This window comes from Marmota marmota, unplaced genomic scaffold (genome assembly GCF_001458135.2).
Source record: "Marmota marmota marmota unplaced genomic scaffold, marMar, whole genome shotgun sequence".
Lineage (NCBI taxonomy): Eukaryota > Metazoa > Chordata > Mammalia > Rodentia > Sciuridae > Marmota > Marmota marmota.
Window position 1 is genome coordinate 15,089,073 of NW_026000051.1, and position 72,089 is coordinate 15,161,161.

Here is a 72,089-nt window from a genome sequence, read left to right on the forward strand (position 1 = left end):
ATTTTTCTCCGTTTAGAATGATGCTAGCCTGAGGCATAGCACAGATAGCTTTTACAATGTTGAGATAAGTTCCTGTTATCCCTAGTTTTTCTAATGTTTTGAACATAAAGGGATGCTGTATTTTGTCAAAAGCTTTTTCTGCATCTATCGAGATGATCATATGGTTTTTATCTTTAAATCTATTGATGTGGTGGATTACATTTATTGATTTCCATATATTGAACCAGCCTTACATCCAGGGATAAATCCTATTTGATCATGGTGCACGATCTTTTTGATATGTTTTTGTATCCGATTTGCCAGAATTTTATTGAGGATTTTTGCATCTATGTTCAATAGAGATATTGGTCTGTAGTTTTCTTTCTTTGACGTGTCCTTATCTGGTTTAGGAATCAGGGTGATGTTGGCCTCATAGAATGAATTTGGAAACACTCCCTCTTTTTCTATTTCACAAAATAGCTTGAGAAGTATTGGTTTTAGTTCTTCTTTAAAGGTTTTGTAAAACTCTGCTGTATACCCATCCAGTCCTGGGCTTTTCTTGGTTGGTAATCTTTTGATCGCTTCTTCTATTTCCTCACTTGATATTTGTCTGTTTAAGTTGTGTATATCCTCTTGACTCAATCTGGGCAGATCACATGACTTAAGAAATTTATTGATGTGTTCACTATCTTCTATTTTATTGGCATATAAGGTTTAGAAATAATTTCTAATTATCTTCTGTATTTCTATAGTGTCTGTTGTGATATTGCCTTTTTCATCCCATATGCTAATAATTTGAGTTCTCTCTCTTCTTCTCTTTGTTAGCGTAGCTAAGGGTCTGTCGATCTTATTTATTTTTTTGAAGAACCAACTTTTAGTTTTGTCAATTTTTTCAATTGTTTCTTTTATTTCAATTTCATTGATTTCAGCTCTGATTTTAATTATTTCTTGCCTTCTACTACATTTGCTGTTGTTTTGCTCTTCTTTTTTCAAGGGCTTTGAGATGAAGTGTGAGATCATTTATTTGTTGGTTTTTCCTTTTTTTGAGGAATGAGCTCCAAGCAAAGAATGTTCCTCTTAGAACAGCTTTCATTGTGTCCCATAGATTCTGATATGTTATGTCTGTGTTTTCATTTATCTCAATGCATTTTTTAATTTCCTCCTTGATGTCTTCTGTAACCCATTGATCATTCAATAACATATTGTTCATTATCCGAGTGATGTAGGGTTTTTCCCTTCTTCTTTTATCATTGATTTCTAGTTTCATTCCATTATGATCAGATAAGATGCATGGTATTATCTCTACTCCTTTATAATTGCTAAGAGTTGCCCTATGGCATAATATATGTTCTATTTTTGAGAAGGATCCATGTGCTGCTGAGAAAAAAATATATCCACTTGCTGATGGTTGATATATCCTATATATGTCAGTTAAGTCTAGGTTATTAATTGTGTTATTGAGTCCTATAGTTTCTTTATTCAACTTTTGTTTGGAAGATCTGTCCAGTGGTGAGAGAGGTGTATTGAAGTCACTCATAATTATTGTGTTGTGATCAATTTGTCCCTTGAACTTGAGGAGAGTTTATTTTATGAACATAGCAGCACCATTGTTTGGGACATATAAATTGATAATTGTTATGTCTTGTTGGTGAATGGTTCCCTTTAACAGTATATAGTGTCCTTCTTTATTTCTTTTGATTAATTTAGGCTTGAAGTCGATTTTATTTGATATGAGTATAGCGACCCCTGCTTGCTTCCGAGGTCCATGTGCGTGGTATGATTTTTCCCAGCCTTTCACCTTCAGCCTGTGTGTGTCTTTTCTTATCAGATGTGTCTCGTGAAGGCAGCATATTGTTGGATCTGCTTTTTTAATCCAGGTTGCTAGCCTATGTCGTTTAATTGGTGAGTTTAAGCCATTAACATTTAGGGTTACTATTGATATATGGTTTGTACTTCCAATCATGTTTGTTTATTTATTTAATTATTTTTAAAATTTGGTTTGTTTTTCCTCTTTGATTAGTTTTTCACCCCCCTTGAGGTACTTCCCACTGTTGTTTTTTGTTGTTGTTTTTCATTTCCTCTTCGTGTAGTGTTTTGCCCAAAATGCTTTGCAGTGCTGGTTTTCTGGCTGCAAATTCTTTTAACTTTTGTTTATCATGGAAGATTTTTATTTCATTGTCAAACCTGAAGCTTCGTTTTGCTGAATACAAAATTCTTGGTTGGAACCCATTATCTTTCAGCGTTTGAAGAACGTTGTTCCAGGATCTTCTCGCTTTCAGTGTCTGTGATGAGAAATCCGCCGTTAACCTAATTGGTTTACCCGTAAATGTAATCTGCCTCCTTTCTCTTGTAGCTTTTAATATTCTCTCCTTGTTCTGTATGTTGAATATCTTCATAACAATGTGTCTTGGAGTTGGTCTATTGTGGTTCTGTATGTTTGGTGTTCTATAGGCTTCTAGGATTTATATATCCGTTTCATTTTTCATGTCTGGAAAGTTTTCTAAAATTATTTCATTTAACAGATTGCTCATTCCTTTGGTTTGGACCTCTATACCTTCCTCTATCTCAATGACTCTTAAATTCGGTTTTTTTATGATATCCCATATCTCTTGGATGTTTTACTCGTGGTTTCTTACCAACCTTTCTGAGTTGACTAGACTCTTTTTGAGATGATAGATGTTGTCTTCGTTGTCTGATGTTCTGACTTCTACTTGGTCTACTCTACTGGTGGTACTTTCATTTGATTTTTTAATTTGGTTTATACTTTCCTACATTTCTAGGATTTCTGTTTGGTTTTATTTATAACTTTTATATCCCTGTAGAGTTGTTCATTTGCTTTTTGAATTTGTTTGTGTAATTCATTTTCAAAGTGTTCTTAAATTGCTTGCATTTGCTTTCTAATGATCTCTATAAGATTCCATTCCATCTGTGTCAGGTATGCCTTGAGTTCTTTATTTGACCATTTTTCTGATGCATCTAGCATCTCCTGTAAATTTAAGCTGTCCTGCATTGTTTGTGTTCCTTTTCTTCCTTTTTTCATGGTACTCATGTTTCTTTCCAGCTCTGTTTGACTGCTGTGTTATTATTTTCTCCTATAAATTTGTTTTGGTTTTGTATAGCTCCGAGATCTCTCCTTTTGTGTTGGGAGACAATGTTTAGTGATGTTGGATTTAATTATGATTTAAAGTGGATTCATTTAGTTTCATTAAAGGCCTACAGATTTTGATGGCATATAGAGAATTAAAGTTTGAACTTAGGATTTTATGTTAAGGTCTGGAAATGTGATGGTATGGAGGTTAGTATATCTTAGCTTCTTTGGGTGGGTTGCTCAAATGCAGGCGGATATTAACAAGAGAATAGATAGGAGTACTTGGGGGTAGCTAAGGGCTTAGGAGGACTATAGACCATTTAGTAACATTTACCTATTTGCATTTAGTAAATTACACATAATTGGAGTGGTCATGCTTGGGAGGAAAGATAGGGAAAAGGTAAGGAAGAAAACCAAGAAAGAGAAAAGGAGAGAAGAAAGAAAACAAAGAAAAGAAAAAGAAGAAATGATAAAAATACTAATAAAATAAAGTATAGTAAAAATTAAAATAAAAAAATGCTCTGTTAAGCTTCTATTTTCTTCGCTTCTGGTAGGTGGAGCTGTGCTTTCCAGACCAAGGTTTTGCCCTCGGGCTGTAGGAAACAATCCATGTGAGGCGGCTCCCCCCTCCCCCACCTGGTGTCTCTCCAATCCTGTTCACTTAGGGTTGTTCCTGGCCTCTAGCCTCCTTGCTTCTCCCACTAGCCAGGCCTTCCCCAGTGTGGTACCTCTCTACATTTCAAGCTGCACACTGGGCCTGCAGTTTCCTGGATGAGGAGCGTGGGAGTTGGGAACCGGCCCCCTATTCTTTCGATTCCCTCTGATAGCCACGCCCCCTGAGAGCTGGCAAGACAGGTTTCATTTTCGCCGCTGGTGGGAGGGGGGAGTTGGAGGTCAGGTGCCTTTACCCTTCCTCTTGCCTGTGATATTCACGCCCACGGAGAGCTGGGGAGAGATTTTATGCGATTTCCCCGCTGTATGGGAGAGGGGCTGAGTGTCACATACCTGTTCTATCGCTGAATTTGCTGCAATGGGGTTGGATCTGTAGGCAGCTGGCGATGGTGACATCAGCTCCCCAATATGGTGGTCACTGGCTTCCTTGGTGGGGTGTCCGGTGTGGAGGGCAGATCTGGAACGTTTCTCTCCCGCATCTCAACCCCAGAACTCAGCCTGGAGCACTCTGAGGGCACAGTTGGTAGGACCCCACAGAATCTGTAGGACCGTTTCTCTGAGTTGCTGGCATGTCGGCACAGGCTCTGGATGCAAGGTGGGCCGCTGATCAATCAGCCTCAATCTCCAGGCGCATGGTTCACTCGCGATTGAGCCACGATCACTGATCCTCAGGTGCTGAAATTCTTCCTCTAGGTTTCAGCACCCCAATTTTGCTGGACATCCCTAACAAGATAGCTTCTGGCCGTTCTAAACTCGCTAATCACCTGCACAATTACGCAGGACACGGGGATGTTGCACTCCATTTGCCGCCATCTTCCTCTCCTCAATGTGTTCAATTCTTGATATAAAAAAAAAAGTTCATAGACATTTTCCCCTGGATAAACATATGTACCTCCATTCCAGAGATATGAATTTGTTAAGCTTCTAATACATAGCTTTTGAACTAGATCTTAACTGGACTGTGCATTAGACATCTTTTATGTCAGTAAATTTTGTCATAATTTTAATGGCTGCATCTTATTCCTTTACATGACAATGACAATATTTTACTATTTATAAATATATATATAGATAGATGTATTCTTATGACATTTATGTTTTTTATTATTAACTACTGTTATTTTAGCATTATTTTTTTAAAGTACACACAAAGATAATTGCTGCTTACATGCATTTTTTAGCATCTGCCCTGTCATTTGTAACAATGTTGCTATTTGGTCAGTGGATGCGTTCCTTTATATATTTGATAAATAGCATGGAATAACCCTCCAGAATTTAAACCCTCCCCGTGCAGTGTAAGAATGTCTCGGGAATGTTCTACTTGAGGCCAGGTGTGTGGCTGAGTGCAGGGGTTCTCCAAGCCCTGATGTCCTGAAGGTTCAGTGGTCCATTCCTTCCTGTGTGTCTGGGCTCAGCTAGAGACCTTGCCAGAATTGGCAGATGTTTAGCCAAGTCAGACTTTTTTACCAGATACCTGACTGTAGACAATTTTCATTCTTAAAATTTTTGGTCTCAGTTCCTTTGCTTGTAAAATGGGGATAAAATAACCATTGCGGTAAAGAAAAATTTAAAACGTGATATTATAAAGCATATTGTACCTGATTCATCCTAAGCACTTAGTAAATGCATATTCTACTCCTTCATCCTCTTGTAGACAGTAATTTTTTAATGTCATATGCCTTGTAAAAAGCAGATGCTCAAGATCTTATTTAAAATATTTTGATTCCTTTTTCCCTGAAAAAATATTTGGGGGATAATGGATCAAAAGAGATATCTATGGGGTTAGCTATCTTTAAAGAGCAGAAAAGAAGGAGAAGGAAATAGAATGGGGTCTCAGAGGGAAAGAAGGAGAAGAAAAAAGGAAAGGAAGAGAAAGAGGGAGGGAGGAAGAGGAGGAATAGCGGAGGAGAAGCAGGTTGGAATGGATTTGAAAGACAGTCAGAGGGAGAGTCAAGTATGTGTCTTTTACTAGCTGTGTGAATTGCAATTTTGAGATAACTCCCTTGATCCTCAATCTCTCTTTTTCTTTTCATTACAAGGATTGGTTTTAATAAAGTTATCAATATACTTAAAAATGTAGTATCTCCAATTAAAATAATGCATAAACTCTTCTTAATTTTTGTCCCATAAATTACAAATAGGTTTAACCATTCATAAAATAATAAAATCCATCAGTAATCTTTATTCCTGTTAAAGATCGCCTTTTTGTCAGATTTTTCTGTATCTCCTGGTACCAGAATCTCACCTCCTGGGAAGGAGTTTTCCAAATGAGGTCCATCAAGAGGAAGAGGAGAGAGGGATTCCCAGAGGCATCCCCTGCAACAGTTTGAGCTAGCCTCTGTCTTCAGCTGCTTTGGGCCAATCTGATTTTACTATCCCCAAGGCACTAGCTTCCTTTCAGCCTCTAGAAGGGTCTGTTTTGGAAACTACAGGGGACTCTGCAGTTTGGCTTCTTAAAGACCTAAGAGAGATACCTGCTAAAGCTCAGGAGGTCCCCACACATCTGCCAGGTAATCACACACCTGGCAGAAAGTTGAGAATTTCAGGGACTGATTTCCTATCAGTCTGTATGTACACCAAACTGTCCCTGAGCCCACAGTGAGCAGAAATTTGAAAGTCCTTGCAAGCGGCTAGATAGCAATCCCTTAGAATAACAATTTATCTTCATTTTTTTAACCTTAAAAGTAGGCTAACTTCTCTACAGTATACAGATTTAGGTTCAACCTAAATCAACAATTGATCAACAATTTGTAGCTAAAGTCTTCTGTCTCAATGTACACTTGTGAGAAATTTTTGTGAGAGTGTATTAAAGTTCTTTCAGACAAACATGTCCCAGAAAGGTAGCTCTAATCCCTATTGCCATCATCATTTCAACTGTTGACACTTACTATTTTATCCCTATGCTTATCATTGGCAGCCTTCAACATTTACTTCTTGTGATTAACTTCCTCAGAGAGCCTCATGGCTGAGCACAGGAAATTGAGGATGGTTTTCCAGGAGGCACTAAGACCTCTTTGTGTCTTCTGCATACTGTAGACAATTTGCTCATCATTCCTTGCTAACATTATAAATCTCTATATATCTGCATCTCCAGCTATTATCTGTCTCTCTATACATGTCAGGGTTATACCATATGTATCAGTTTCTGAACCTCTTTCCTGGATTGTGGGTTTTTTTTTTCCTTTGATCTTGACACCAGAAGAGACAGAGGCAGATTCACTCCACTGGCTGCAAGAACTGACTATGAAAAGGATCTCGGGCAAGTGTCTTGTGGCAGCGGCACCCTTACAGTGCCCACAAAGAGGAAGATGAAAAAATGACTGTTGCATTTCCTCTAATGACAAATTCATCAGACTAGTTAGAAGCGAAGTGGGAAGTGTGTCATAGAGACTGGACATGGGTTCACCAGGGAAAGGAACACAGTTCTTACAGGCCGTGGTCTTCCTGAGCTCCATGCTGTGCACACACCTTGCAAGGAATCCCAGTTAAATGCTCAAAGAAAACTCACTAGTATCTTCTTATAATTAGAGGTCTTTCTTGGCCCATTTATTGATTGGGTTATTTGTTTTTGTTTTTTTGGTGTTAAGGTTTTTGAGTGCTGTATATATCCTAGAGATAAGTGCTCTATCTGATGTGCTTGTGGTAAAGATTTGCTCCCATTCTGTAGGCTCTCTATTCACTGAATGTTTCTTTTTCTGAGAAAAAGCTTTTTAGTTTGAATCCATCCCATTTATTGTTTCTTGGTTTTAATTCTTGCACTGCAGGAGCCTTATTAAGGAAGTTTGGGGTCTAATCTGACATGATGAAGATTTGGGCCTACTTTTTCTTCCATTAGGCACAAGGTCTGTGGTTTAATTCCTAGGTTCCTTGATCCATTTTGGAGTTGAGTTTTTGCATAGTGAGAGAGAGGTTTAATTTTATTTTGTTACATGTGGATTTCCAGTCTTCCCAGCACCATTTGTGGAAGAGACTGAACAGACACTTCTCAGAAGGTGATACACAATCAGTCAACAAACAAGAAAAAGTGTTCAACATCTCTAGCAATCAGAGAAATACAAATTAAAATTACTCTACAATTTCATCTCACTCCTGTCAGAACGGCAGCTATGAATAATGCAAACAACAATGAGTGTTGGTGAGGATGTGGGGAAAAAGGCACACTCATACATTGCTGGTGGGACTGCAAATTGATGCAGTTAATGGAAAGCAGTATGGAGATTCCTGGGAAAACTTGGAATGGAACCACCATTTGACCCAGTTATACCACTCCTCAGTTTATACTCAAAGGAATTCAAAACAGCATACTACAGAGACACAGTCACATCAATGTTTATAGCAGCACAATTCACAATAATTAAATTGTGGAACCAACCCAGATGTCCTTCTGTAGATGAATGGATAAGGAAATTTTGGTATATATACACAATGGAACATTACTCAGCATTAGAAAAGAATAAAATCGTGGCATTTGCAGGTAAATGGATGGAGTTGGAAAATATAATGCTAAGTGAAGTAAGCCAATCCCCCCCAAAACCCAAGGCCAAATGTTTTCTTTAATATGAGGATGCTGATTCATAATGGCAATTGGGGGGTGGGGGAGCATGGGAGGAATGGAGGAACTTTAGATGGGAGCAAGTGGGTAGGAATGATGGTGGAATGAGTTAGACATTATTACCCTAAGTACATGTATGAAGACACGAATGTTGTGAAAATACTTTGTATACAATCAGTAACTTGAAAAATTGTGCTCTATATGTGTCATATGAAGTGAATTGCATTCTGCCATCGTGGATAACAAATTAGAATAAATAAATAACTTAATAAAAAAGAGGTCTTTCTAATAAATGACACTCCTCCAAATCTCTCCCCTGCCCCCTCCCAAAGTGTCATAACCCTATATAAACTTATAGGTCAAAGTCCTCTAGAGCAGTCTGAGCCATAGTTGAGTCTGATGAGTTAAACAGAGGATCCTAAACTGATTTAGTTGAAGGCTCTTGTTGGTTCAACAACCCAGTGCTATATTGTGTGGGAGGTAAACTTTCTTTGTCTTCTTTGCCTTTATTTCTTTTCCTCTTCTATTCTCAAGCTGTCAAGTCTTCTATTGGTGTCTTCACAATTCCTGACAAACTGCTCTTCCTTTTCCAAGTCATTTATATTTAGTCTGCTGGCGGGTGAAAAAAAATAAAGGCAAGTAACCAAACTTGCTAAATAAAGTGTGTTTAATAAGATTTTATGAGACTCAGCAGGAAAGTTTGTCCCTTTGAATTCATTAAATTCTATCTGCAAGTACTCACTGAACTTCTTTGTGCAAGGCCTTCTGAAGGTCCATGGGTGATGGCTTATCCTAGGCAATAAACCACCATTTTTGTTTGGGGGCTGGAAACTTTGAAAAGTTTATTTCTATTTTCAGGTGCCTTTTAAACTGTCTGCATTTATGGCTAAGTTGTGGATGGCAAATGCGGTTAATTTCTGACCTATGGAGATTTATTTTATTACTGAACCACCCTGCCTATAAAAATGTGTGGGTTTCTGTGTCTCCCAAATCGATGACACACATCATCTTTTGTTTGGATCTTGCACTGTGGTAAGCAAGATTGGAATGTTTATTAACATGTTAGAACATATAGAAAAAGAGTCTCATGAACTGGCTATTTCAAATTCTTTAAAATCATCTTCTAAAATTGTCCTATTCTGTATGATACTATCATGGTGGATATATGTCATAGCACATTTATCTAATCCACTGAGTATAGTATGAACTTTGAGCAATAATCGTGTGCCAATGTATCAGTGGAGGTTCATCAACTGTGACAAATGTACCACTCTGGTAAAGGATGCTGACATTTTCAGGTATGGGGAATGTGGAAATGCATGAGGGAGAGACATAGTGTGTGGTGACATTTGTATCATTCTCTCAGTTTTATCATGAGACTAAATTTTCTATTTAAAAAAAATCTCTTTTAAAAATTTTTAAACTATCAGTAAGCAAAATATATTTCCAAGCTGTTTGAAATTATAACCCTAACAACAGACAAAACAAGACCCTTCCTTCCCCTGTAGGAGTCTTGCCTGCTGGTTTACAGACCTACTTTCCTTTAGAAGACATCAGTGAAAGCCAGAAGATAATAGAGACACAAAGAAGCTACCGCCCGCCCGTGTAGGCTGCCTCCCTGACTCCATGGCTCACCTCATTCCTTTCACAACAATGGGGGCTGGCCAGGAGGAATGATTCCGGGAAAGACTATAATCATTCAGAGCCTCCCTGGGAACCTCTGCGTGTGTCTCTCTTGCTGGCCGCTGACTGGCCTAAGGTCAGGCACAGGGAAGAACACCAGCTCTGTCCAGACTCCCTGCAGGAATTTCAATGATGCATGCTGAAGACTAACAGATGTGAGCTTTCTCCTCCTGCAGTCTGAGACTAGACACAAACTCCCCTGGATGGGAGGCCTCTCTCAGGGCTTCTAATGCCATGCCCCCAACAGTACTCTCAACAAGGAGGATGACAAGTTTTAGACATGGCTTTAAATTTGGAGATGTAACAGAGAGGTGGTTAAGCGACTAGCGAAGACAAATCTGGGCAGATGTGTTAGTCAGCTTTTTGCCGCTGTGAACAAAATACTTGAAAAGAACAACTTAGAAGAGGAAAAGATTATTTTAGCTTATGGTTGCAGAGGTTTGGTTCATGGTCAGCTAACTCTATTGCTCTGTGCCCAGGTGAGGCAGAACAACATGGCAGAAGGGCATGGGTAAGGAGAGCCACCTCACTCATGGTAGCCAGCAAGTCACCATGATTAGGTTGCAGCTCTCATAATAAAAATCATTTTACTTCTCAACACTCTTGCATCATTTCACATGAGTTTTGGGTGAACATGTCATATCCAAAGCATGATAGTCATTTTTTCTAAATGTAGTTTTCTTCTCTCTAAAAAGGGGACAACCACCTTTTGAAAGATTTAAATAAATAATGTATTAGATATTCATTAGTGCATGACACAAAATACTTGCTTAGAATTCATGAGTCCTGCTTTTTCCTACACAGAAGATCCAGTGGAAGCTATTTCATTCCCTGGAAGAGCTGGTGGCAAATAAAATTTTGGGGACAAATGCTTTCTAACAATTGCACCATGAAAAACACGTAGAGGTGAGGTGAATGTGTTTTTTTGTTGCAGTATCTATTTTTGTGCTGCCTATAATGGCAACTCATTGGGACAGCTAGAATAGGGAACTTATCAATGTCAGTTATGGTCTCTGCTGCCCCCTGACTTCTGCACTTGCTCCTGATTCACACATGCTCGTCCTACCTTCTGCCCCTCCTTATTTATGGTTAGAGGGGTCCAAGGATGTATAATCTGGGCAAGAATGCTGATCTCTTACACTCAGAGGATTCCCACTTATGAGAAAGGAGAGAAGCAAATAGGGTGGCTCCCCTAATCTTCAGAAACCAGCCCCTTCTTCTCATCCAAGCCTGTGAAGAAGCCTCTTGACCTAATTCAGTTCTGACCTTCAGGAAGAAGGCTTCTTGAGAACATTTAGCAGTTGTTCAGTTTGTAGGTAAGTGTGATACTCTACAGATCCATCAATGGACCAAATGATGTTCTGAGGATGTGGCTTTCTGAATCAGGAGACTTCTGGGTGGCACCAGAATCATCACAGTGGTGATAAGTTGAGTACTCACTAAGCCAGAGTATTGTGCTAAATGTGTTATGGAGGATACTGATAGTTAAGGATACCAAGAGTGAGAAAGATTAAACAACATTGTCAAGGACCACATCCATAAAGTGACAGATACATGATCCACAGGTTGGTTTCCTAAACCACTTTGCTATTGTGCTTATCCTGAATGGCCTGGGTCAGTTTTTCAGTCTTCTCCACCTCCGCCCTCTCTGGGATAAGAAACTACTAGCCCCTGCAGTAATGTGGATATTCTTGGTGATGCCTTCTGCCCCACATATCCAGAGACACCTTTATTTTAGTGCAGCAAATTGACATTCATGCCACCTCTTTGAGTTTACTCACCCATTTGTCAGAGGGAGAAAACACTGACTTCCTCCACCTTAGTCACCAATTGGCTGATAATTATGATAAAGGAATTAATGATATATTTGAATTGATGTTCCCAATGTCACATCACAAATAAGAATCCATCTTCCTTTCCCCTTTTCTATGTCCAAGGGGCTGTCTGGGGACAGTTCTATAAGTTTCTTTGTGAAAAGTTTACCTCGTATCTTTAAGCCAATTAGGTTTCTGTCTTTGAGAATTTTGTAATAACAAATATTTGATAGAACATCACAGCATTGATGAAAGATAAAAGGACATCTTCCTTCTTTGAAGTTCAAGTAATTTCCAGAGATTGGTGTAACAAATGAGGACTACTTAAAAAGAATTCCAACAAAAAGTAATAATGCTAAAACGTCCAAGAAAACCTTGCCAAAAGTTCAATATCATTTTTGAAAGAAAGGAAAAATAAAAAAGAAATTTGCTTTCATTTTAATTATCGTTGTTGTTAGGGTGTTTTCTTGTTTTCCACATCAAGTACAGGAATGACTTAGAGATGCTGCATAATAAATATCTTAGGCCATGCATGCTGTCATGTTCAAAAGCACAGTAGTGTACAAGTGTGATTTTGAGTAGATGCTAGGGTTACGTGGAGAATACTTTTGTTTGATTTGTGCATTGTTCTTGTTTTGGAAAAGTCAATCTCAACAATGCTGTCTAACAAGTCTGAAAGAATAGTGTAGGAAATTTTAAAAAATGATTTTTGTTCTTTTCCATGTTTCCAAATCTACTCAAGTCACGGTCTAAAGTGATTGGCATGGAGGAAGAGGCCATGCTCCTTGTCCTTGAGAATGTAGGTTCTTCCAACTCACAACATTTCCATGGAAGGGCCAGAGTGTAGGAGGTCACAGATAAGTGTCAAGGCCAGGTCTGGAAGTGGCAGTGTCACTTCTAGGCAAAGCTCAGTCACATCATGCTTACCTCTTTTGTTGTTGTTGTTGTTCTAATTAGGACATCATGCTTACCTCTTTTATTGTTGCTGTTGTTGTTGTTCTAATTAGAACATCACGCTTACTTCTTTGCATAAAGAGAATGGGAAAGGTCTTGAATACCCAGGACAAACTCAAAGAGCTTTATGACTGTATTTCATGGTCACCTCTACATCATCTTTGGAATTTTTGCTTCTACCCTTGAACCCTTCACCCTAATTTCAATCCAGGCAATGAAATGTTTGGAAAAAAAATTAGATTCTACCATTTTTGTGCTTAAAACTCAGCAGTGGCTCTATGATTTTTATAAAGTAAAAGCTAAAATCAATCTCAATGACCTCCTGGAACCCTTTACCTTGCCAACTTCAACTTCTACCACACTCTTGCCTTGAGTTGCCCTCTGTTTGGAAAGTTCTTAGCCAATGGCTCTCCTGCACCTCCTTCAAATCCAAGTTCACCTTGTCAATGAGGTCAACCACTGTCATTGCATTTAAAATATTAATTGTTCTTCTACCCAACACGTCCAAGCCCTGCTACCTTATTGTCTTTCTTCCAGGTCATTTAGCACCTTTTACCTGGTATTTAAATTTATATTATGATGATTATCTATCGTCCATGTTCCCATCTCAGACAGTAAGCTTGTCACACGAGTTGGTGGTGGTAGGCTGTAAGGAGGACACGTCCCACATTTTGTTCTATCTTGGCTATAGGAGCAGATATTTATGTTTATTTTGTGACAATGGCCTAGATTAATGCTTGCAACATGGCAGACACTCAACTCATATTTACTGCAGGAACGAATGAATTAGAAAAGAAATTATGATGAAAATTATAAAAATAATGTGACTGAATGAAGCCACCAGGACCATCCAAAGGTCCTGAGACATAGGTTCACTTCGCACTTAACAGTAGTGGAGCTTGGTACACTCACTGCCTTTGAAATGCTCCATTTCCTCTTCTGCAAAATGAGGATTTTTCTCTCTATGTATTATATCTACCTCTCAATGTCATCATAATTGTTTAAATATTGAAGAAGATGTCATTTGAAGGGAAATGATTTAATCAACGTTATTTATCTAGGGATAATGGCTTGCTTATTCTTTTTCATGCTCTGAGAATGTGTGTTCGTCAGATCTGATTTCTGATTGAAGGTTCATAGCAGTACCTGCGACAATCCCCTAAGGGCCTACTGTTCACCCACAGATTGCATGGTGGCCCTTGATAAAGTCATATTACACCCAGTTGATTCCTTAGAGAAAATCGAATAAGGAGGATTCAGGATTTTTTCTGAGACAGTCCAGGCAACCAGAGATGTGCTAGGTCACAGTTATTGTCAATGCACCTGCTGAGATCTTCTGTTGAAAGAGCTATCTCCCCCGTAGTCAGAAACAAAGAATTCTCAGGCTGCATGACATATCCATGCAATCACCTTGAACTGCCAGTCCAAACCCTGTCTGGAATGATAAAAAGAAATGGTAACCCTTAATGTCTTGTTTTGGCTAAGAATCCTCTGCTTTCTTCTCTGTTGGGTTTCAGGTGGGCACTAGGAGTTGGCATTAGAGATTGAAACTTGTTTGTGCTTAACCTGTATTCTGTGCATCTGTGTCCCCAGAGTAAAACAAACCTACACAAACTCCACCCTGGAACTTGGATGGGACCCCTTCCTTGGTGGATTAAAGGAAAGGATATTGTAACAAAGATAGAGCTATTTGCCAGCAATCGATCAGGATGGTTTGCAACTGAACAGATAATCCATGGTTATGATTTGGATGTCCTCCAGAGGTCCACGTGTGAAAGGCCTGTTGTCTCCTGTGGTGCTGTTGGGAAGTGGTGCATCCTTGAGGAGGTGGAGTCTTGTGGCAGGTCTTTAGAATATTAAAAGCATGACCTCAAAGGGGATTGTGGGACTTTGGTTTCTTCCTCTTTCCCTCTTTTTTGCTTCCTATTGATGAAGTGAGCAGTTTTGCTCTCTAGGTGATTCTTGCCATGATGTGTTGCCTTGCTGCAGGCCCGTTAAACAACAGGACAAATTGACCATGGGCTAAAACCTCCAAAACTAGGAACCAAAATAATCCTTATTTTTGTATTATGAGAGAGAGAGAGAGAGAGAGAGAGACTGAATAAGTGCCCAAAAATGCTTGGAACATGCATTCTTTCAAAGAAGATGAGTTTCTCTAGATAATTCTATGGGTACTACTTAAGTTTTGATGTGCAAAGGCACCACCATTATAAAGAGCCAATCTAAGCCACATCCTGTCTGAATGGTCCTGAACACTTTCCTTGATGAACCGAGTAGACCAACCATCTCCAAATGTCCACTTCTATTATAATTATCATCCATCCTTTGTTCACCTTTCCCAATCCCATTCATAAGAAGCTTTTCTCTTGCACTCTGTCCTTATTAAGGAGCATTCAGAAGTCCTAAGTAAAGGCTTATCAAGGGATTTCCAGAGGTTATTTACAAATCTTAGCTTCTGAACCGTTGATTGAGTGGAAAAATTGGCATCATGCTCCACACTGGGAGTAAGATAAACATGGGCAAGGTGGAAATGACCAAGTTCTAGCCTGAAGATCTCTGAGAACATTCCAAAAGGAAGACTCCCAAAGCAGTAAGTGTTCCCATCTGTGACCGCTTCATTCCTGGCTCCTCTTTGCAAGCCCTGAGCTTGCCACTGACAGCCCTGGGGAATTCTCTTTTGAGCAGTGGACAAACTGATTCAGGGGCTTTCCTTGTTACCACAGTGACATTTGGGCAACAAGATGTGATTTGCTGAAGAACGTGCCCCCTTTTCCTGTTATCTTCACCCCTCTGTTTGGCCAAGCTGAACCGTTGTGTGGGAACTGACAGGCCTGGGTCCCTCCCCAGCTGCTCCCAGCTCTGTCCTACCTCACCCACTCCTCTTCCTGTGCCTGTGCATCTGACCCGATGAGACCTTACTACAGCTCCGTGGCTGAGTTCCTACTGTGGATAGGGCCCCGTGTTTGAATCCATGTGCACAGCATCATTTAATCCTCATATACTCTATGGAATAGGTTCTATTATTGCCATTTTGCAAAGGAGGAAGTTGAGAGAGTTTAACAGGCTTATCAGAGGCTGTACAGTGAGAAAACGACAGAGATGGCTTCCTAAGACTAAATCTTTCCTTTTTTCTTTATCTCTTCTCTAAGAACTTGCTATATCAGCTCTTTGGTTAGTTCTTAGAACACATTGACAGACATGCAATGTCAAAGATGTGTGACCTTGAGCAACTCCTTCTTCCTCCCGAAACTCAGTCTCCCCTTCTATAAAACAATACAACGGGATTAAACTGTGCACTTCCCCCAACATCCTTAGATGCTGAGGATGTAAATGATGGCAAGTGATGTTGAAAGAACTTAACTTTTAAAACCTGAAGCCACTAAGCCCCCTGAGAAAGTACCAGCTGGCCATGGTACATGGCTCAGAAAGAGAAGTTTTGAGAAACAGCATAGAACAGGTATCAGGAGGAATAAGGGAAGATGCAGGACATGGACACTAGTCTAACTTCTGACAAAATAAAAAGATCATTGGCTGCTCACACTACTCTGGTATAGACTGGAATTCAGGAAATTTTAGTTCACCTTCTGTCTTTTGGGAAGATGTGATCTTGGGAAGTTAACCCAAACCCTTGAGAATCTGGGTTTTTTCCCATCACTAAAGGGAAAAGGTTAACAACCACACTTCCCTCTCATGGTTGTTCAGAGGAACACCCTGGTTTCACTGATGTGGCTTACCTCTGACCAGCCCATCACATCCTGTGCGTGCAAAAATTCATCATTTGACACCCAACATGCTCCTTTCTTTTCAACCATGGAGAGTTGACCTCTTCTGGATGTAACTCAAGATGGCAAAAATAGTCTGAAAAGGTTGGGAGATGATTAACATTTTCCCCAGCAGCCTGACCATTCATGGAATTAAAGAAGATTGGAATCTCTGATCTCTTGCGCTTGCTCTTCTCAGCCAGCAAAACCCAGGAAGCGCCGATTAAAAGCACTAATTTTGTTTTTTTGATGAGGGATTTTAAACAATTATTTTGCTCTTGAACATCCCTGTTTTGGACTGAACATTGTTTGAAAGCCCCAATTAAATTTACTACTTTCTCCTCTCTTGAAGCAGATTCATCATGTCTTTGGATAACCTTGAATAAGAATGACAAACAAAGACTTATTCAAAAGCCCTGTTTTACTTTCCAAAGCAATGGCCCCTGATGGGGCAGTAGCCTTGACTTTTATTTGAATCCGTGTCTCTAGGCACAGAGGGAACATGCACCCAGAAATGTGTTTTCCCAGCATGCTTTGCTCCAAGGTCATACCCTCTCTGGTATTAGTCATTCTTAACTCATAAGATCAAAACTAAAGCTACATAAAAACTAAAAATAGATGATTTGTCACCCAGCAAGCACCAATAAAATGTAACCATGTGGAAACACAAGTTAAACCAAGGGTGTAGTTCTGTGAGAGATAATATCCTCTGATGTCTCACAAGTTACCATGTTTGTTATCCTATAAATTCTTCCTGAACCTGAGAGACAAACTCTGCTCTTCATTCCTTCTTTATGAATCCAAGGGCTCACTCTTCATAGTAAATTGCAGCTATAGGTTATTTGTGAAAAATTAGTCTGGCTTCCAGGGCTGGGCAGGTGCCATTATTCTGAGTGGACTAAGATTGGCCTCCCCCACCTGCGTCTGCCCTTACCCCAGCCAGCTCATTTGCTGGACCCATTTCTAGGCCTCCGCCTCTAACAAGGATGACCACTGTCACTGAATTCTGGGACAACAGCAGACTGAAGTCTAGTTTCCTGAAGACTGACCTTCTGGAGAAGATGAAACTTCATTCTGTTCCATCTTTCCCAAAGACTCTCTCAGCTTGTCCAGAGGTTAGTTTCACCACAGGAACCATAGCATATCGACTGGTATTGGTATTTTTATCTTCTGTGATTAGTCAAAAATGTAACACAAATATTTAGAACACCAATACAAACACTCAAAACAAAAATAATTTTAACACTAACAACAAATTCACAATCCTATCAATAATAACTCTCATTTACATGCTAATAATAACAATAACTAACATTTACCACATTGAAAATTTACTCTGCATCAAACACTTTGCCATGCGTTGTTATTGTACCTTCTCTACATAGCTGTAGAGAAGGTTATGATTACATAACCTTCATTTTTCACATAAAGAAATTAAGGTTCCAAGGCCTTAGTTTTGGACCTTGCCTATGTCATGTGGTTAACAAAGGTCGGGGTCTGATGGATGCCCATGTCTGAAAGGGAAACTCACTGTTTCACTTTACTGTTTTTTCCTCCCTTCACTCATGTGGTCAGGGTAGTCTTCAATGTGAACAGTGTGGAGATGAGTTCTCTGTCTTGAGGGGAGAATCAGCATAAGGAAAGTTTGGGGTAAGATCTACAGCCTTTATTTTTACTGAGTCTGACTATCTACCCTCCACCTTCAGCAACACACACCTGTATTATCCTGTTGTGGACAGTCCTTGCTGAATAAACCAACATACAGATACTATTTGAACCAAATAGATGATGTGCCATTATTACAAGACAATGCAAGGCTTTGGGCTGCATGATTTTTCAATTACATTCTTGTCTATTAAATTAAGTGTCTATGAATGGAAGGAAGGAAAGAAGGAAGGAAGGAAGGAAGGAAGGAAGGAAGGAAGGAAGGAAGGAAGGAAGGAAGGAAGGAAGAAAACATTTCTGGGTGCATGTTCTGGGAGGGAAGGAAGGGAACAAAGAAGAAAGCATTTATTTGTAATTGTAGTTAATAATTAAACTTTGTAAGTGCAAACACTGCTTTAAGAGCTCCACATATACCATCTAATCCCTGAAGTAGCCCTAATGTAAATGAGAAAGAAGACCTCTCCCATAAGGTTAAGAAATTTCTCTGGTTCACAAGGCTAGTAAGTGGTAGAGATGGGATTCAAGTCCTAGACCTAGTAATCCGCAAAGCCTGCACATTTACCACAATGCTATGATGTCTTATATGCTTCAGATAATATGCATTATACTTTACACTGTACTATGTGCATTCTGGCAGCACTTAGTACGGTATGTATTGGATGTTTTCCCACCTCAAACCATTCTGCCCCTTTACCCTTGGGTCCTACCGCCTATTGCTCCCATTCTATAATGTAGCCATGCTGGACTCCTTAGATGCTCTCTCTTCTTAGAGCACTTGTTCCTGCCCATTTCATTGGCTAATTCTTTCTGTGCTTTCAAATTGGACTTGGGAGTCATCCCATTCAGGAGTATGGCTCTGGGTTGCTCCCACATCTTGGTTTTGTTGCTTCTTCTGGATAGTGTCTTCACACCCTGAGCATCTCTCCAACCTGCTACGCTACATTGCACCTGTGGGTGGATGTCTGTCTTCTCCTTCCCAGAGAAGCCCTTGAGAACAGAAACATATTCTGTGTTGCACCCGCATTCAACACAGCCTCTGAGAAACACCAGACTTCCTCAGGATATTTTTGAAATGGATGAATGAGTGTTGGACTCACTGGATGAATGGTTTAATATGGTGGGTAGAAGAACAACATTTGAGAATTATTGCAGGTGCTAAAGCTGGGACAGTGTACTAAGCCACAACCCCAGAGAGCCCTACAGACTTCAGAGAAGAAAACACAATACTTGGCAAGATCAGGTAGGAAGCAAGAGAAGCATATCCTAGAGGCTCATCAGAGAAACATCGACCCCACAGCTCATCAAGTTCAATCTCTTCTATTACAAATTGGGAAATCAGAGCACAAAGAGGGGAAAGGATCAGACAATGAGCTGAAGCCAAATAGAGAACAGAACCAGGACTCCTGGCTCCCGGCCCATCATTCTCTATCTTTTTCTCATCTTGGGATGTATGAAATGGGATGCTGCCCACATAAAATACTCGTTCTAATGAGGAGACTGTGGTTGGAAGATATTTCTCTTAATGAAAGGAAGTGTACAGAGTGCCAAAGCCAGCAGAGTTGGCCAATAACAGGCAGTAACGAGAGATGCAGCCAGCATCAGGTTGGGGTGATAGGAAGTGCGTCCAATTCCCTAGGGAAGGGATAAGATGCAGAAGTTCCCCCCAAACATGATAGAACACTGGGTGACCTCTCTCATGTTTGAGGTGACCTTTGTCATAATTCTTGGTTGTAACACATGCACAATCAGCCCTCCATATCCACAAGTTGTGCAACCACCAATTCAAGCAACTACAGATATAAAAATATATATATAAAAAAATCACGTCTGTGCTGAACACGTACACTCTTTCTCTTGTCATTGTTTACAGTACAGTATGACTCTTTACGTGACATTTACATTATATTGGCTGTTATAAGTAATGCAGAGATGACTTAAAGTGTTAATAGGATATCTATAGGTTATTCAAATATGGCAACATTAACATAGGGGACCTGAGAGTCTGTGGATTTGAGTAGCCACAGAAAGTCTTGGAAATGGTCTTCTCCAGGGAAGATTGTATAGAATTTCAGATGTACATAACAATATTCATGGAATTAATAAGGTCAGAGGTCAGAAAGCTTAAAGTTAGGTTTCAAAACAGGAAATCACTGATGCAATGTCTGACAACACTGAGGGTCTTTATAATCCAGACCTGACTCTTACCCAAGGGACTTCACAATCAAAATATTTATTCAGAGCCTTAAATGCTTTGGTTCTCCAATACATTTGCAACAAATAATTCAAAATGACCTCATTAATTTATAAATCATTTCTATAACACTTTGCTCTCTAAGATCCTTCTTTCATTTCTCTTAGAACAAAATGTGCACTCCTCACATGGTCTGCAAGACCCTTAGTGACCTGACCCTGTCCACCTCCCTATCCTTCTCGTCTCCTCTTTCCTCATTAGTTTCCAGTCACAGTGGTGTGGTGCCCCCACTTCCCCACTCCCTACACCAACCCCATATCTAATTCTTTCTTACCTCGAGGTCTTTGTATTTGCTGTTCCCTTACAGTCTAGGACTGTTCTTGTACCTAACTATTAATGAGACTCTTTTTCATCTTTCATGTCTAAGATCAAGTGTTGTATCCTCAAAGGGGCTGCCTTGCCAAAGTAGTTCCCTGCTGTCCACCCCCGAAAAGTCACCCTCTGTGTGATTCCTTCATAATATTCTGCGTGATATGAATTCACTGTGACCTTTTGTTCTCTTTTCATTGATTGTCTCCTCTGAGCCAGTGCAAAATCCCATTAGGCAGAAATTTCTCCTGTCTTGTTCCACACTGAATACCTTAGTGCTCGGAACAATACTGATCACCTGAGAGTGACATATTTGATTAATGAATCAACTAGCAAATTAATGTAGCAGAGGCCTATTAGGTTGCCACCACTGTCAAACATTGCGATGAGTCCTCTGAGGGATGAAGAAATGAATTGGTCACAGCATCTACCAGGAGGGATTTGATAAACCCAAAGAGAAGGTTCTCTGCTCTAACTGCAGTGCAAGTTGGACACAATTAGTGTTGTATGAGAGAGGTAAGTGTCATGGTTTGGATGTGAGTTATCCCTCAGAAGCCCATGTGTGAGGCAATACAAAAAGGTTTACAGGAGAAGTGATTGGGTTATCAGAATCTTAATCCAATGGGCAAATTAATCCCCTGATGGGATTAACTGAGTCGTGATTGAAGGACAGTAGGGTGTGGCTAGAGGACGTGGGCATTGGGGAGGTGGCTTTGGGATCTATATTTTGTGTCTGGAAAATTGAGTCTCTCTCTCTCTCTCTCTCTCTCTCTCTCTCTCTCTCTCTCCTTCCTGTTCATCATGTGAGCTGCTTCCCTCCACCACACTCTTCTGCCATGAACACTGCCTCATCTCCAGCCCTGAGAATTGGAGCCTGCTGTCTATGGACTGAGACCTATGAAAACCTGAGCCCCCAAATAAACTTTTCCTCCTTTACAGTTGTCCTGGTTGGGTCATTTAGTCACAGAAGCAAAACAGCTGACTAAAACAGTAAGTAAAATGATGTGGGACAGTAAGGACAGGTTCTCCTTAAGGAAAGTTTGGGGAATAGGTAACAATTCACAAAGATAGAAAAGAGGTAAGTTTAAGTTCTTGGCTCAGAGCTATAGGAGGAAAGTGTTAACGACTATGTTGTTCATTGTTTTATTTCCATAGTTGAGAAAGGTACCTGGCACATAACAAGGATTTGATAGATGTATGTTGAATGAATAAACAAATACATAGATGAACTTATTGCAAAATAGAAATAGTTCTCAGATACATTAAAATGTGACTGTCCTTCCTTCATGGGAAAACCAGCTCCCTATTCCTGTGATACACCACTTGTCATAAAAGTCTCTTTTCATTTCTATTAAAGCAATGAAGCATCTTCTTCCTCCACTTGCACCCATTCAAATTCCAGGACTATTGCTTTGGCAATGGATTAGCACTGAGGAATAAGTTCTATCACCAAAGAAGGAATGGGAGCTAAAATCCCTGGGAGAGAAGTGACCTTTGCATGCTTGGATCTGACTGTGACTATAAAGAGAAATCAAGATGCCCACATGAGGGGAGTAGCTATGAGGATGGATCAAAGGCCTTTCAGTGTCTGCTTGGCATGCTGAGTCCTTAACAGCATTATTAAGACTTGATCTACTACCATAAAATTCATTTCTCTCAAGTACAAAATGATCAATAATGTTTAGGAAATTTATAATGAAAATCTCCACAACTGACACATTAGAAGGAGAGAAAGATTTCCATGTAGATTCGAGCAGAAGGACACTTGTGCCCCATCCAAGGTTTTCTGTTCCCAGGTTTTCCTTAGGGATAGGATGTGGACAGATGTGAGCAGCCACCTCTTTCACTTTAGATTTACTGCCAAAGAAATGATTTTGGAATCTGAGTAGATGTGAGTGGAAGCAGAGGGTGTTTTTTTCTGCTTTACAAGGAATGAAAGGAGACTTTTCATATGAGGTCCAAATGACAAGGACAAGGGGCTGGTATTGCCATTAAGCAGACACAGCAGCATTTTTACATCTGACTATGGCATATCCATTAAAAGAAAGGTTTAAAAAATACATTTCGACACAAAAATCCTGGTAGGAATAAAGGTGATTTTTTTTTTTCTGAAGGAAATAATTTCTTCCATCTTTTGAGCAAATAAGAGAAAATGCATAGTCCCTGATTTGGACTCTGAAGAGCAAGATTCCAGGGTTGGCTCAGTCCCTGGGGCCAAGGACTTTAAATAAGTCAGCTCTCCTCCCTGGGCCGTGTTTTCCCTTAGTGGTTGGAAGGAGTGATTGGCCTCTTGAGGCTTTTCCAAGGTCAGCTCTGGTTCTAAGGTTGAAGGGTTCTTTTTTTGGTACCGGGGATTGAACTCAGGGGCACCCAACCACTGAGCCACATCCCCAGCCCTATTTTGTATTTTATTTAGAGACAGGGTCTCACTGAGTTGCTTAGCGCCTCACTTTTGCTGGGGCTGGCTTTGAACTTGCAGCCCTCCTGCCTCAGTCTCCCGAGCTGCTGGGATTACAGGTATGCACCACCATGCCTGGCTACTTGAGGGGTTCTTGAGCTGAAGATAGGACTTACAGCGAGAACTCCGAGCCACCTATACTCCTCTGTACTATATTGAATCTATGGCCCATAGGTTTGTGCTGGGTGAGGCTTTCTCATAAACCACAAGACATTTACAGATTCTTTAGTTTTAAAATAGGACTGAGCAAACGATGTCCTGTGGGCCAAGTCTCAGCTCATCTCTTATTTTCTTTTTGTAAATAAGATTTTATTAGACCACAGTTATACCCATTTGTTTGCATATTATCTATGACAAACCCTAAAATATTTACTGTCTGGCCCTTTGCAGAAATAAATTTGTTGACCTCTGTAGAATTTTGATTGTTTTCAGGAACCTCTCTGTTTTCTTTTAATAGGCACAGTCATGAGCCACATAGCAAGGGTTTAGACAATATGGCCCACGTAGAGGATGATGGTCTCATAAGATGACAATGAAAAATTCCTGTTGCCTATTGATGTTGTTGTTATCAGAATATAACACCACAGTCTTTGTGGTGATGCTTTGAATAAACAAATCTACTGTGCTGCAGTTGTGTGCAAGTGTAACCTGTATAATTATACAGAGTACAGAATAATTGATAAAAAGCCAGTATGCTACTGGTTTATGCATTATCTGTATTTAAGTTTTTGTTCTTATTTTAGAGTATATTCCTTCAACTTATAAAAAAAATGTAATGGTTAAATAGCATCAGGGAGTTCCTTTGGAAAGTTCCAGAAAGACACAGGCATTGTCATAAGTGAAGACAGCTCCACGTGTATTTCTGCCCTGAAGACCTTTGAGAGGAATAAGATGTGGAGGTGGAAGACAGCAAAACTGACAACTCTATGTCTAAGGTCTAAGCTGAGGTGTGTATTTGTGTCTTAGTTTTTGACAAAAATTGAAAAAGTAAACAATACAAAAAGTCAGAAAAAGCTTATAAAGAACATAAAGAAATAAAATATTTTTGTACAGTTAGGCAACCCGTTTGCATTTTAAGCTAAGTGTTTTAAAAGTTTTTGAAACAGGAAACTTACAAAAAAAGTCACTAAGCTAATCTATTTTTGAAGAAAGAAAAAAAAATATACAAATATAGTACAGCCTGACTGCATAGTGTTTATAAGTCTACATTAGCACATGGTAATATCCTAGGCCTTCACATTCACTCACCACTCAGCCATTGACTCACCTAGATCCACTTCCAGATCTGCATCTCCATTCATGGTCAGTGCCCATACAGGCTTGACATCTTTTATCTTTGGAACCACATTTCACTGTATCTTTTCTTTGGATATGTTTAGATACTCTGATTGCCTACCCTATTCAGTGCAGCAATGTGCTGTATAGGTGTGGAGCCCAGGTATGTAGTAGGCAGCACCAGCTTGGTTTGTATTAGTGCCCTCTATGATGGTCACACAATGACAAAATCTCCCAACACTGCATTTCCAGAACATATCTCCAAAGTTATGCAACCTGTGAGTACATAGCATATATATAGTTGAACTCTTTTAGGAAGTCCCCAGTGCTGGCTAATATGAGTTGGCTAAGATCACAGAAAGTATTGGTGGATTTAATTTGTTGAAAGAACCATAAGCAAATTCTTCGTCTTGGACTCTGATAGAGTATAAATTACCCTTCAATATGTTTTTTTAAATTATTTTATTTGTACAGGAGGGAGCTTAGATATGGGAAAGAAAGGGCAAATCTGAAAGCAACCCAGGCGTTAGAATGAATGGTATGATAATCTCCTGGTCTAGGTCCACATTTCCACAGGAGATAGATGAATATGCTCTACATCATTGCAAAACAAACAGGATGTGATGATGCCGGCCATCTTGGAGAAATGAGTACTATTGTCAGCCTTGAGCAATCCCAGGAGCAGAGTGGCTACTGCTGCTAGTGGAACTGGATCCAAGTTCACGATGACAAGTCAAGGTGAAACAAACTGAGTAGAATCTGCTGTTATCTGAGAGGTCCCTCATAGAGGAATGGGGTGCCACGCTACAAGTGTCCCAAGCCATATTGCAGCTCCCATCACCTACCAGCTGGGTTAAGATCCAAGACTCAAATGGACACATTTAACTCGCGGTCATCCAAGCCATGACAAAGGTTTTCAAGCTATGGTTTTGCCTGTTTATGATTCATTTTTTTCCCTATTTTTATGCTGTTTATTCTTTAAGGCATACCATGGAATTTTACCCTCGATGCTTAAGGTATCATCTCACATTTGAACTTAACCTGGTTTGAGGACTCCTATTTGCCTAGAAGTATGATATTTGTATGACTTGGAAGGGAGCAAGAGACATCCAATTCTGGTTTATAGACCGTCTGGGTTGAGAATCACTGAGTAAGCATCTTTAAATGCTAATTTCTGGACCCTTGACCTACTAGGTTCTTGACCTATTAGACTATTTAGGAATGGAGTCTGGAGATTCATAAGCTCACAGAGTTTTGCTGTCTTTGTGATTATTTGAAAGCCACTACAAGATTAATTTTATGAACAGTTCAGTGTAATGAAGGAAAAATAACCTTCATTAAGATCCAGTTAGTGGTAGTTTCCTCATCTATCTTCATCTGAGGAATTACAGACAGCACAGACCAGAAAAGGACATGGCTTCAACAGAAAGCAATGAGTGGTCTTTGCCACATTCCATTTGAAGTGACAGTAAGATGCTTCTTTGAATTTCCATCTCCCCAAGTTGATGAGGTTTCTTTGGCCTAAGGAAGAGAAATGATCCCGGCTAAAAAGCTTACATTGATTATTTGATGAAAATTTTGATTAAAAATCTGAAAACATGGTAACCAAGCGTGAAACAATCCTACCATCTTGAATGAGTTAGACTCTGCCATCTCTGAAGATATCTAGAAGGTCAGACACATTTTCCAGGGCAAAAGTGGCTATAACCTTAAGTTCGTAGTTTTGAAATTCATGTTAATGGAATTGGAAAAAGCTAGTTTTGGGGAAATAGTAACTCACAAGTTACTGAACAGATGGCAATTTCCTCTCTGCCTTCTGCCTAAAAAACACACACTGAGTGCGTCACAAGCAAAGCCCAGGCCCAGTTATAGCTCTATTACTCACTCCTGAAGCATTTGCTTCTGTATTGATCATGCAGCTGAGAGCAAAAATATAGATCTTAGACATTTTTAGTGAGGTGGTTTTAGCATCTTCAGGGGCAGCAAAATCAGTACAGCATCTGGAGAAAGAGCGTTTGTTTTGGAACAGGTCTGATTTATAGGAATGGGCACTTTGATCCTTTCCATTAGAGCACCATTTTTGTCTGAACAATTTGTCTCTTGCACTGCCCAGAAAAGAAAAAAAAAAGTCATTCATTCACTTCTTTTCTTATGCAATCAACAGACAGGAGAACACATTGATTTAGAACAGAGCTTCTCAGATTTTAATGTGCACACAAATCACCTGAGGCCCTTGAAGCAAGGCAAATCACACATCAGCTGGGCTGAAAGTCTGCATTTTTCACAGACTCTCAGCTGCTGGCTTGGCTGCTGGTCTGAGTGATCAGGTCTTTGAGCATGGTCAACTGCCCAATCTCACATCTAGGCATTACTAGTCTCTGGCTATGAGTAACAGAAACATTACTGAATTTCAGAATCTCTAATTCCTCATTTTAAACATTTGAATATAATACAACTCATGAGATTGCCAAACACAGAGGGCTGTTTCAATGACAGAGTGTACTCATTCATTCAAAGTCGAAAATAATATCTTGTGACATCACGTGGTCTTGGTAAATATTTGCCTTCCTAATAGCCAGGCATTGTCACATGCCTGCTGTATACTAGGGCTCTAGGAAAGAAAATAAATGATGTAGTTCTTGTTTTCTTACATTTAAAAGCTGAGGAGTGGTCCGTAAAGAAAATATAGGTCATAGATAGGTAATGTGTAGCTACCTAAATCTCCCATGACTTAACCCATAGATGAATGTTGTTGCAATGAAGGATACTGCTCATGGAGTCAGGAAGCTGGTTCCTCTGTCCCCTTTGTTCTAAGGGATTTTGTGCAAGACCCCCCCCTTTTTTTTCCTGGATTGTTGTCTTGTCATTTATAACAGATGATTTGTACCAGCCCATAGAGTTCCATATCCTCAGTTGTGACTTATTAGTTTGTGACCTTGATCAATTTTTTAAAACTCCTAGCCTTTATTTTCTTCATGTGTAAAATTAAGGTAATAAGATGACATTTGTGACAAATACCTTTGCATAAGACATTTAATCATCATGTGGCTTCCTTAAGCATTCAGTAAGTGTTCTCATTGTCACCAAGACATAAATAAACATTGTTACCATCATGACCAACACTCTTTACTGGCTTTTTCTTATACTTTCTTAGTAACTCTGAGAACTTAGCCAACTCATATTAGCCAGTACCTGGGACTTTCTAAAAGAGTTCAGCTATATTCCATGTGCTCACATGTTGCATAACTTTGGGGATATGTTCTCAAAATGCAGTGTTGGGAGATTTTAGCATAGTGTGAACATCCTATACAAATAAGCTCCCTCCTGTACAAATGAAATAAAAAACACATTGAAGGGTAATTTGTGCTCTGTCTGTATCAGGATCTAAGATGAAGAATTTGATTATAGTTATTTCAACAACTTAAATCCACCAATATATTTTGTGTACTAGATTTCAGATCCTGTCATAATAAGTAAATTTCAATTTTATTAATAATACTAATAGAGTCAATTTTTGAATATCAATAATTATGTTATATAGATTTTACATTATAGAAGTAAATTGGAAAACAGTCTTAGTGAGTAATATGTTATTAATCCCATTCAGAATTAGATCAATTAATTATATTAAGGTCCATCCAAGACCAAGGTTGAGTATATCTCAATGGTCTCTCCCACCAACCCAAAGGGGAATAATGTGATGTCAGAACTTGATGGGACAGTCAACCTCAGGTTGAATTAGCAGCAGAATGGACTACTAAATCAATGGGTGTTTCCTTTCATTACATGCACTGTTCTTAAAGCCAATAACCCAATGGTTTCAAGACAAACATGAAGATAACAAAATTCTATAAGTTTATAACCTTAGGCCCCATTCCCAATAGTCTGATTCAGTACATCTAGGTTAAGACCCAGAATCAGAATTGTAAAGATAAATATGCTTTGGGATCATCTACTCTACCCGGGATCCAGTTTATTCTGGTTGAGCACCCAACCCCTCAGAGCTGAGTCTAGGGCCACTCCATTGCGAAGAGTATATAGTTTCAGGTCTTTTAGAAAAGAATCAAGTTCTGTTATGATTAAGAAGCCCATGTATTTTCCCAATTGAGGAAATTTTGAAAACTATTAATGATTGTATCTGAGTATTAGACAAAAGCCTAATATATTCCTAAAATACATTCCTAAAATGTATTATAAGCCATGATTCCTAAAATGTATTATAGCTACAAAGATCACACACACACTTTGTGTGTGATCTTTGTAGCTATAATACATTTTTCTCTCTAAATTCAGAACCACTAACTGAATATGTTCAACAACATCAAAAATGAGTCTCTAGAGAAAAGACAGGAATGAATACAGGGAAAGAGACTATTGGTTGAGACAAAGATACCATTACTGCCTGGCCAAGTGGTAGAGGTGTGTATGAGGGGAGATCCAGGTAGGGGAGCAGAAGAAAATAAACTACCAAATTCCCCATTGTGTATTAAGGTTGACTCTGAATTGTTAGCCTCTATTCATTATAGTGACACATACTCAGAAGAAGATTTTTATTTTTGTTATTTATTTATTTATTTATTTATTTATTTTAAGAGTCAGTGAGGCTAACAAATGTATCAGCTGTAAGCAGGTTATATCTTATCTCAGAAATAGAAGGTGACAGCTGACTGTATTCCAAGAAGTCCCTCACATCATGAGGTCATAGAAAACATGCCTCTACCAGATTTGGCAGCTGGTCTTCCATGAGCTTGATCACTAACTGTTACTTATGAATCTCTACCCCAGCCTTCCATATTCAAGGGGACAGCTAAATTTTGTTTTTCTGTTGTTGTCATTGTTGAGAAAATGTGAATTCTTGGGAGAAAGTCTTCATGGGTGCCCTGGGCATCTCCTCTGTCTCATCCATCCTTTGGAGGATTAAGCAAACACACGAAGAGGAAAAAGCAAGTCAAGCCCAGTGTTAGGCTGTAGGAATCCTTTGATGAATTAGACACAGTTCTTGCTTTTGAAGAAATTCATCCTTATTTGAAGAAATCAATCCATGTGCAGGAATTTGAATGGACCATTATCATTTTACAGAAATTGATTTCATGCCAGATATGATAAATCTATCTCTGTTAATCTTCCTACCAATCAAATAGAGTTTATTATTCCAATTCAAAGATGAACAAAAGTTTTGAAACCAAGATCTCAATGAAAGCCTGTTTCTTTTTTTCACTCATTCTTCTCTCCACACTGTCTCATGACCTAAACAGCCTATTGCTGTTTGTCAAATTTACATTTCCCCAAATCACGACATATGATAAGACTACATTCCTAATTCTTTATTTTACATCAATTCAAGTCATCAGTGCAGTCCAATGAGTTATGCATAGAAACCATGTATCATTTTCAGGATGAGTGTGCATTGCCAAGGGGGGATACAGCAAGATCTTTCCTTATGTTGAGATTACCAGCAAGATGGTAGACATGGGTTGCTCCACTGTCTGGGACCTGGTAGGAGAAAGATAGTGAAAATGTGGGAGCAGAGCTGCCCTGCTATAGTTTAGATATGAGGTTAGACAATGCAAGAAAGTTTAGAGGTGAAGTGATTGGGTTACGAGAGCCAAAACATCAATACATTAATCCGATTGAATGGATTGACTGAGTGGAACTGGAGGCAAGACGGGTGTGACTGGAGGAGGTGCATCCTTGGGGAAATGCCTTTGGGGTATATATTTTGTCTTTGTTGAGGAGAGCGCGCTCTCGCGCTCTCTCTCTCTCTCTCTCTCTCTCTCTCTCTCTCTCTCTCCCCCCCATTCCTGGCGGCCATGTCCTGAGCTACTTTCCTCCACCATGCTCTTCTGCCCTCACGTTCCACCACCCCTCAGGCACAGAGCAATGATCCTGGCCTTCTATGGACCTCAGAAACCGTGAGACCCAAGTAAACCTTTCATTCTCTAAAATTATTCTTCTCAAGTCTTTTGGCCACCACTACAAAAAAAATGCTGATAAAACTAAAGGCTTCCTGACCTTCAGGGAACACCAGGCTTGTGGAAGAGGTTAAGATTTTGAGTTGTTATTTATTTTGCATTGGTTCCTTAGCTCCTCCTTATGATACAGCTGTGTTATTTATTTTTTCTTTAACCTATTCCTACCCATTGTCACATAGACTTTCCTGATTTATCATAGTAACTTCTATCACCCACACTAAAATGTTCATTTCATGAGGACAAAGAGTTTCCTATGTTTTTTTTTTCATGAATATATTCTCCATGTGAACAGCAGTGCCTGGCTTATTGTAAGCACAGTTAAGTCCTCGTAGATGAATGTAGAACAATCTCATTACACCTATGAGTGATGGGGCAGAGACACATCAGGGTACTAACAGAACACCAAGAAGATTGTTTTTTAATAAATTGAGGCTTGTGCCTTCCCCCTCTGTGACCCTGGTGTCTAGGGAATGTTTGCAGCATTGTATATGATTGTGGAGCTGTTTCAACAGAGAGCGTTGACTGTGGTTTTCATAAGCAAGTGGCTCACCCTGGACACAGGCATAAATAATTCCTCCATGTCCTGGTGCCGAGACCTCCATCCATCACCCCAGCGTCTTAGTCATGGCTTCGTCATGCCCTGTGACTCAGCTCCACTGAGTCTTTCCCTCGTGATGTTCCTTGCCTTTTTAAAAATATCTATTTATTCTCCTCCTTTCTCTTCAAATTTATGCCCCACTCAGATATGTCTTGGACATTTAGCCCCAAATGATTCCTGCCTCCCTTTAGAACAAAGCAGCTCTTTTTGCTTCCTGTCAGTATAGACATTCCTCCAGACTGCTGCCTCAGGAAACCACTGCAGGCAGACAGGTGCACTGTCAAACTGTTCCCCCAAATACCCTCTCTCCAAAATGCCTTTGCACCTGGAAACAATGATGACTTCTATTTAACTCTGAGTGAGTGTGCTTCTAATCAACGTCCAATTGGTTGTCCTGCTGACATCCAAAGCACAAAATTCCACAGGCAAACTCTTTCTCCTCCTGAGTTCCTCCCCATTCTGGTCTCCATGCTACCTACGGAGACCTAAGCTTTATGTTTACCCATTTTTTTGCCATCTTCATCTTAAAATAAAGAAGTCAAATGCTGTCATGCTGCTACTACCACTTGTAATCAGCCTAGGATCTCCAGAGACATAGAACCTACACACACACACACACACACACACCATCTTTAAAAGAAAATTTGTTACTAGATTTTTGAGGTCTCATGAGTCTAAAATTCCACAGTGCAGAACAGCAGTGTAGAAATTTAGATAAGAACTGATGTCACAATCTGAAATCCAAAATCTCTTAAGACCAAACAGCAGACTAGAAACTCAAGCAGATTCCTGTTGCTACTCTCTTTAAGCAGAATTTTTTTTTCTTGTAAACCTCAATTTTGCTCTTCAGAACTTCAACTGGTTGCGATAAGGAGAAGAGAGCCCTCACAAGACAACAACTCTCCTGGCACCTTGATCTTGGACTCCCTAGCTCTCAGAACCTTGAGAAATAAGTATTGTTTAAGCCACCTGAACCATGAAGCTTTGTTATAGCAGCCAGAACCGGAAAACACACCCTTCTTTTCCTATTAGTGACTCCTCATTGCCTAAGCTTTTTTTTTATGCAAAGCATGTTTCGAAAGCACTCTTCATATGTGATGTTATATAAAAAAGATACCGTGATATAAAAAAAGGTTTATTATAATGGATATTTTATGCCTCCCTCCACAAATCTTGAAAACTCCTGTCAAAACCATTAGAATTTGATAACCCATCTTTCCAAAATTTGTTTTACCACTCAAATCATTCTTAACATTATATTTATTGACATTTAGGAGAATATATTTTTGGAAATGCTTGTCATTCAACACTTTTTCATACTGGGTACCAACTATCTAATCAAAGTAATAGCCTTTAAATCAAAGCACCCCTTGAGAGTCCCTCATATGCCTTGCTTCTCCTTCAACTGGTTGAATTAAGTATATATTATTTCAAAATACATTCTATTGCATTTACATCTAAAAATAACTTTTGTATATTTTTAAAAAACTATTTCATGTAAACAAATAAAATAAACCATTCTGCATCACCCAAGAAAATATGCCTGGTGGCAGAAACAATACCCTGTGCTCTAGAAGACTCTTTTCCCTTCCTAGGCATAGAGGACAAAAACCTTTCTCAGACTCTTTTGCAGTTATGTTGGGACCATGTTACTGTCCACTGTGATGTAAGTCACATTCAGGCCTGATCCTCCATTTTGCATCAATTCTCCTGCCTCTCTTTCTTCTGTGTTCTCATGGCTAGAAACATAGGACTCTCATCATAGTGTTCAGTCACAGCCTGGGAGAAAGAACTGCCTAGATTCCAGTGAGTGAGGAAGAAGTTCTTGTTATATTAAGCCACTGATATTTGGGGGCTACATGTCACAGCAGCTAATGTTTATCATTGACTATCATACTCTTGCACAAAGCATAATTTTATGCCTTAGCTGGAACAGATTTAATACTTACCACTTTCTACCTCTTGTTAGAATGATTTATGTTGCTACCGTAACTCTCTGCATAGACTTCCCTCTTCTTGAGAATAAGAGTTATACATATTTCATCTCTGAATTCCTCCACTTCACTATGGAGAGTGAATGTTATGCTGTAATAATTGCTGAGTAAAATAGGGCATTTAAAGCATTCATATTCTAATAGAAAATTCCAACATGGTAAGACAAGGCTATGAGTCTTAGGGGATTTAGGACTCACAGTCAGCAGAAAGGGACTCTATTGCCAGCTTTGATTTTCTGTTTCAATTGAATCATGTTCATTCCTCTATCCCTTTTTGTCACTCCATGTAAAAAGTGAGACTAAAAAGTAGAAAACCCTCAGATTTGGGGATGGGAGAGTAAAATGGCTACAACCCAATTTTCTCACTTGCTCATCTTTGACTTTGGAAAAATGACTTTACACTTCGAAGCCTCATTTTCCTTGTCTTTACATCAGAGGTTAATTCACATCTCATAGGACCACCAGGTGGTTTAAATAAAAATGTGAAGGTAAAGTGCACAGCAGAGAGAGACTGGCACATGAGTAAGTACTCCAGAAGTGGCAGCTCCAGCCGCCTGTGCTAGAAAAGCTGTGGCTGCAGACATGTCAGCAGGGGCCATCCTGCCCAGGGAAGCGCGCCAGAGCCCTAGAGGAAATTGGATGGCTTTTAAAGCAGACTTGATTAAATATGATTTTGCAGCTCCTGCTGAGAGACGAGCTGCAAGGGAACAGCTGTGTTGTTTTATTGGAGAACCCAGGATGGAGTGTCACTTGAAGTCTTCTTAAGAAGAAGCTAGAACTAGTTATTGATTCTACTGAGCAGTTTGTTAGGTAAGTGAAGTCCTCTCTCAAAGAGCCACAGTCCAATAGTGAGGCCTGAGCAAAATGTAGATGACAGCTTTCTTCCTCCATTGGTCTTGACAGATTAAAACACACGTGTGTCCATGGGCCTGCCTGAGTCAGGCTGAGCTCATGCAACTCTGAGGCCACGCTCATTCTCATTGGAAACTGGCCAATTTGAGCAAAGAGGTTCCTAATAGTTTACACAAATGGGAGCCCCAGAATGGCCATTGAAAATGGAAAATCATGATGGATTGGCGTAATGACTGTCAATCTTCATTGGGAAGTGGTGGTGGAGAATGGAAGGTTGATAAAGTGCAGACATGATGGTTTGGGGTCTGCTTTTTTCTCTCTGAGTTTCTGTGAAATGTGGCAGGAGGTGTGTTAAAGAGAGCTGGGTTCAAGTTTTGGCTTGTCTGCTGTGTCATAGGAGAAAACATGCTTCCTCCCTCCAGGTCTCCGTGTCCCTGACACAGCAAAGCACCACTTTGACTTCTAAACCTTCTTCGCATCCCCACTAAGTTTAACATTCTAGGATCCCCTTCAAAACTCTCCTTGGGCTCATGGGATAATATAAAATAGTTACGTATGAGATAAAGCTGAGATATTTAGTCTAAGGAGGAGCATTTAGTCTAGAAGGAAAATAATGAGAACATTTGGTCAATCCTCCATTAAAAGATAATTTTCAAATCTGAAGTAATCAAATGGGACAGAGATGATGGTTTTATTGAATGTGCTCATCATATTATTCATCATTTCCTTTAGGAGCACAAACATAGCAGCAAGGATTTGTAACCCAAATATAGCAGTCCTGCCTCCTCGATCAGTAAGACCCAACAGTTATTGTGTCTTTATGAGGTGCAGGCATGATGATTAGGGATTTATAAACTATTTCACTTTTCCACAACATATTTTTAAGGAAGTAGAGATTATGATTCCCATTTCACTAATTACAGACAATGTGTCGACTAGTTTTTCATCACTAAAACAAAATACCTGAGATAATCAGTTTATAAAAACAAAAAGTGTATTTTGACTCAGAATTTTGAATTTCCAGTCAATGATGCATTAGCCTCATTGCTTTTGGGCTTATGGTGAGGTAGTACTTCATGGCAGGTATGTATCATGGAAAGAAACTACTCACTTCATGGCCAGGAAGCAAGGAAGAATGAGGAGGGGTCTGGGGTCTCACAATCCATTTCAAGAGCACACCCTAATGACTTATAGACCTCCCACTAGTCTCCATCTTCCAATACCACCACTTCAGATCAAGCCTTTAATTATAGGGCCTTTGAGGGATACTCACAATCCAAACTACAGCAGACAGAAGTTAGTTGCATAGTGGTGAGACTGGGTGAGCACTGGAATGCAAAGATAGTTCCTTCCATTTCTCTCAGAGAATAATTGTTCTGTTCCGTGCTGCCTCCTTGTGACCTTTATTTATTCCTTCAAAAATTGTTTGCCACTAGGGAAGAATAGTGTTCCTTAGATGAGGTAGAGGGAAGTGGTGGAGGGAAGAGGAGGGGATGTGGGGATAGGAAAGATTGAAGACTGAAACAGACATTATTTATGTATATATGTGACTACCTGACCAATGTGATTCTGCAACATGTACACTCAGAAAAATGAGAAACTGTATCCCATCTATGTATGATATATCAAAGTGCACGAATGCATTCTACTGTCATATATAACTAATTTTAAAAAAATTAATTTTTTAAAAATTTTTTGCCAAATGTCTGGAATGTGGTAAGTACTAAAAGTTTTTGTGTGTGATACAAAAGATTCCTGTTCTCAGCAAACTCACATTCTCTTTGAAAGAAAAACTCAAAGAGGGAGGCATGGCTGATTTATACTGAATTATTTGAGAAGGCATCTATCACTAAACACGTGACATTTAAGCTGAGACCTTGGGAAAAATGTCTGCTATCTCCAAGCTTCAGGTTTTCTATCTATATTAAGATGTACCCAGACAACAGATTTTGGAAAGAAAAAAAATGAGACTTTAAAGATAAAGACCTTGTTATACAGCAAAAATCTTGTAAATAGAAGGACTTAAAATAATGTGCTCAGTCCTTACAGGAGACAATTTTACACTTGAAGATTTAGAATTCTTCAACATATGGCTGAGCCAGGTCAATAATAATCATAGCTTAAGTTTAGTGAGGGCTTTACTCTCTGTCAGATAGTATTCGCCATATTTTTCATGAACTAAATGATTTCATCTTCTCAACATCCCTCTGAAGCAAATATTAGTCTCATTTTACAGATATGGAAACTGAGGCATATGAAGGTGAAGTTAGTTGATTATCTTCAACTAGGTACTCCGAATCTTAAGGCCATGTCACCATCTATTATTCTTTGCTATTTCACATATAGTTCTCTTTGAATCCACATTTTCAGAACCATCTGTCATCCTATCAGGAGTGTAAAAATGCTTAGGAAACCCAGATCACCCTTTCATTGTCTGTTTCTGCACCAGACATTGTGACCTTAGCAATGAAAAATAATGAGTCTATAAGGGAAATACACAGCACAGTATTTTCTCCCAATGATTTGACGTCCTTCTAGCTCTCAATGGAGTCTATGAAAGTGCTCGATGGTCAGAAGCACAAGATAAATATAGCAAACTTCCAAAAGTAATGAGCTCTACAATACCAGAGGTATTCAAATAGAGACCTATTGGTCCTTTGTAAGGAGTACTGTATGGTGGTCACTACTTCCTTGACTAAAATGTCACATGCCCTTTTCTGGCTGAACTACAAATTTTTAAAAACTTTTTAACTCTGTTTTCTGTTCTTGATTTACAAGTTCAACCTGGCTAAAAGCTGCCAGCAATATCCATGCCACTGATTGAATACTATGCTGTCTTGAAATTTCCTCCACCAGATTAATTAGCCCATCATTTTTAAATTCAGCCTCACACAAAGTCTTGAGACATGGGCAAAATATAGATAAGTTTTGCCAAATATAACATGAGTTATAGTAGAATTCCCATTTGAAAGCTCATGAGTACAGTCTACATTCCTATTGTCATTCTTATCTTTTCAACTCCCATAAGAATTACCTGGTAAGCTCATCTTATAATATTCTAAAGCTTTTCTATCCTGTGTTTCCCAACTTTTCTAAACTCCTAGAAACCATCTCCTAGAGCTTCTGAACTACATGGTTAGGTTAGCCACAGCTACAACCCCACTTCTGGTACCAGTTCCTCCTTTAGTCAAATTTGTGTCACGTACAACCAAAACACCTGATAAGAACAATTTAAAGGAGGGAAAGTTTATTTTGGACTTATGTTTCCAGATGTTCAGCCCATACATGGTTGTCTCTATGGTTCTGGGTGCTAGGTAATGCAGAATATCAATGCAGCAAGGATCCACAGGAGGAAAGCTGCCCAGCTCATGGTAAGGTCAGGAAGCAGAGAATTCAAAGAAGGGGCCACAGGGCAAATGCACCCTTCCAGGACATACCCTCCATGACCAACTTCGCTAGATCCATCCCACCCACCTACAGTTTTATCACATAGTCCATTCAAACTAAGATGGACTGATTAGGTTAGAGCTTTCACAATCCAATCAGTTTACCTCTGAACACTTCTGCATCAACACAGGAAATTCTGGGGGGATACCTCATTTGCAAACCATAACATGGGCATTGCACATTATCTAAAGTATTTGTCCAGGATCTCTGCAGTATGAAATTTACCATCATGTAGAGATATGCTGTGAAGTTTTCCTTACCTTTCTGTATCCATAGATAAGGCAACATGCTCCATATAAACCAACATTGAAGTACCACTGTTTATCCTCTTTCCAAATATAGAATTCATGAGTATTGTTATGTTCAACCTCAAAATGTCTACTCTTCTGATTTAAAGTATAAATGAGTACTCTTCAGTCATAATGAATTTGTGATTTCTGGAAGGTGGTGGCTTAACAATGAGCAATAACAGAGCTATCACCTTCTGTATCAGATATTTACGAACAGAATTAAACAAGAAACAAAATATTTCCTGGGATACTAAAAGGGGCAACTCTGAAAAGTGAGGTCCAGATTGGAAGCTAAGGGAAAACAAATTTATAAGTTGTAAAATAAAAAAGAAAAAGTCCAGAGTACATCAAGTTTTGCCCAAGGCCACCCTCATACTTTCAAAAGTATTTCTAAATCATAGAAAATGTTTTCTCATATAAATCATACTCTAGGGAAAAAAAGTAGAGTCTGGAAGAAAATGAGAAAACTCCTTGTTGGTAACCCTGCCCATTCTAAAAGAAGGACCCTTGTACTCAAGTTCAAAAGGGAGGAAAATAAAAACAGAACTATTATCATTTCCACACATCCAGGAAAGGATCTGGTTTATAGGCTTGGATGTGTGGTTCAGAACCAGATTTTCATTTTCTTTTATCTGTGTTAATTCATAAATGTCAGTCTGCAAGGTCATCAAAATGAAAAATAACGGTCCAGAAATCAGTACCAGGAGACCCGGGAGAAAAGTGGTGTATTCAGCATCCTGGAGGCTGAGCAGAGAGGCTCCTTTCTTCCTGAAATAAGGGCCAGAACCAAGGTGGTCCTTAGCAGGCTGGGATCAAGAGGAGGCAAGGATGACTCACAGAGTCCCAGAGAAGAAAGTGAGAACCCCAGGATTCAAAGTTGCCATTCTATACTGAGAGTGTTTCTGGAGGGAAGCTCAGGGTGATGGGGAACAGATCTGTCAGGGCAGCAGCAGGACAGCAGGAACTGCATTCACATTTGAGATGGGAGAGACAGCATGGGACAGCAGCAAAACCCAGCAAACCAGACTGGAGTTCTAATTCCTCCTCGACTTTGTGGTCCAGGTTGATTCTACTTTCCAAACCACTGCTTTCATCTGCAAATGTGAAACAATTGTCCAAACTTAATTTTTTTGGCATTTGACTAGGATGAAGTAAATAAAGAACAATGCCTGAAACAGACACTAGTATGGCAACATGTAAATCAATGGATGTGTAACTGATGTGATTCTGCAATCTGTGTATGGGGTGAAGGTGGGAGTTCATAACCCACTTGAATCAAAGTGTGGAATATGATATGTCAAGAAATTTGTAATGTTTTGAACAACCCACAATAAAAAATTAAAAAAAAATAATAAAAAATAAATGTATACACCGATTAACAGGGTTATAAATAAATAACACAACAAACAATGTAAATTAAAAAAGTAAGTAATTATAAAAAAAAAAGGAACAATGCCTGATACCATATGAGTTGTCAGTAAAATTATCATTATTAGCATAATGTTTATAACGTATGTCATCTAAATTTATTATTGGGAGAGATTGCCCTTGAGAATAGCTGCTCTTTCTATTTTTGTATCTTCAAATCAGAATCTTAGCAGTAGTCTCCCTGAATGTGTTAACTTAATCAGAACGTTGAGGTCCTCAGTCAGTGGCCGTCATGAATCTGGTAGCCCATTCAGAGGCAAAAGAGCCTGAAGAGGCTTCTCTGACATCAAGACCCTGGACATGACAGCTTCCACAGAGAAGCTCTTAGACTGATTTTTTCAGCTCATCATCTAAACCCACCACTAGTATCTAAAACTCTTAGAAACTCCAGGCATGTCAGAACCCTCCACATACATAGAGAGTTAATCAGCAGCCCAAAACCAACGGGGAAAATAAATAAATATTGGTCATCACTAGATCAGTTTGATAAAGTTGCATCAGTCTGTTCTGCCCTGCCCTTTTATCTTCATGGGGGAAATAACTTCCCTTAGGAAGAGCCTAAGGGAAGTTATACAACCATCTCTTCTTGAGCAACCCAAATCCCTTTCCCAGGCCTTCTCCCTCCAGGTAGCGAGTTTCCAGGCCTTGCATGGACCTAGAGTCCATTTCCGTCCATTGTGATCCCATTATTTTCAGTATCTACATTGTTCCTTTGGAACGTGATCATATTCACTTAACTTTCCTGATGCAGAGAAGTATTCTTGAGCACTGTGCACCCCAGACTGTCTCTGCTGAGATGAACAACACATTGAGCCTATTTGCAAGGATCTCAAAATCTAGATCAGTGCTGTCCAAAGGATATGGCTTATGAGTCACAAAAGTAATTATCAATTTTTGCACAAAAGTGAAATAAGCCAGTCCTCAAAAACAAAGGCCAGATGTTCTTTCTGATATGTGTATGCTAATCTACATAAGAAGTGAGGGAGGGAAGAGAAGAAGTTCCTTGGATTAGACAAAGGGGTATGAAGTGAAGGGAGGGGAAATGGGAATAGGAAAGACAGTGGAATGAATTGGACATAACATTCTGATGTTCATAGATGAACAAACATGTAACTTCACATCATGTTCAGCTATAAGAATGGGATCCTAATTAGAACATGTTTTAATCCATGTATATATAATATGTCAAAATACATTCAACTGTCATGTATATCTAAAAAAAGAAAAGAAGAAAACATAAATTGTCAAGCAAACCCATTTACAAAAAGTTAAAAAGAAAACAATTAATTTAAATCATATTTGATTTAACCCAATCTATATTTAATTTCAATATGCAATCATTCTACATTGTTTTTTACACCAAGGCTTTGAAATCCACTGTGTGATTTTTACATTTCCAGCACATCTCAGTTTGAATGAGTCATATTTCAGGTGCTCAACAGCCACATGTTGATAATGGCTACCTTATTGGAGATCCCAAGTATATATGGAAAATAAATAAGTAAATCCATAAATACAGTAGATATGGAAGGTACATTGGGTGTTTGGAGAGGGCAGATCATGGGTCCCTAATTTAGCATCGAGTATCCGAGCACATGTGCACATGTGCACATGTGTTAATATCTTCTTTCGGGCACTTGCCTATGTACCGTAGAATGAGTTGAAAGGAGTTCATCAGAAAGAGTTCCCAGAATTTAGTTGTTATTAATTTTAGCAGCATCTTTATTGAGCTATAATTCATAAACCCTACAATTCACGCTTCCCAAAGGTTTTAATATTTAAACTCATTCATGAAGTGTGACTTCATTTTTTGGACAAGTATTTTCAGAAGCACAGGTATCCAAGTAAGTGTTACATGTGACAGAAAATTAGTTTTTTATGGTGATAAAATGAGGGCATAAAGCACATCAAGAGATGGGGCTAAGAAAAGCTTGAAACATCTTCTAAATCTTTTGAAGTTTATTGTTAAGACAATAAAAATCTATCAAAGTTGCTTAATTGTAATGTGGCCAGAGTAAATCAAAAACCTTGTGTTGGAACTAGAGGAGCAAAGCTTACAGGCACGAGGGCCTGTCTACTGACAGCTTGATTTATTTTGAGGAAGGGGTTGATATTTAGTCTGTCTTGTATTTTAACATATGGTAGATTTTGGTGTTGTATCAAACAGCATGAGGGCTTCCCAAGGGCAGTGATCGTTTGTTATGATATTTTTGTTCAGTGTTCTTGGTCATTCTAATTCCTTCAGATGTTTTTCAGCTGTAATCTGCACTGTGACCAGAACAGGAGAATCTTAATTCATACCATCTTCTGATGACAAAAGACAAGCAAGTTTGTAATTTAACAAATGCGGTCAAACCTGACCTTTTGCGATGAACAACAAACATCCTGTAGACTGAAATTTAGCTCTAGGGACTTGCCAGGGACATTGGATAATATGATACGTTGATTCTGCCCCTAAAGTACTGGACATGCCATTTCAAAATGGGTACCCCAAACCTTCCATAAAAGATAATTATGGAGTTCTTCCTTCAGAGATGGTAAGATAATTAAAATGACATCTCACAAAGAGTCGCGGCTTGTCAAGCTGGGATCTAGCTTCATAAAATGATGAATTATAGGAAGAGTTACTCAGGACCCGCCAGATGGAAGCTGTCATCTGATGCTTTTACCATTGTGGAAGAGCTGCCTAACGGAAGAAATGCAGGGAGCACATGGTGGAAATGTAAGCCAGGATCCAACTCAAGCCCCAGCCTCTGAGAAATGGCAATACAAGTCCCTGGGATACTAAGCCATGTAAACAAACAATCGCATTAACATGCTACCACGCACACGCAGGCCTGATGCCCGTGTGAGCCTGTGACATGCTCTCCTCTTGCCTCATTTGTGAGTTACTGTTTAAAATAATCAGGAGAATCAGTTGTTTGGGTAATCTCTTGAATAGTCTAATACTTGTCATGACTAGTTGAAACCTCTTCTGTTTATCTCTGCGTACACAGGAGAGGCAGCAAGCAAGAGTGGGTTTGCTTGCCGGCTTTGTGGTTACCAGCTCGGGGAACATGGGAAAGGCCCGGTTTTCTCCCAGACCATCAGTTTCCCCATTTGGAAAACAGAGCATTCACATCTGAATATTCCTCTAAGACCTCATAATGACCTCCTGAGATTTATGGGGAAGATCATCCAGTCATGCCAAGTGACCCCAGAGGATCTGATCCAAGAGATAAGACGTTTATTCTTAATGTAAATGTTGATTGGATCTGTGTGACATGGTTTTAGATAATCCCTAAGGTTTATCTCCCTTTCTAGAAAGCCATTTCAGTGTGTACCATTTCCCTTAATGAAGGGTAATTGTTCAAAGAAATTCTCTTCAGGAAACTGACCCTCGACATCTCTGAGGTATGCATTTTAGGTAAGATTGATTCAACCCCAACTTCAGTGGTAAATTTTGATATCCATGCTAATCAGGGAGGCCCAATTACCTGGCCACATGGCTGATTTAGAAATGGACATACAACCAAGTGTGTCCCAATGAGATGCAAATGGGCATGCATTGAGGACATTCGGGACAAAAGCTTCTCACTCTTTTTTTTAATATTTATTTTTTAGGTGTAGATGGACACAACACAGTGCCTTTATTTTTATGTGGTGCTGAGAACAGAACCCAGGTCCCCGCCGTGCTAGGCGAGCGCTCTACCATCGAGCCACAATCCCAGCCCCCAAAGCTTCTCACTCTTTAAAGGGAGCTAGTTACAGTGAAATTCTTTGTATCAGTGTTTATGGAAAAAAAAAACATGCAGACCTAGAAATCTGATCATTCTGTCCTTTTTATATTCTAAAATGGTAACAAAAAGATAGAAGCAAAGACAAAACGGGACTTCAATAATAATACGGAGCTACTAGAATGAGCTATTCAAAGCTTGTCCTACTTTTGAACTTTTTAATATAGCAATCAATAAATCTGCCTTCATTATGTAAACCAGTCTGATTTATTTCTGTTACTTACATCCAAATTGTCCAACAAGTCTGGTGATGACCACATAATACCTGAGTATCCTTTTCTGCTTTCCAAACCCCATGGCCCCACATATCTTCTGTGTTAGGAAATCAGTTCTGTGGACAGATTCCAGACACTTGGGCAAGTCTCTTCAAGTTAAACAGAACCCTATTTTTCTTTGTGTGGAAAAGGCAAACTTAGGTAGATAAAATGTTGACGCAATATCACAACTTATTTCCAGACAACTCAATCTGTGGGACTCAAATTAGCATCTTAGGCAAAACTGAAGCTTGGTTATTGGTAATTGTCTAACAATGTACACAAAGGGGGATTATTCCTGATCTGAGTAATAAGGAACTTTAAATCAGATGATTTACAGTCGTTCCAAAAGACAACTTCCCCAAGAGACCAGCTTATGACCACATGAAGCATTACATCAGGGTAGCCAGACCCAGAGATTTCACACGTGACGTCGTGGTATTTTATTTATTAATGGCTGACTGTCTTAAAAAATATAAGAAAGCATTCCAATTCCATGTTCTGCGGCTCACAGCCTGAGTTTGAATTCCAGCTTTTCCACGGCTGGCCATGCATCCTCAAGTGAACTCACGCCGAATCCCACAGTGCTGATTCCTTTTTCTCTCTTGCAAGATGAGGATAACAGAATTCCCTCTCTCACAGGGTCTTAGGGAAAGTTAAATGAATTATCAATTCAAATCCTTAGAACGCTGCAGCACAATATGAGCTTTCAGTCAATGTAGTTATTCTTAGTGATATTTTAGAAAATATCCAAATTTTATATGGTGACTTCTTGCCATAAATGATCTGAGACACCGTCATGGGAATTTTGTAGATCAAGGCATGGTATATACCCACAACAACTCTGAGCAGGGATGTGCTGAATCCCATCTTCCATAAGAATATACTGAGTCTCAAGTTTTACCATCTGTAGGTGGTGAAGACCAAGGCAGGACTGGAACTCTACTCATCTATGGCTTAAACTATACACATTATTTTTATTTGCCTATTCTCATTGGAGAACTTTTCAGTCTCCATGTTCCTTTGGGCTGGCCAAAGACCTGCCTTGTTTTATCTGCTCTCCAGGATTAGTTCTCTTCTACCTGTTTCCTGCTTCAGGCTTACCATATCCCGATTTTGATACTATGGTGATCACAACACACAGAAGACAACTGTTCTCACCCTTGGAGCACCCACACGGGGCACTGTGTGAATCATTTGTTTAGGTAGATTATGCGATCAGCTAACAGAAGTCAAACCTTAATTTAAAATTAATTAATGACTCCTCCCTGCCCTCAGAATACAGTTCATTAGCTCATTCAGTCTTTCAGCAAAGATGTACCAACATTCCAAATACCGTGCTCATTCAGATTTCTTGGACAATCTACAAGATTGTCAAGATTTACCCTTTGTTTGCTTTCCCACCCTCAATTCTTTTTTTAATTTTTTTACCATTTTTATTATTATTTTTACATGACAGCAGAGTATATTTTGAAATATTATACATGCATAGAATAACTTGTTCCAATTAGGATCCCGTTGTTGAGGTTGTACATGATATGGAGTTACATTGGTCATGGTATTTCTGTAGGAGGACTGGAAAAATATGCACAATTCGTTCCACTGTCTTTCCTATTATGCCCCCTGCCCTTCATTCCCCTTTGCCTAGTATAATGAGCTTCTATTCTTCCCTCCCTACCCTTCCTTGTTGTTGGTTAGCATCTACATATCAGAGAGAACATCTGGCCTTTGGTTTTTCAGGACTGGATTATTTCACTTAGCATGCTATTCTCCAGTTCCATCCATTTACTAGCAAATGCCATAATTTCATTCTTCTTTATGGTTGAATAATACTCCAGTGTGTGTGTGTGTGTGTGTGTGTGTGTGTGTGTGTGTGTGTGTGATCTTTTCTTTATACGTTTATCTGTTTTACAGCACCCAGGTTGGTTCCATAGCTTGGCTGTTGTGAATTGAGCTGCTATAAACATTCAAGTGGCTGCCTCACTGTCATATGCTGATTTTAAATCCTTTGGATATAAACCCAGGCGTGAGATAACAGGGTCAAAGTTTTCTAACGAATCTCCATACTGCTTTACAGAGTGGTTGCACCAATTTGCAGTCCCACCAGCAATGTATGAGTGTACCTTTCCCCCCACATCCTTGCCAACATTTATTGTTGCTTGTATTCTTGATAATTGCCATTCCAAGTGGGGTGAAATATAAACTCAGTATAGTTTTGATTTGCATTTCTCTAATTGCTAGATATTTTGAACACTTTTTAATATATTTTTTGATGATTTGTATTTCTTCTGTGAGGTGTCTGTTCAGTTCCTATACCAATTTATTGAGTGGGTTATTTGTTTTTTTGGTGTTACGTTTTTTGAGTTCTTTGTTTATCCTGGAGATTACAGCTGATTAAATCTGAGATGCTAATGGTAAAGACTTTCTCCCTTGTTGTAGGCTCTCTGTTCACATTCTTGACTGTTTCCTTTGTTGTAAAAGAGCCATTTAGTTTGAATCCATCCCACTCATTGATTCTTGATTTTACTTCTTGTGTTCTAGGGATCTTATTGGGGAATTCTGTTCCTAAGCCACATGGTGAAGAGTTGGGCCTACTCTTTCTTCTAGTAGGCACAGAGTCGTCTCTGGTCTAATGCCCAAGTCCTTGATCTACTTCAAGTTAAGTTGTGTGCAAGGTGAGAGACAGAGTTCAATTTCATTCCACTACATATGGATTTCCAATTTTCCAACCATCATTTGTTGAAGAGACCATCTTTTCTCCAATGTATGTTTTGGATGCCTTTTTCTAGTATGAGATAACTGTATTTATATGGGTTTGACTCTGTGTCTTCTAATCTGTTCCATTGGTCTTCATGTCTGTTTTGGTGTCAATACCATGACATTTTTTTTTACTGTAGCTCTGTAGTATAACTTAAGGTCTGATATTGGGATGTCTCCTGTGTTATTTTTCCCTCTAAGTATTGTTTTGGCTATTCTGGACCTCTTATTTTTCCAAATGAATTTCATGACTACTTTTTCTATTTCTATGAAGAATGTCATTGGAATTTTAATGGGAATTGCATTAAGTCTATATAGCATTTTTGGTAGTATGGCCATGGTGACAATATTAATTCTGCCTATCCAAGAGTATGGAAGACCTTTCTATCTTCTAAAGTCTTCTTCAATTTCTTTCTTTAGTGTTCTGTAGTTTTCATTGTAGAGTGTTTCACCTATATTGTTAGATTTATTCCCCAATTTTTTTTTGAGGCTATTATGAATGGGATAGATTTCCTGATTTCTCTTTCAGCTGATTTGTCATTGGTGTATAGGAATACAACTGATTTGTGGGTGTTAAAATTCCTGTTACTTTGAATTTGTTCAGGAGTTCTAGAAGCTTTCTGGTGGAGTTTTTTGGTTCTTAGAAATATAGACTCATGTCATCAGTAAATAGGGATAGTTTGAGCTCTTCTTTTCCTATTTGTATCCCTTTATATTTCTTTTTTTTTTCCTCTAATTGTTCTGGCGAGTATTCCCAGGACTATGTTGAATAGAAATCCACCCTCAGTTCTTGCTGCAGCCAACTTCATGCGCCAGACTGAATGCATGAAGCATTCTTGGCCTTCTCTGTGTGTGCCATCCTTCTGTTTTTCCCCAAGCTCATGAATGCTGTTATATATCTGGCAGAAATGCACCTGAAAACTATGCCCTCTGTCCTGGCTCTCATCTACTGTCCACACCTCAGTTTAGATAACACATTCCATGACTGTCTTCACTGAAATATATTCTGGTCCCTAAGAGAAGGTAGAAACCTTGCTTGTATGCCCTGGCCCTGTTCCATGCCACCATTCTATTGGCTACAATCTGTCAAAATTCCCTGCCTTTTTATCTTATTCTCCACTGGAAGACAATACTCAAAATAGCAGAGATGGTGACTAATTTATATCCAAATCCTTAGCATTTGATACAGTGCTTAGTATACTGTGTGAGCTCAATACACATCTGATTAATGAAAGAGTCCGCTGTGTGGTCTTCGCATCCATGAGGATGGAGACGGGAGGAAGGCAAGATGCTCCTGGAAGTCACCATATTCTTCTCATCACAGAGCCTGAAAGGTGTTGCAAAGATAAAAATGTTTCAAAATATACTCAAACTCAATGGAGTTAAACCAAATCCTTGATCTTTGAGTGCTGAACTTGATAACACCATAATTCTTTAGTCTTAAACTTCCTAAGAAAGTATGTTCTCAGTCATAAACTCTTGAAGAAGACTTGGGTTAGAGGAAAATAACCCGTCTCTCTGACCAACCCATATCAACAAAGAACATGGAAACTTGAAAGGGGGAGGGAAAAAAATCAGTGTTAAAGGAGATGAATTGGAAGAACAGCTGAAGTTTCCCAAAACTCTCATGAGCTGAATAATGCTTTTTAAAAGCTCTCTACTGGAAATACTTCCCAAATATAAATGTTTAGGGAAAGTCAAAAGTCTAACACCACAGTCAAGTCTGCCTGTGACCCCAAAATTTCAATTTCTTTTGGTTTCAGTGAATCAAGTCTACACCATTTAATCGAGTATCTACTATGTACCCAAGTATTTGCCTCCTTGGACCCTTAGGTTGAGCTAGATGCTTAGTGCATTTAATAATTTTTAATTTTTTTCCTTACAGCAATATGTCATGTCATATTAGCATTTTCCTCACTGGATGGAAGAGAAGCTTGAGGCATAAAGAGACTCAGTGGCTCACATCTGGATTTGAACTCAGTCGTCTGACTCCAGAGCCTGCCCTCCCAGCCAGCCTGCCACACGTTCCTATGTATTACCCTGCTTAATTCTCACAACTGCTTTAGCACACAGGTGCCTTGATAGTCTTTTTTATAAATGAAGAAATGGCGCTAATTTATAAATTCAGACAAAAATTTATAAAAAGGTAGCTCCACAGAGGCAAGCGCTGTGTCTTTTTATTCCCCCTCTGCTATAAGTTTAGCTCCCAGGGCAGTGACTGCCACATCTCAGACATCCCACGTGCCTTCACTTCACTGTTTCGCGCTCTCTGCTTTCACCCCCACCAATACCCCTCCAGTCCTCACTCGCTGGATCTATAATGCAGCGCCTCGTCACAGGTCAGGATTTCATTTAAGAGCAAGCAAACAACAGCCCAAACCTCATGGGGGTATCTAAATGTAATTTTTCAGAAGGAAATAAAAAGAATAATAGATAGTTTATACACACACACACACACACACACACACAGTATTACATGATTCCAGAAAGTTCTAGGTTTGGAGACATCTAACAAATTATTGGAATCTTGCTCTTTTTCACTCAAAGTGAAAAATACAGCTGGTTGGTTTCTTTTGTGTGTGTTTTGTTTTTGCTTTTGTTCTGTAAATGCAACAATTGTATTTTTTTTTTCTTTAGAGAAATGAGGGAGAGGGCAAGAAAGTAAGAAAGTGGCAGGGGGTGGGGGGGGGGGCATCAGGATGAATCCTATCTTCAAAATGTAGACTTCCATGAGGCCAAGGTTGTCATTGAGGAAATGTGTGTGTCAGGAATTCCCTCAACCAAGGCCAAGTCTGGAAATTCAGTTACTCCTCTCCTACAGGGACATACAAAGCCCCACTCTTTTAGTAAAGAGCCCTTCTGTGAAAAACCACAGCCCATTCCTGCTATTTCTAAGAAAAGCTCCCTTTTAAAATTAGAGACTAAGTAGTCTCCACTGAGAATCCTCCCCCATATCATAAAACTAACACCTCAGCCCTGACAAGGAAGGAAGTGGCTTCATGGTCAGGTGAACGATAGAGCTATCTTCCCAGAAGAGTGATTTCTCTACTCTGCCCGGAGGGCGGGGGAAGCCCTGCAGACATGGTGACCCTAGAGAGGTACTTCAAATCCCAGAAGTTTTATAGTCCTAAGAAGAGTGTCCCCTGATGGCACAGTCCCAGGTACCTCATGAGGGGAATAAAGGAGGCATAGAAAACACATCTTTTGAGGGTGTTACACCCTGGAGTATCCCAGAGCTACTAAAAGAAGCCCTTCCTCCCAACTCCCAGCAAGGAAGTTGGACAACTAGAATGTATTAAGTTATGATATATATTGGACTTTATGCTAGACACTCTATGTGCCAATTTATTTAGCACCCACTACAGATGCACAAGAGAAATGGTTTTGCTTCATTTGACAGGATACTGAAGCTTGGGGAAGAACTTGCTCACTGTTACGAAGACTGTCATTGGTAGAGCTTGGCCCAGATCCAACTGGCTTCAAAACCCACATCCTCTCCAACGTGCCTTATTTACTCCAAGGACAAAATAGAGTGAGAATCAAGAGTCGGCGTCTGGCTTCAGAATCTATAGAATCTCACAAAGTGAAATACAGCTCAGAGTCTAACTTATGTTAAGTACTTGAAAGGCTGCAGGTGTGTTGAAAGAAGGAATCTGTCTTATTCTCTGCTACCTACTTTCTTAAGTACATTAGCACAGGACCTGGCATGGCATTGGTACCCGGTGAATGTCTGTTCAAGGTTTTAGTCAGCTTTTTCACCACTGTGTCTAAAAGGCCTGACAAGAACAATTTTAGGGTAAGTTTATTTGGCATTCACAGTTTCAGAGAGTCTCACTCAGTCCAGAGAAAACTGACTCTTTTGTTCTGTACTGGAAGAGAGGCAGTCCATCATGGAGGAAAGGTGCAGAGGAGGAGAGCAGCTCACGGCATGGCAATCAGGAAGCAGAGAAAGCTCTGCTCACCAGGGACAAAATATAAACCCTAAAGTCACACCCCCAGTGACTGATCTCCTCCAGCCATACCCTACCTGCCTACAGTAGTCATTTAGTTAATCCATTCAAGTAAATCAATCCACTGATTAGGTAAAGGCTCTCATAACCTGATCATTTCACCTCTGAAAGTTCTTGCATTGTCTAACAAATGAGCTGTGGGGGACACCTCATGTCTAAACCATCACATTCAAATAATAGATGACAACTTCCAACCGTCTTGGCAATTAGCACGGGTTTGCTATCATCTACAGAGGCAAGCAGGAAAACCACCTCATGCTATAGCTGCATTGGTCTCTTCAATCGCATCTTGGCCACGCCTTAAGACCAATTCTGTGCTCCATGCAAAACAAACCATTTGCCGGGCTATTTCTCACCTCCTTAGCTTTTCCTTCTGCTCAGATGTCTCCCTCCAACTGCATTTCCTTCTTCCTAACCACATGTGTCCCTGGCCCACCTGAAAAACACCTGCTCACCTTTCAGAGTCCCGATTAAGCTTCCTCTCCTCTTTATAAATATTTTCTGAAACTCGTTCTCTGGTAAAATTGACAATCCCACCCTCTGTCCACCAAGGTACCCTACTACAAAAAACACTTTAATTATCTTATTTGTTTTTAATTAATATTAATTAATTTCTCATGGGACAATGGGATTAAAAGCAGTGTCCAGGTATGACTTTTTTTCTGTCTACAGATAGATAAGCCTAGGGCCCCAAATGCAATATGTATTCAAACAAATGGACCTAGTTCATCCATTTATAAGTACTAATTGGCAACCTGCCATATGCCAGGGATTGTACAGAGGCTGGGGAGACCAGGGAAAACCAGTCCAGGTAGGTGCATGCATTTTAGGTATTAGTCAATTAATCACTCAGAGATACCCAATTAAGATTGACAGGTACCAAGAGATGGATGAAGAGAGGGTGTGACACCGTGAAGGAGCCAAGAAAGCCTCCCTGAGACAGCAACGTGTGAAGTGAAATGGGAAATGCAAGTAAAAGCTGGCAGGCAGGGTGGTACGGGACAGGGGATCTGAATAATTCCCAGCGCCCAGGATGCTGTGCTCTTCCCTAGTATGCTCTGGGATTCTCTGTGTCTCCCTTTCCCCATCAGCACCACTGGGAATAATCTTGATCTTAATGTTTGGTTTTTGAGAATGAAATGAGAATATGTATTCGATGTTCCTGCACCATCCTTGGCATACAATCCTTGCCTGGTAAGTGTGGGGACTCCCTAATCATCCCCCTGATGCCTCCAGTTATTTTCCTGATACCAGCAGGAGAGAGAACATCTGGCTTCTCAATGGGATACCACAGGGAATTGGTTTTCATGGAGAAAAAACAAACTCAAATATTCCCTCCAAGTTATGAGCATGGTTGACCCCTCTTTGAAAGTTTCTAGATCCTCTGGACTTATATTGGATTAAGATTCAGGAGAACTGAAATTTAGACTTCAGTTCTGCTACAGACACAGATAAGTCCAGAGGCTGAACCTGATGATGAATGGTGCCTGTTGCACATTGAGCTCTCTCCTTCTTTCTTTCCTCTTTCTTTTTTCCTTTCTTCCTTCCTTCTTACCTCCCTCCCTCCCTTCCTTCATCCTTTGATCTTTCCTTCCTTCCTTTTCCCTCAATTTTGCCTATTTAGTACTATATCAGCAGTACCTACTCTGGGCCAGGTGCTGGGCTAGGTACTGAGAACTCAGGGAAGATGAGCTTAACCATGCCCTAACCCTTCAGGAGCTCACAGACTCACAGGGAGGATAGACAGGAAGCATAGCTATAGAGTTACAGTTGGGAACACTGCAGCAATGAAGGGTGACTATGGAAACACATAACAGGGATCTGACCTTGGCTGGTAAGTTAGGGAAGTCGTATTTCAAGTTTACCCTAAGGGTGAGTAGGAGTTAACCATGATAAGGATTGGGGGAAAAAACCTTTCTAGGATAAGGGAATAGTATTTGAAAAGAAATTCAAGGGAAGAAAATGCTCTTTTAGAGAAGCTAAAAATTTGATTGGAGGACAGGTGAGTCCAGGAGGAGGCTGGGGAAAGAGATGGGGACCTGCTTGTGTTAGACCTAATTGGACACATTAGACAATTTCATGTGGATCCTAGAAGCAAAGAAAGCAGCCTGATACTGAGGCTCCTCCACCTCCTCCTCTTGGACATGATTTTATTTCCCCAAAAAACATAGCAATAATTCATGAAAACCATTTCCTTCTTTTTCCTCTTCTCACCCACTCAAGCCTAGACTGACCCACCCTGGATCCCCCTACCCCCGCCCCAGCCTCCATTAACAGGGCTCAATTGTAAGTTGTCCAAGCTCAAGATGTTTCCCTTGGAAACTGGAGCTGCTGCTGACATTGCCCACCACATCCCTGACCCAGATGTGAATCAACCAGGAATTACTGGTTGAAGTCCATCCCTGGCTGAGCCCCCAGCTGTGCAGTCCCTGTGGGAGAACTGGTACCCTGAAAGCAATCAAGCCTGCCCATCCAGGAACATCTGAGTCAATGGTCACATTCATTAGCCTGCCCACGCCTCCAAGTCTCCTTCTCTCCAGAGATATATGACAGGATACCCATATATGAAGCCATCAGTGGGAAACTGTGGAATGGCTGAGGGTAGGTGGAAAATATCTTTCTTTTTGCAAATTTATGGAAAGCAAATATTGCAGTTCTCCTTCCTCAAGATGCTAAATATAGCAGGAAACAGATCCTCCTTTTAAAACCTACAACAGACATTGATTTTTTTCATAAAGAAAGAATAGCAAAAACACAGGAGACAGGCAGATCTGTTACAATCATCGAGTATTGATTCAAAGACCAATTCTTTGTAGCTGGGTCCAAAACCACCCAGGCAAAGGCAGGCCAGCATGTACTCTGAACTCAGAACTTACAATTAACAATGACATGTTCATGGTCGGCACATTCCTCCCTAGGTTCCAAACCCCGTCCCGGAGTAGATTCCTTTTCCTCTTTTTTCCTGCACAACAAATCCAGTTCCTGGTGGATTTTTGATCTCTAATCTTAATCCATCCAGAGATAATAGTGCTTTTGATATTGACATAAAATGTTCCATTTTTTACAAAGATCAGTAATATTAATTCATCCCAGGATTTCTCAATCTCAGCATTAATGATGATATCAGCCAAGTAAACCTTTGCTGAAGGGGCTGTCCTGTTTATGGTGGGACATTTGCAGCACCCCTGGCCTCTTCCCAGCAGATGCCAAGAGCACTTCTTCCTCCTCCTACCCAAAAGCTGTGGTGACCACAAGTGTCTCCAGACATTGCCAGTTATCTCCTAGGGCAAAACTTCTCCATGTTGTGGACCATTGGACTAGTCTAAGGCAAAAGTGTTCATATCACCTTCTAGTACCTCGTATAGTAAAGGTCACCCTCTGCTTCTCCCTGCTGGGGCGCTGATCCATATCAATATTGTTCCACTTTCAGGCTTCTAGCTAAATCCAGCAGTGGTCACATTCTATTCAGTCTTTTCCTCTGAAAAAGGAAAAGACTGAATAGACTCCCCCACCCCAGGCTTTTTATTGGCATCCTCTTTCACATTCCTTCTGACTTGCAAGGCCATATGCACAGTGGTTAGAGACACCCTAGACTTTGAAGCAAAGTTGGAATCTCACCTCTTCAATTCAAAAGCTACATGATTGTAAAATGACTTTTTGCTACAGGCCATGTAGCACACCCTTCAAGTCTCATATTTTACAGTAACATGAGAGAGAAAAAAAAGATTATATCTTAATGTTTTCTGGAGAGTGACATACAGTGATGTGAGGAAAACACCTTGTGGGTCTGGAATGTAGTGGTTGTTTAGTGACTCCAAGTTGTCATTCACTGGAATGTTTATTACTGATTATTTGTTTAGCTGCCCATCCCCATTTCTAAGTTTAGTCTTTTTTTTTCCTGGCCTTCTTTCTTTCTTTTTTTCATATATTCTCCCAAAGCTTATTCATGTCTTTATTGGAAATGTGCAATTATCATTAATTTATAATTAACATTCCCCCTGAAGTCTATTTCTCTGTTTTCAAATGTCTAGGAAACGGCTGTCGTTGAATGTCATGGGATATATCAAAACTAGAATATCAAAAAGCAAACAACTCCAAATTTATCAGCGATGACGAAGAGAAAAATCACAGAGGGAAAGGCATAGACATGAACTGTTTAAACACCTCCAACAGGGCCATGGTTCTTAGAAAAACAAGACAGATATCAAATCTCCCGAGGGCACATTTGGAATTGAATGTGATCTTAGTAGTTTCAAGATACTTTAACTAATGTTGAAGTATCTTGTATCAGGAATCCAGAATGGGAAAGGATTCGATGAGGAATCATCAACCCAGCCAACCAGCATTCACTACTAAAATCTAGTTGCATGTAGCTGTGATTTGGCTATAATTTGAGGGAGACGGTCTCAAAGGAGAGGAGAGAGCAATCTCCATCTCATAGTGGAAAGAGAGTCAGGGAAACTACATTCCAATGGTATCATTAAGGACAGGGTAAGTGGTGACAAATGTGAGAAATTACTGAGATGGTTCAACTGGGAAAAACGGAATTTAAAGGCGGGATGGGCCTAATATCAGTGAGTAGGAATTTCAGAGAGCTCATTTCTGCTGTCTTTCAAAGGATGCCTTCAGATTAGTGGACTGATTAAGTTAAAATGAACTGTTTTAAGATTGTTATTCTCCAGGAATATCAGAGCCCTGGTTGCCAACACCTCCTCAACATCGCCTCAGGAGATGTGAAGTGAGGTTGCAGTTAGAAGACAAAATTTCAAATGGATTTGATTTTCACCCAAACCCAGACTCTGCCACTCAACAGTTGTGTGGTGTTGGTTAGGGTCTACCTGTCTTAGAGGTAGACTGGCTTCCTAATCTGTTTTAAAACACTATAATGTCTGCTGCCTTGGGATGTCATGGACAAGGCAGTCTAAATTACTTAATCTCCAAGAGCACTTAGCATGGGATGTGGAATGAAGAAGGTACTCTATAGTTGTTAGAAGTGATTTTAATTATATTAGAAGGTATTCCTGCATAGGGTAGAGCTGGACCAGGAAAAGGAATGAAATCAAATCTTCATTAGTGATCCACTTCTTTTAGTCAGCTTTTAGTCATTTTCTCCTGAAAGATCTAACCAGAACAATTTTAGGAGGAAAAGTTTATTTGGGGGCTCACAGTTTCAAAGGTTTCAATCACTAGCCAGCAGGCTCCATTCCTCAGGTATCAAGGAGAGGCAGAACATCATGGTGGAAGAGTGTAGTGGAGGGAAGCAGCTCGCATGGTGTTCAGGAAGCAGGGAGAGAAGCACTCCACTTACCAGATACAAATATATATCTAAAAGCCATGCCCTCAATGCCCCACTTCTTCCAGTTACCACTCAGTTAATCCCATTAGGTGATTAATTCACTGATTGGGTCAAGGGTCTCACAACTCAATCATTTCCCCCTCTGAACCTTCTTGCATTGTCTCACACATGAGCTCATGGGAGACACCTCACATCCAAACCGTAACAGAACCCTCTAGTCTAAAAACCAAGAAGGTGTGATTAAGACATTGAAAACACAGGACCCTGAAAGGTGTGGCAGGCAGAAATCACTCTGTTCTGTTTCCCCATTGCCCATTCTGACACATTCTAAATGTAAGTTATTCCCTGTAAATAAATGTGGTGTTGAGATCGTCCTTTAGTTGCTCCGGTTGCTTTCCAACAACAATTATCCTATGAACCATTTCAGCTCCATGATCAATACGTTCAATCCTGTGGAGTTATGTCAACCTCTACTTTCAGTTTTAGTTCAGTTTCTTCCTCCCAAGGTTAAGCTCATCATGCTTACACTTACTGGAAACACAGGGACATGGTTGCTTTGCTTTCTCCTCCATTGAGAGATCCTACCTTCTCCCCATTCTTGAGGCTACCTCTGGCGCCTCAGGACTGAAGTGGAGACTGAGGAGAGGAAAAGGCCAGGTCTCCCTTGATCAATGCTGATCTAGTCTGATAAGTCTTTTCCTTGGGGCATAATGAGAGATAGCATCTGAGACTGGGTGCAGTGGATGTTCACTCAGGGTATCTCACTGCCAATCCTCTGCAGGTGGGCTGCCTTCCCCTTTGACCTTGCTCATCTCATTGCTACTCATTCTACTAGTGTCTCAACACCCATCTAGAAGTTCCTCCTGGGGACTAAAACCTCTTTAGGATGACTTCCAACCAACATTTATTTGTGTGTGTGTGATCATCATCCGGACCTTTACAAGAATATATCATTTGCTCCTGGGAACTCTGGGAGAGTGGTGTTTCCATTCAACGCTTCCTCTTCACCTAGCACCAGAATGGAAACAAGAACATTTTTTTTCCCATTAGGTTTCAATAAGCCATATTCTAGTGTCTATGGCTTTAGGTTTTTGTCTCCTTAAAGCTTTGGTCCCTCAGCCTGAAATGTGTAGACTGAATTTTTGTCTCTTCCCCCACGTGCAAGAGATCACATTCTAACACCTGTTTTCCCATTGACCTGTTCCTCACTTTTAGCATCTTCTCTTCATTCACATTTATATTCTCCAGATGAATATTGGGCTAATGGTCATAAAACTTTTGAATTCATCCATTACAATTTCTACATAAGCCATCTAATACTTTATTCTGGAATATAGGTGAGATTGACACCTTACATTCAATAGGCCACAGATGGTCCCATTTTATTATCTCATTGCAAAAAGCAATCTTGCAAAATGCTATGGTAACCATGCACTGATCTTACAGCGTTGTGTGTTTACTTTCTCTTCTGGTTTATGTGCCTTAGTAGTTTTATATGTCCATGGTTTCTTTTGATTTTTTTTCTTTTCTTTTTCAGTAATGGTAGTTCTCTCCCTTTCATTTCTAGGGTTGGACTCTCTTGAGTGTTTCTGGAACAGCCAGTCTGGTGGTGATGATTCCCTCAGTTTTTGCTTATCTTAGAAAACCTATTTCTTTTACATTTCTAAAGGATAGCTTTGCTGGGTGCAACATTCTTGGTAGGGTTTTTCTTTTTTTTTTTCCAGGACTTTGAGTAATCATGTAATTTTCTCCTGAACTATAACCTGGAAAAAATTGTTCTTGGGCTAATGAACTTTCCCTTATATATGATGAAAGTTTTCTCTTGCTATTTTTAAAATTTCCTCTTTATCTTGGACTTTTAACAATAGATTGTATTTGTGACCCATTGACAATTGTGAAAATTCATGGAAATTGAATGTGCCCTTGAATGACTGCAATGTTAATAAAGGAATCAAAGTTAATTAAGAAAACTCTTGAAAAAAAAGAAAATGGAACACTATATGCTTATTCTAGAGAATACAGCAAAAGCAGTATTAAGAGGAAGATCTTAATAACATCTACATCAAAAAAAAAAGAGAGAGAAAGATTGCAAGTAAAAACCTAATGACACAGAAAACCCTAACAGTTCAATAAGGCATAAAAGATAGAATTCGTAGTAAAATATCTCTTATCAAATAAAATTCTAGGACTGGATGGCTTCACTGTAAATTTGATCAAACTTTTAATAGAAACTAACACCAATTATTTTTCAAATGGTTCTAAAAATATTTAAAAGGAGAGAAACCAACCAAACTCATTTGATGATACCACAATTGTTTTGCTACCCAAACAAGACAATGATGCAATGATCAAACATAAAACTACAAACCAATATCCCTGATGAACATAAACACAAAAACTATCAACAAAATACTAGCAAACCCAAGCCAGCAGCTTATCCAAAAATTATACACCAGGATCAAATTCGATTTCTCCCAAGGGATGCAAGGATGTTCGCCATATGCAAATTAATGAAGGTAATACATCACATCAACAGGATGAAGGAAAAAGCAAAATACTGTGATCTTCTCAAATAATGGAGAAAATGTGTTCAATAAAATTCAACATACCCTCATAATTTAAAAAATAAGTAAATAATTAGGAATAAAACACAATAAAGGCTATATATAAAAAGCCCATGGCTAACATTATCCTGAATTTGAAAAAGCTGAAGGTGTTTCTTCTAAGATCTGAAACACCTCTTTCACACTCCTCACTCAATGTATAATTGGAAGTCTTGGCCAGTCCAATAAGACTATAGAAACAAAAATATCCAAGTAGGAAAGGAGAAAGTCAAGTTATCTTCTTTTTCTGAAGATTCCCTGGTTTTATTATAGAAAACAGACTCCACTAAAGATAGATGAATTAGGTTTATTTACTTGATTATGTTAAATAGTCCTTCCATCCTTAGGATGAAATCAACTTTACCATGATGCAAAATCTTAATGTGTTTTTGAGTATGAATTGTTAATGATTTATTAAGGATTTTTGTATTCATGTTCCTCAGGGATTATGGTCTGTAGTTTTCCTTTCTCAAATTACCATTATCCAGATTTGGTATCAGAGTGATACTGGTTTCATAGAATCAATCTGGGAACGTCCTCCCCTTTTCTATTTTAGGAAATAATTTGAGGAACATTGGCATTAGTTCTTCTTTAAAGTAGTATTCAGCTGAGAATCCATCTCGTTTGGGGCTTTTCTTTGCTGCAAATTTTCTTTTTATTTATGTTTCAATCTCACTGATTTTTATTGGCCCGTTTAGGTTTTCTACATCCTCTTGGCTCAATTTTACTAGGTTGTATGTTTTTAGGAATTTGTCCCTTTCTTTTGGATTTTCAATTTATCTAAATACAAGTTTTCAAAGTAGCTCCTAATGATACTCTGGATTTCAGAAATGTCTGTGGTAAACTCTCCTTTTCCATCTCGAATTTATTTTGGTCTTTTCTCCTTTTATTTTGGTTACTTTGGCTATGGGTTTATCAATCTTATCATTTTATCGATCCTTTGCAATTTTTAAATTATCTATTTCATTAATTTCATCTCTAATCCTAATTATTTCCTTCCTTTTACTGGTTTTAGAATTGACTTATTCTTGTTTCTCAAGGATCTTAAGATTCATCATTAGGTTGTTTATTTGAGATCTTTCTGATAAGGATGAAACCACCACATGATCCACTCATACCTATTCTCAATATTATTCGAAAGAACTAAAATCAGTATATTATAGTGATACATGCATAATGTTGTTTACATCAGCACATTTCATAATAGCCAAGTAATGGAATCAACCTAGGATAAAGAAAATGTTGTATGTATTCATGACAGTTTTAATCAGGCATAAAGAATGAAATTATGTCATGTGCAGGAAAATGGATGGCATATTATGTTTCATGAATAAATCAAACTCAGAAAGGTAATGGCTCTATGTTCTTTCATATGCAGAAATTAAGGAGGGAAAAAAATGAGGGGTTTTGTAAAAATAGTAGGGAGACCAGTAGAACAGAGGATGTGGATCAGGGAGAACGAGAAAGGAAGAGAAGAAGGGGTATCAGGAAATAAAATCAACCAAATTATATTATGTGCCTGTATGAACATAGCAATGTTTACATGATTACATAGAATGATAATGTACCAATTAAAATTAATTTAAAAGAACTGTTAGGAATTACAAAAAAATAAATACAGTTGCATGATACAAAATCAGCACTCAAAAATCAGTAGCATTTGCATATACCAAAAGTGAGCTTATTGAAAAAGACCTCAAGAAAGCAATCCTATTCGCAATAGCCACTTTAACAAAACTAAATATCTAGAAATAAATTTAGCCGAGGAAGTAAATGCTTGCTATAATTAAAAATTATAAGATACTGAAGAAGAATTTAAAGAGGACAGAAAAACATGATAGGACATCTCTCATCCATGAATTATAACAATTAATCTTGCTAAAATATCAGTACTACCCAAAGCAATTTACAGATTCGATGCAATCCACATCAAAATATCAATGACATTCTTTATAGAAACAGGAAAGAATATCCTAAAGTTCACATGGGGCCCTAAAAGATTCAAATAGCCAAAACAATCTTAAGCAAAAAGAAAACAACTGAAGAAAAGTGCAGCACAGAGTGATTCAAAAGTCTGATGCAGGAGGATCACAAGTTCAAGGTCAATCTTGCAACTTAGTGAGACCCTGCCTCAAAATAAAAGTTTAAAAGTTGTGGGCTGGGGTTGTGGCTCAGTGGTAGAGCACCCACCTCCCATGTGTGAGGCCCTGGGTTCCATCCTCAGCACCACATAAAAATATTGTTTCCATCTACAACAAAAAAATATTTTTTAAAAAAGTTATGTATGTAGTTCAATAGTAGAATATCCATAGATTAAATCCCCAGTACAGAAAAGAAAACAACAGCAACAAAGCTAAAGTATCACAACACTTGACCAGAAAACATATTATAAGCCTAAGTTTATATATATATATAGCAAAAAATCACAGCACTAGCACAAAAATGCATATAAACCAATAGAACAGAAACCCCTGAAGTGAGTCCACATATCTATAGCTAAATATCTTTGGAAAAGTTACCAGCAACATATTAGAAAAAGGACAGTGTCTTTGACAAGTGGTGGTGGAAAAACTGGATATTCATACACAGAAGCATAAACCTAGACTGTGCTCTCTCATCATACACAAAAACCAACTGGAAATGGTTCAAAGACTTAAATGTAAGACTTGCAACTGACGCAATGAGAATAAAAGAAAGGAAATACTTGAGGACATTTGGCATAGGCCATAACATTACAAAACCACAAGTAATGAAAATATAAATGGTATCATCTCAAATATAAGTTTCTGCACGGCAAAGAAAAGAATCAACAGAGTAAAGATACAAACTGAATAATGTGAGAAAATGTTTGCAAACTATTCATTCAACAAAGGATTAATATCTAGATTATACAATGAACTGAAAAAAGTCAACAGTTTAAAAAACTTCATTTTTTTTAGAAAAAGAGCAAATGATTCAGATAGCATTTCTCCAAAGAAAATACAAATACACAAATGGATAAAAAGTGCAAGAAAAAAAATCTCAACATCACTAATCATCAGGGAAATGTAAATGAAAAACAGAATGAGATATCATTTCATTACTGAATGGTTATAAACACAAGGACAAAAAATAACAAATGCTAATAGGGATGAGAGAAAGGAGAACACTTACACTCCATTGGTAGGAATGTAAACTAATAGAGGTACTACAAAAAATTAGATGTAGGTTCCTCAAACAACTAAAAGCAAAATTAACACAGGATCCAGCTATCCCACATGTGTGTATATATCCAAAGGAATGGATAAGAGATGCCTGCACTCTCATTTTTATTGCAGCATTATTGACAGTAGGCAAGATGTGGAATCAACCAAGATGTCCATTGGCCAATGAATGGATGGATAAAAAGCAGTAGATAGATGCATAGATATATATCTATGTATCTATGTATCTATGTATCTATGTATCTATCTATATGTGTGTGTGTTTACACAAACACACACATATATATTAGATTTATATATATATATATATATATATATATATATATATATATATATATATATAATATATACACACAAACACAGTGGAATATTGTTCAGCCATAAAAAGAATGAAATGTTTTCATCTGCAGCAAATGGATAGAGTTGGAGGACACTCTGCTAAGGAAAATTAGCCAGGTATAGAAAAACACATATCATTTCATAGAAAGACAAAAATATCGTATGTTCTCACTCACATGGAAGCTAAAAATTTTGATCTCATCAAAATTACTCCTGGGAAGAGTAATTCCCAGAAGCTAGGAAAGATAGGAGTGCCAGGAACAGAGGGAGTTTGGATAATGGGCACCAAAATAGAGAGGAGGAAAGAGTTGAAGTATCCTATAGCACAGAATGGTGACTACGTTGTACAACTAATTACTCTGCATTTTACTGAGAAGTGGAAGAGAAAACAGCATCCCTCCAAGAAACAAAGAAGTAATAAACCTATAGAGATGGAAAAGCAAACTATCCTTATTTGGTCACTACATATTGTGTATGTGAATTGAGTTATCACATTGTACCCCATAAATATGTATAATTATTATGTGTCAAATAAATAATAAAGTTACTTTATGATGATATTTGTATTATCATCATCACACTTCAAATATGTTAGGTTTTCTAGGATCTGTGTTCATCATTCTAAATAAAAATTTTTGGCAGAGGATACGGTAGTATTGCTTGTAAGTCATCTTTGTTTCATAAAACATTTTTTAATTTTTTTCCTATCAAGCATAGACTTGCCCTTGACTATGTTTCAGTTGAGGTGACTCAACCTTGGGGACTTTTTCTGTGCATAACTTCAAAATTTTTCTTTGATTATTTTCTTGAGCTCTTCTCACCTCCTGTTACCATTTAATTTTTTACCAGAACTCTTGCTTTCCAGATTAGAACTCATTATTTTTTTATGCAAAAGATATATCAAGGTGACTAAAGTCCTCGGGATGATCAGGAAAGTTATTTTTTTGAACTCTTCCTCTAGTGATGTGCATTGCTTTTGTTTGCATTTTATCCCTTTGTTCATTCAGTGTCTAAGCATCATTTTGTACTTACTTCTTACTGACGTTTTTAGTATGGTGAAGTATTGACTGAGCCACCTTGGGCCTGTCAAGTCTTGCAGAAGTCAAACATGGAAGTTCTTTGAAGTTGGTATTCATCTTTATTTGAAGTATGTTTTCCAGAACACACTTGATCAAATTTAACATTTCTATTTCTGCAGCCCTATGTCCATTTCTTTCTGTTTTGGGTATTGGGAAAATCAACTCTCACACAAATTGTGCACGTCACAAACCTTCTGACTTAGGACCCCCGGGGACATCATCTTCATTCCATCCTTCACCTTTTTCTTTCCCCTAGACTGAGAGAACAGAGGAGGTGTGGGAACATGGACCTGGTGAGATCATTCAAAAACAAGCACAAAGATCCTGGCTCTAGACCACTGGTTTCCCATAGCATTCTGGGACTGCTTGCATTCTTAGATTGTATTATTTTGATCAATGGATCACTGAATAGTCTTTTCAGAATTGTGATACTCCTCAGAAAATCTGCACCCAATTCCAGGTGCAAAAGGTCATAGTATGTTTTGGGCATCCGCCCACCCTCCACACTGCACAGTACTAGGTAGAAATAGATCAAAATTTGTTGTGTGAGGCTGGAACTATTTCTACCTTAGATGAAGATAGAGAAAAATTTATTTTTCCTTGTTTTGTTTTTCTTTTGCATTTTATTGTTTTTGGAATAGTGGTTGAAAGAATCTCTGTCTTTAAATCGATCTTCAAACCAAATTTTCTTCTTTGGGTGCTCATAAGTCCTTATATTGAGAATCAGTCACAATACCCAAGTAATTTACATTGTTTTGCTTCCAACTAGACTAAAGTCAGAGTGAGTTTGTAGGAAGGGGTGGAGGCTGCACCTGTTGCAATAGAAGAGAAGATGGAAGTTTGAACTTGCCAACACGGTTCTTAGGGAACAGGTGCCCCAGCTCACCCTTCTGCTTCACTAGAAATCACTGTATTTATTCCACCTCCTTCAGTGAAAGATGATCATTTTGAAGGACATCTCCCCCACCCCCTGTATTTAAAGCAAGACTTGGAAGAGGAGGAAAATGATCTGCAGTTAGTTCATCCTGCTAATTTTCTTCCTTGCACAAACCCCACTATTCTATCATTTTGAGACTATAAAGTTTCCAGGAGCACAGAAGCCTGACAGCACCCAGCACAAGCCCAGCACACAGCACTGCTCAAACATCAGGAGATCAAGTGACACAATTCCAGGAACTTTGTGTGAAGCAAGCCTCGGTTCTGCAAGCTGACACTTGACTTTCTCCAAAACTGTCCTCTCACTCCCAATAGTTTCTCACTGTAGATTCCATCTTACCAAGCAGGCAAAAGGTGGCAGAATCCGGTTTACAATATTATGCAGGCAGCATCATGTCACACAGGCAAAGTGAGATGGTTTCCTTAGCTAAGAGCTAACAGCTTTTCTTTTCCTTTTCTTTTTTAACATTTTTTTCCATTTCTGTTCAAGACTCACTAGTCCAGCCTCACCCAGGCCTGAAGCAAAAATGAAAAATTATGTGAAACTTTAAAATCATTATGGTCACAATCTCCATCCCATTTCTGAAGGCATCCTGTGGAAAACGTGTGTCACCTTTTGGGGGTAAGTTCACTTCTCTTTTTTTTCCCCTCCAAGGTTCTGAAAGAAGCTTTGGGTGGGGCTCCTCCACACCCCAAGTGACACAGTCTGCTATTTTGGAGGCTTTATGCTTAGGGTCTAATTCCAATCAGTTTGCATGCTAATGGAGTGGCTCAAGGTCAACAAGGAAGGACAGCCTGCCCTTGGCTGGTACGAAGAGCAGGCTGTGCCCTGCTAGAGTTACACCATGAGGTATAGAACGGCAGTGTTCAGCTACACCTGAACCAAAGTTACTCCATTGTGTAAAGCAGGAGTTTGCCATCAGCCACTCCCTTTTTACTTTAGTGCTGAGGCAAAATGATTCTACACCTTCTTTGTACAAGTAGACAACCACTAACTGCCTGGCAAAACCATAAGGGACAAGGGCCACTCTAAGCCGTCTTCCCAAGCTGACACTCTGAAGCTGCCATCATCAGGACCTCAGCCTGGAGGAGATTCCTGCACTTTTCAGCTCAACGCCCTGAGCAAGTGCTTTGGTGCGTTCTTCATCTCATCTGACCGCCTATAGTGTCCCTGCTTTCATATCTCTGCCTCTGCTCTTGGTTCAGTTTCCTGAACCCCTGTGGTGGCCTTAACCCTTTCTTAACCTTATCTCCCTCTGTCTCTGTGTGTGTGTGTGTGTGTGTGTGTGCAAAGTGTGTGGGGTGTGACTTGAGCATTAAAGATATTAGAAATTAAGACTGGAATAACAGAACTTGTGTTCACCCAGTTTATGACTATCAGGTGATCCACAAGTATTCAGCCAACTGCTACCAATAAAAGTGGAGTAGCCTGTGAATTTATTGTTATTCAATAAATTAGAAAGACACAAACATGCTCAGTCTGTGTTAATGACATGTATTTCACGATAGTATTAAAAGATGACCAATATTTCCAGCTTGGGCATTAAAAACACTGATCCAATCTCCAATCCTGGCTTTATCACTTTCTAGCCATATTGCCTAAGATACATTCCTTAATTCTAAGAGCTTAACTTCTTAGAGTCAGTGTTACTTTTCCATGGCACAAAGGCTTATCCTCTGAGCCTTTATTTTCCTCATCTGTAAAATGGGTTTAATAGAGCCAACATCACACTTACCAGCCATGCATGTTATTAGCAGTTTCTACCACTACAGAAAATACCAAATATGCTAACTGGCATGTGCAAACTCACTCTCTCTCTCTCTCTCTCTCTCTCTCTCTCTCTCACACACACACACACACACACAGAGACCCACCATTATTACTCATGATGCTGGCTGAACCCTCCAGCAAACTTCATGGTATTTAGAACCATAATTTTGCTGTAGATAATAAAAATGGGACACAGGGATGCATGTGACCTGCTTAAGGAGGCACAGTCTGGAAGTAAAGCTGAGGAGCTCATGTAAGAGCTCCAATTCTAACTCTAAAACCAGCTCTTAAGTGCTGCTCTGATTCATTTCATGTCACCCTCCCAAGATATTCCAAGGTTTCCTTCCAAGCCAAACCAAAGTCCCCCAAATGCTCTTATAGTAAAGGGACATTGCAAGATGAGCTCCATATTAACCAAGTCACTGGATGTCTCCATGGCCTTGGATGTCATTAGCACAGAATCTCGACTCATTTCTCCCTCTGTGAAGGATCTCTGACTCCCTGTGTTCCCAAGTTCAGAAAGTTGGTCCCATTCTCTTCTTTTGTTCCACTGTTTTTTGGTGTTTTTTTTTTTTTGTTGTTGTTGTTGTTTGTGTGTGTGTGTGTGTGTTTGCCAGTTTTTGTCTTGATTAGGACTTCTAACTTGGAGTATACTGTTTTTATGCATCTGTCTCTACTCTTTAAGCCTGTTCCTGAGAGCAAGGCACACCTTTCCCTCCTCTCTTCCTTTACAAGAGCATCACTGTAAGTACTCACTGTCTCTTTAATCAAAACTAAGGAGGATGAATGATGAAGCCTGAGTTAGGTGTCCAGGAAGAGAAGGTGCCAGGAAAGTAAGGGGAATTGGAAGGAAGGCAGGAGGCCATGGAAGGACTGAGGATCCAGGACAGTTCCCGCCATCCCCTGCTGCTGGTGGGCAATGCCAGGATCTAGGGCTGTCATCAGCTAAGCAAGCAAGGCCAGGGCCCTCCCTGTCTGTCTCTGAGATCATTCTGCAAGCACTCACTGCTCTGGCATGCTAGGGATTAGGCCTGTCTCTCAGGAGGGCACTGCCCTTGCCTGGCTCTGAGTGCTCTGGTGCCAGACACTGAAACAATTCTGGAGATGACTCAGTTTCCCCTTCTTGGATTTCCTTTCACACTGGGCATGTTCCCTGTCTGTCTACTGGTCTGTCTGCCCCACTGCAGAGAATTCTCTCCAGAGCTCCAGCCCTTAGCTTAAGGCCTGGCACAGAGTTGGCACTTGCTAAATGCCTATTTGTTTGAGAAACATGTAGGTATGAGGAAGAAAGCACAGGCTTCCAGGTGGATTTGAGAACTTCAGCCCTGTGACACTTTGGGCAGTTACATCATCTGCCTGTTCATTCATTTTATCATTTGCAATGGGAAGAAAAAAATTCTTCCCATCCAATAATTCTGGGTCAATCATATGAGATAATCTGGGTAAAAGAATCTTGCAAAGTGTAAAGAGATGGCTAATATATAATCCCTGTTCTGATTAAGCTGTCCAGTAGTCCACAGTTGGAACTGCCATTCTGACTAAAGAACTGTTTTAGAGGGTTTGGGTACAAATGCCTCCTAAATATTTGCCTTGACCTTTCTGAGTGTTTGGAAGTGGTTCTTCACATCATATTGTATTGTAATCTCCTGCATTATTCATCACTCACTCATTCATCTTTGCTATTTCATTCAGAAAATATTTATACCTTGCTTTCCAGGTTCCATTATAAGTTCAAGAGGAACCACAGTAGACAAAGCAGTCATGGTTTTTGTCCCTCGGTGCTTACAGATTAGTGGCAGAGAAGGGCATTATGCAAATAAGTACTCAAGTATTTTATTATAACTAGGACAGTGCTTAAAATGGAAAGTACAGGAAACCAGGGGAGTATATAACAGAATGAGTGTGTGTGTGTGTGTGTCCATGGTGATGGGGTGGGGAATCGATGCTTAAAAAGAGTGGAGACTTTCCTGTGGACGTGTCAATTAAAAGCAGAATGTTTAGGACTAAAGCAAGTCAAATGTCCATGTGTGCAGGATGCGGGGGAAGACATGAGTGTTTAACTGGTGAGGAGACATACGTAGACAAAAGCCTTCCAAAAAGACACGTCAGATTGACAGGAAAATGACTCTCAGGTAGGAAGGAACTTGGCACCTTGAAAGCTGTTTGGGACAGACGAGAAAAAGACACTTTCCATAAAGTCTGAAATCTGCTTCACTTTTTCCTATTGGCTTATACCAATTCTCCCAGCTCCATGGAAGACAAGAGGAAAAGAAAGAGAAGGAGGAAAATGAGAGGCTGACAAGCTGTAGAGGGACGAGGAGGAGGAGGAGGAGGAGGACAATGACAAGGGGGAAGGGAGGAGGGAGACAGAAGGAGGAGGAGGAAGAGAACAGGGAGGAGGTGGGGGAGGACTTCTGCATTCCTTCCAGCAAAGAGCATGGTTTTGATAAAATGTGTTGCCACTCTCTGCCCCTCTCCATCTGGGCTCCTGAGTCACTAGGAGCTCCTTGGCATGCCACCATTCAGGCTAACGAGAGACTTATCTTGATCTCTCTCTCCACCACATTCAGCCTCCAGTGACCTCTGCTTCTGCCATGAAATATAAAGCCAGGTTCTCTTCCTTCTTACCACCCTCTTTTCTGCCTTAAACCAGAACCTCAGTATCCCCTCCAACTTCCACTGTTACAACGGCTTTTCCACAGGCTTCCACCCATCAGTCTCCCAGCAACAACTTGTGGCTGACTTTTCTTCAACCCAAGTCTGACTGCATTCTCCTTAATGTCCTTTAATAGGAAGCTCTCATTATTAAGAAAAAAGCTAAACTCCTTTTTTTGCCACCAGAACTGACCTTAAAATTACTGAAGCTCAGTGTCAAATGAAAATGCAGGACTTCTTGTTTAAAAATATATATGCATTAAGAATTTCAAGGTGGTGGTAAAAGAACATTTATCTAAGCACAAGGCCTCTTTCTAGGTACAAAGTGTGTGAATGGCATAGCCCACGAGTCTGGGAAGCTGGGATCTGTGGGCTCCCATGGAGTGGCCCTGGTATCCCTCAGGCACTGCCTGACTATGTGCGACTTCCTAAGAAGCCCCCAATGCTGTCATACACTTTCTTTGCAAATGTCGTTCCCCCCTGGACTCTTTCCCTCTGAGTTAACAATGCTGATCCATCATGATTCATCCCAGATACCATTTCTTTCCTACCTTGTACGACAAAAGCCCGGCTTTGGATTCCCACAAACCTGACCTTCTCCTAATAATAGAAATTTCTTAGCTTGAAGTGTGCATTTCACACATTTTCAACCAGAACTTGAGTTCTATTGGCAGAAACCAAAGTCTTTCAACTCTAGACCATATATAGATCTCATATTGATGTTTTCTGATATCTATCGAGTATTTAATACCATGAAAGAAATGTCTTAAATCATTTATATCTGTAAACCCACATGACACATAGTTGAAAGTGGTTTGTCCCTCAGGTAACACCCCAATGTGGCCATGTTAAAAGAGATGGCAAAACCTTAAGGGAAGGCTACTGCAAAGTAACAAGGTTATTAAGGGTGTTACCGTTGGAAATAATCAATGTGGTTCTCGTGGGACCCAGATTAGTTGTCATGAGAGTGATCTCATGAGAGTGATCTCACTGTGTGATGTCTCCCTTTCACATGTTCTTCCTCCATGATGTCATTCACCATTAGGCCCTAACCAGAGCATGAACAGTAGGGCTAAACAATCTTGGACTTTCAGCCTCCAAACCTGTGGGCTAAATAAACCTTTTTCTTTATAAATAACCAGTTTAAGGTATTTTATTATAGCAACAGAAAACAGACTAAGACACATTATTTTAATTGAAGTAACTTCCCATAATCACAGCTGGGAAATGGAATAGATAGTACTCAGAACTGAGTCATTTTAATTCAAAGTTTACCTTCTTGATCCATGGTCTTTACTCATTCTCAAACTTCCAGGAAAACACAGGGATGTAGAATGTAGCATGATGAATAATGGCTCTTAATATTTGGAACTTGTAAAATGTTACTTTATGTGGGAAAAACAAGATTTTGCCAACCTGATCAAGTTAAGGATCTTTAGATAAGGATATTATCCTAGATTTTCTAGATTAATGCAATCATATGTTTTCTTGCAAGAGGGAAACAGAAATTTCACACATAGAAAAGGCAATATGACCCCAAAGGCAGAGATTAGAGTGACACACTCACAAGCCAATGGATGACAGTGGCCACCAGAAACTGACAGAGATAAGGAACAGATCCCAGACACCTCCCCCTCCCAGAACCTCCAGAAGAAACAGGGCCCTGATGCTTTGGTTTAGTGATATTGAGTTTGAACTTCTGGCCTCAGACACCTTGAGAGAATATATTTCTTCAATCACAAAATTAGTTGATTACAGCAACCACAGAAAATCAATTTATGAATATTTAAAAGAATGAATTAACAAATGGCAAATGTATAGAAGACTAAATGAGCCCTACAATAGATGATTGCTACTAAACACACATACAATTGCCAGCTTGCAAGGTGAGTATTGTTTCCTTGTACATAAGCAAGAACTGGGACTAAGAGTTTAGAGGCCTTTTATAAAATCAACTAATGGCTAAATCTTGAGAGTAAACACCAGGCTTCCTGACTCCTTGCTCTAAGCCTTTACAACTAAGACTTTTCATAAAGTGGCAATAACCCACTTTTTCCTCCATTGGTAAAGAAAAAAAATCATTTCCGAGTGACAGAATCCATAAGTAAATTTTCTGCCTCAAACTTTGAGCCTCCTTTTTGCTCCCCATCCAGATCCAGCTGATGTGCAATTGGTAGGAGCACAGACCACAGATCTTCCGCCACCACAGCTGAGAGCCCCTTGGGGGCAGGGACCCCCTCTTCTTTGTTACACTATTCCTGGTCCTTGGCACGGTGTCTGGCATCTAGAAATGGTTGGTGAATATCTGGTTAAATCAAAGAAGTAAATCAAAGACATTTAACATCAGACAATAACAATTTGACTTGGTGCTTTCCCCACTTTTATTGTAACTCTGGATGCCTGAGTCACTAAAATATTGGTAAAAGTAATTTCCAAACAATTGGAAAATATTATCTTGGTGAGGTGATAGATGAGTCTGTCTTCACAGTTACTTGAGAATGCTGCGAGAGAAGACCACCTTTTTCTATGTCTCTCTGTCTCTCCTCTCTCGGGAGGTGTTAAATAAATATTTCATGCAACAAAAGACATGGTATAGTCTGTGCCCTGAGCAGGCAAAGCTTTTTAGCTTCAGGGAGTAAAATTTCACTGGTTTCTTCCTGTGAGCTTGTGTAACCACTCCAGCTTGAATACGAGTAGCATTTGTATCACTTCAGCCAGCCACCGTGTCTCTCCATCACTGTGTGACTGAGAGCTCGCTCTGGCCCCCTCGGGGAGGTGTTACATATGGAAGATTCATGCCTTTGGGATGTTACGTTCCCAGTTGAAAGGCTCCTGTTAATTTATACGAGGCCATAAATCAGCAGGAAAAGAAACATTGGCTCACAATCCATGAAAGGAAAAGACATCCTTCAAGACCAAATGAAAACCAGGCCACAGACCTTAAGGATGATTTAAGACCTTGGGCTCATTTTTCTGACCTTGGCTGATTTGGATTCCTTGGGACTTCTCTGCTTAGACCTGGGAAAGGGAGAGCTTTTTACTGACCAATGACCATGAAGAAGACGAACAGAAAATGGCATTTAGCTAATGATAGATCACCAACCAGGGCCATTTCTCCTTAGAAGAGCAGTGTCGTCCTTTGTGTCATTGACCGTGGTCCTGCCAATTGGCTGTGGTCATCATGGGCCCTCTGTCCAAGCTCTGTACTCACAGGAGATGGCTCACACTGAGATGCTGATTTAAAACTGGCGTCCTTAGCCTTGGCCAAGGTATTTAGAAGACTGAGCTACAAGTCTTACTTTGTGAGCTACAAGTGAGGGATAAATAGTCCATGACCTGTGTGAGGTGGCAGCTACCCAGTGTATACAAATGTCAAAATTCATCTAAGAACAATTGAGATCTGTATGTTATATTGTATATAAGAATATTTTTAAAAATCCAGTGAAGTTGCTTCTGAAAAGAAAAAAAAAACAGTGATTTAATTAGAAATGAATTATCTGGAAATACAACCATTTCAATGTTATTTGTGATTTATGATCATTGCAAGAATGATTTCCCAAGCACCTGCAAATATGGGTCAAGTTCTTTGATGCTGGGGAGGGAAGCGTCTGCCTTCAAAGGGCTTCTGGGCCAGGTTTGCAAACCAGCAGTATGAATAGAAAAGTCCTGTGAGTACCATGTTGGGGTAAATTAGAGAAGAGTCATGGGATCAGAGATCACCCATTCAGTCCACCTGAAAACCTAAGAGATTTCTGAGGCTTGAAGGAGGGAAGTTGGAAGAGGGGGGGGGGGGCGGAAATGTTTTAACAATTTTAACAAAGAAACAGACCACAGTGTGAAAGAATAGAAATTGTGAATAGTTGTGGCAGGGGGTGGGGGCTGGGAGCAGGGGATTGGATCGGGAAGCATGAGGTTGGAGGGGACAGTCAATGAGCCTGGAAATGCTAAGAAATGAATTTTTTCCAGATGAGAGATTGTCTCAGCTGGGCTAAAGGAAGGCAGACCAGAGACTGTCCACAGTTGTGTGGACATGGGAAATGATTGTTTTGTTCTGCTTCACCCATTGACGGAGAAGATGATGAGGCCACCGTGTACAGGGTGAGTGGGCTGGAGGGCAGCGAGGAGATTCCTGGTCCTTTCCTCTTCGTGAAACTTCCTTCATAACTTTGGGCAGGTCCCATCTCGCTGAGCCTCAATTTCTTCATCACTCAGTGGGGGATGGTGACAGCGCCTTCACAAATCTAGAGTGACTCGGGAAAGCACTTTGACTATTGTAAAGACCTTTCTATCAACTTGGTTCTAAAATTGATGGGAGAGGCAGGGGAAAGGTTGACATACAAAGAATCAGGTTTCACCGATCACGTTCTT

At 39.6% G+C, this 72,089-nt stretch overlaps 1 long non-coding RNA gene across 1 annotated transcript; it reads left to right on the top strand.

Moving 5' to 3' along the window:
- The first annotated feature begins 948 nt into the window (after positions 1-948).
- On the top strand, positions 949-13,406 carry LOC125619672. The gene is made up of 3 exons (XR_007351214.1): positions 949-1,196; positions 7,110-7,115; positions 13,396-13,406. It is a non-coding gene; the product is annotated as an uncharacterized LOC125619672 (long non-coding RNA).
- Positions 13,407-72,089: the final 58,683 nt, after the last annotated feature.